Source organism: Lithobates pipiens, unplaced genomic scaffold, assembly GCF_037356315.1.
Source record: "Lithobates pipiens isolate NorthernLeopardFrog02 unplaced genomic scaffold, aLitPip1_a1.2 Scaffold_16, whole genome shotgun sequence".
NCBI classification, from domain to species: Eukaryota; Metazoa; Chordata; class Amphibia; order Anura; family Ranidae; genus Lithobates; species Lithobates pipiens.
The window spans coordinates 443,674,512-443,746,600 of record NW_027507748.1 but is presented as its reverse complement, the minus strand read 5'-3'; the positions used below and the strand labels follow the sequence as shown (position 1 = coordinate 443,746,600).

General features: G+C 42.2%; 1 protein-coding gene across 2 annotated transcripts; it reads left to right on the top strand.

The window, feature by feature from the left end:
• Positions 1-15,059: 15,059 nt before the first annotated feature.
• On the top strand, positions 15,060-65,166 carry LOC143983253 (lysozyme g-like). Of its 2 annotated transcripts, XM_077482724.1 has the most exons (6): positions 15,082-15,132; positions 31,976-31,998; positions 49,481-49,561; positions 54,378-54,577; positions 64,266-64,404; positions 64,971-65,166. In XM_077482724.1, the coding sequence occupies exons 2-6, from the start codon at positions 31,995-31,997 to the stop codon at positions 65,102-65,104; spliced, it is 558 nt and encodes a 185-aa protein (XP_077338850.1). In that variant the 5' UTR covers positions 15,082-15,132; positions 31,976-31,994; the 3' UTR covers positions 65,105-65,166. The 2 variants fall into 2 exon arrangements, with proteins under 2 accessions (XP_077338849.1, XP_077338850.1); XM_077482723.1 differs by lacking the exon at positions 31,976-31,998 and having other exon boundaries at positions 15,060-15,132.
• Positions 65,167-72,089: the final 6,923 nt, after the last annotated feature.

Here is a 72,089-nt window from a genome sequence, read left to right as displayed (position 1 = left end):
TGGGTTTAAAGAAGACTTCTCTAAGTTGAGGACCCAACCTAGGCATTCCAAGTAGTTGATTGTGATGACCAAATTTTGGTCCAGGCGGGCTACAGACTGGTCTATCAAGAGCAAGTCATCTAGGTATGCTATTATTGTTATACCTTGGGCCCTTAATCTGGCCAGAGGAGGGGCCAAGATCTTTGTAAACACCCGAGGTGCAGTAGCTAGCCCGAAAGGCAGAGCTACAAACTGAAAGTGCCATTTTTCTACTTTGAAACGCAGGAATTTTTGATGAGCAGGGAAAATTGGTACATGCAGGTACATATCCTTGATGTCTATTGACGCCAGAAGTTCTCCTCCTTGCAGGATGGATACTACCGATCGGATCGATTCCATGCGAAAGGACCGTATCTTTAGAAATCGGTTTAGATCTTTGAGATCTAGAATGGGTCTGACATCTCTGTTTGGCTTTGGTACTGTGAAAAGTTTTGAATAAAACCCCATTCCCTGCTCTTGCATGGGAACTACCATGATAACTTTTTGCAACAATAGTCACTCCAACGCTAGAAGGAGAGACTTCTTTTTCTCTGGATCTCTGGGTACATTTGATCTGAGGAAACGAGGAGAAGCGAATTCTCAGAATTCTAGTTTGTAACCTAGAGTTATTGTGGAGACCACCCATTTGTCCCGAAATTCCTCCTACCAGAGCCCTGAGAACTTTAGTAATCTTCCCCCCACTCGAGTGAGCGGGGGCACCCCTTCATAAGGAGGTCTTAGCATTTTGTCTTGAAGACCTTCTCCCCCAGGACTTCTTTTGTCCCTGGGGTTGACTCTGAGTTTTAACCTTTGAGCCTGACGGAGGAGGCCATCGTGACTGCCTGGAGGCTGATGACCCTGTCACTAGAGAAAGCACCCGTTTAAAGGAGGGACGTTTACTCCTTTTCTTGACTGGTAAAAGGGTGCTTTTTCCACTATAGATCCTTTGGATATAATTGTCCAAATCCTCTCCAAACAGTTTTTCACCACGAAAGGGAAATCCCACCAGGAGTTTCTTACATGGTGATTCAGCTGACCAATATTTCAGCCATAAGATTCTACGCATGTGTACCAACCCAAGCATAAGGCGAGAGGTCTGAAGGATAGAATCTCTGATAGCATCAACAGCAAAACACAAAGCCGCTGGTAGGTTAGCTAACCCCCAGGCTTGCTGTTCAGGTAAAGCTTTAAGCACCTGTTTAACATAGTCTCAAATATTGACAGACTCCAATTGCTGCCACAGCAGGTTGATACTGAACCTACAAAGGAGAAAACATTTTTTAAAAGGAATTCCAATTTTTTATCAGTTGGATCCCTAAGTATCTGAGCGTTGTTAACAGGACAAGTCAGGCTTTTGTTTACAGAGGAAATGTCAGCGTCAACTGCCGGTATACCCCACATCTTAGTAAATTTTTCCTCCATAGGATAAAGTGTAGAAAACTTTTTAGGAGGAAAAAAAATGTTTATCTGGGTGATCCCACTTAGAATAGATAAGCTTTTCCAGTAAACCATGCACAGGAAAAGCATGTGCAGTTTGAGGAGGTTTCAGTGAACCCAGAGAAGAAGTGGGTTCTTTAACTGACTCAGGTACGGGTAACTTAAATGTGGAACGGACCAATCCAGCAAGAATTTGCACCATCTTCTCATCCTGAGAAGCTGAAAGGGTCCTTCTCCACTAGATTCCTCAGAAGTGGAATCATCAGTCTCCTCCCGATCCTCTGAGGGGGATTCCTCTCCTTTATCCCAGAGTTCCTCACTCTGAAGGTCCTGGGTGACAGAGAGGGGCCTAGTGCGTTTTCTTCCACTGAGTGAAGATGCGATTAAGGTCACTAATCTTTCCTCTAAACCGTTTATGGTTGAGGAAAAAAACTCCTGTGTAATGTATACAGGGGCTGAAGTGCCAGAAGCAACTGCAGCCCCTGGCCCTGACGGCTCTCCCTGGCCAGCCTCCCCAGGTCCTGCAGGAGGGGGAAGGTGCTGCAGAGGGGGGTTCCTTAGCCTAAAGGGGACCCCTTTGAGCCCCTATTCTTTGGTGTACTTGTACCTCTTCTACCCATAGTGCAAAGCAACAAAAGGTAGAGGTACCACAAAAAAATGCACTGACTGCTGAGCACTGTAGTTCAGCAACTGCCGCTGCTACCAAGACTCAGGCTGGTAAATGCTGCCTGGGAATGTCTGTGTCCTCCACACTCACATGCGCCTGTCAGCTCTGTGTCCCTCCATAGGCTGTGTGCATCTGAAAAAGAGTGCACTTTAAAGCCTGTGTAGCCTTAGTGCTCCACCCCCCGTCCTCCGACCACTTCCGCCCCCTGCTCGTTTTTTTAAAAACGAGTATTTCCCGCACGATCAGAGGCTCTAACCCTGCTGACAATCATGGAGGGGAGGCTGGGACAGAGGAGAGGGAAGGGCCGGTGGATGTGAAGCTGATGTAATGGTGGCGGTGGACGGCAGCGGGTGGTGCGGTATGTTACAGCTCTCTGCCCAGGCCTGTCTCAGTCCCCTAATCCATGGAGGGAGAATCCCAGAAGGGAAAAAACAAAACCTTTACCATCATTCTTCCTGGAGCATGGCTGGAGGAGCATAGAGCGTGGACACCAAGCAGACAGATCAGGCTTGAAAGGTATGCGCTCTTGGCAGCCCCCGGTGGGGACTATAGGCATAGCATACATTTACTTAAAAGGAGAAAACCTACTAGAATTAGAAAAATTCTTGTGGAGTCTCCCTTAACTTATCCAGCTGCAGGGTTTGAATAACAGACCCAATCTTCACTTCTCACGGGGGGCTCCATTAGGAAAAAAAACCTTCAGAGACTGGGGCCCCCTTGAATAGGGGGATCTGCAGTTCTGGGCCCGTAAAGCACCCTGCCAGGAATATGGCTGAAAAAAACAAATAATGAGTCCCAGGGTCCAGCTCTCAAAAAAGAGAAGCGTTACAGTTAAAAACTTGTTTCTTCGGACACAAGGCCCGGTTACCATCCAATTTGGTCTGGAAAAGACACTTTGAATGGATCCGGTTGCATAGCTGGCCCCAGTAAGGAATATTGCAGCGGAGCTCAGCACAGCACATCTTTGCTTGTGACCAACACCTAAGACACTGGCAAAAAAACTCCAGTAGGAGGGAGGGGTTATATGGGGGATTGAACTTCCTGTCTAGGGTGTGCCAGTGTCCAATTACCTAGTGATACCCTATAACCCATCAGTAATTACTGAGTCTCTTTGTCCCGTGATATACGAGAAAGAAATGTATAGTATATTTTTATTTATTTTACGTTTGCTTTAGAAAACTATTATGACCTGGGAACTGGTACTGACGTCAGATATTGCTCTGGTCATAGATACAAGGGGTGGTCATCTTGACCTCACTTGTCTCCATACCCAACTAACAGCCACATCAGATCGCTCTCAGGCTCAACTGATGGGTTAGGTAAGCCCGGGAATGACTGGGAAGCGGCAGGAGGGGGGATAACCTCTCCCGCCACTTCTAAAGCCCCATACACACTATAAAATTTTCTGCTGATTTTTCCCTTTAGATTTACCAAAACCATATAATATGAGGTCAAATCTTAAAAGTTTTAATTTGTATGCAATCAGGCAGGCCCTTGCAGTACATGGTTTTGGAAAATCTGGCTTAACCACTTCCCGACCAGCGCACGACGATGTACGTCGACAGAACGGCACGGGCAGGCATATTGGCGTACAGGTACGTCCAATATTCGATGCCGCCCTGCCATCGGGAGCGCGCCCCGCCGGCGGCGCGCTCCTGCGCTGGTCGGGACCCCCATGAGTCCGGTCGCGGGACCCGCGGACTCGATCGCTGCGGGCATCCCCGCGATCGTCTCACGGAGCGGCCGAATGGAGGAAATGCTGTGTAAACAACATTTCTCCATTCTGCCTAGCAACTAGTGACGCTGATCTCTGCTCCATGTGATTGGAGCAGAGATCAGTGTTCACTAAATGAAAGCCCAACCCCCCCCCACAGTTAGTAACACACCCCTAGGAACACTTAACCCCTACACTGCCACCCACTGGTTAACCCTTTCACTGCCAGTGTCATTTACACAGGAATCACTGCATTTATATAGCAGTGATTACTGTATAAATGACAATGGTCCCAAAAATGTGTCAAAAATGTCCGATGGGTCCCCCACAATGTCGCAGTCACAATAAAAATCGCAGATCGCCGCCATTACTAGTAAAAAAAAATAATAAAAAATTATTAATAAAAATGCTATAAAACTATCCCTATTTTGTAAACGCTATAACTTTTGCGCAAACCAAACAATAATCGCTTATTGCGATTTTTTTTTACCAAAAATATGTAGAAGAATACGTATCGGCCTAAACTGAGGGAAAAAAATGTTTTTTTATATATTTTTGGGGGATATTTATTATAACAAAAAGTAAAAAATAATGCGTTTTTTTCAAAATTGTCGCTCTATTTTTGTTTATAGCGCAAAAAATAAAAACCGCAGGGGTGATTAAATACCACAAAAGAAAGCTCTATTTGTGGGAAAAAAAGGACGTCAATTTTGTTTGGGAGCCACGTCGCACGACCGCGCAATTGTCAGTTAAAGCGACGCAGTGCCGAATCGCAAAAAGTGGTCTGGTCTTTGACCAGCAAAATGGTCCGGTCTGCAAGTGGTTAAAAGTGATTCTGTGGTAAATCCATCCACATGACTACTTTTATTAAAAAAAGAGGATTGTCCATAGTAAAAGAAAAATACCGGGGGTTATGGTAGCTAGCTGCCGCCATAACACCGGCGTTTAACGTCAAATAATGACGTATTTTTACTATGGACCAGTCGTCCAGTGATTAAATGGCAATAAAACTTACTTCAACTTTTGTTCTACATTCTGCACAGCAAGATAACTGTGTGATATACCGTATTTATCAGCGTATAACATGTGGTGGCGTATAACATGCACTCCAATTTAAGAGGGAAGTTTCGGGACAAAAAACGTACTCTTTTAAAATAAACCACTTTGAAGCAAAATAATGGTCAGTGATCATCAATGCAGCCTGATCTGTGCCTATATGTAGTCTAATCAGTGTTCATCTCATCTGAACTTAAGGTAGCACTCTCACCTTGTTATTTGAAGTTTAAATTCTTCTCAGCTGCAAGGTATTTCTCACTGGCATATCCTGTTTAGCTGAACGTTATTTTTCTCAATATAATTTGTTATCCTTCCTCAAGGTCTCGCGTCTCATTTCAGAGTGACTCTAAGCCCTTGTACACACGGTCGGACATTCCAACAACCAAATCCGTCGGATTTTGACGGTCAGATTTTGTCCGACGGATTTTGTCCGAAACTGTTGTATACACACGGTTGGACAAAGTTGTCGGAAAATCCGACATGATGACGTTATTTTGTTACGACGGGACTACGTTCACGCTAGTAGCCAATAGCTTTGGTGTAGGAATTTGATCTGAGCATGCGTGGCACTTTGTCCGATCGGAATTCTTTACACATGATCGGAGTATGTCCGATCGGAGCATTTTTTTGCAAAAAGTCTGACGGACCTAGAAATATAACATATTTTAAATCTTTCAGACGGAATCAATTCCTATCGGGAAAACCGTTCGTCTGTATGCTAGTCCAACGGACCAAATACGATGCAAGGGCAGCTACTGGCTACTGAACTCCCTTTTACTAGTCCCGTCCTACGTCATCACGTTTGAAACAAATGGACTTTGGTGTGATCGTGTGTAGGCAAGTCCGTTCGGTCAGAACTCCATCGGAAAGAATTTCAGAGTTTATTCTGATGGAAAGTCTAGTCGTGTGTACGTGGCATTACACTCAAGGTCTCCATAGGTGTCAGTGATACTAGAAATATAGTAGGTGATCTGGTGCAAAAGATGTGAATGGGAGAGGGAGGATGTCCTGAGGAATGAACGGTTCATCTATGGGATGAAACATGTTGATGTGGGGTCCCACCCCCTCCTCTTCCCATGCCCTGCATGGCTGCCCTGAGGTGCTCATGATGAATCTCAATGCCATAGTAGAGGACACAGCCCATATATTGCACTGTTTCAGCATATGGATGCACACACAGCAAGTACAGCCAGCACATTAGCTAAGTGTAATCGTGGTCAGTGGGACTGATCTGTGTATGTGAGTATCAGCAGGATCGGTGTGTACACAGTGCTGAGTCTGCTTATAAGTATATACTATGGTACAACTTACCATTGTACACTACGAGAATCACTAGTCCCTGTAGTATTGTAGATGCTGCCATGGAGGGATAGGTGGGGATGAGCGCTGCCAAAATAGAGCAGGATCTCCTGTGTACTCGACGTCACGCCCAGTCCCGCCCCATGGCCCAGATCCTATGATGGATATAACGCCGGTCCAATGCCGGGACGTCCATGCTAGGAGCCATCCAGGGGGCGGGACTGAGCATGACTGCGAGCCGAGTCCAGTACACAGGAGATCCAGCTCTATTTCGGCAGCACTCGTCCCCTCCTTCCCCTTGGTGGCAACCTATATTGGCGTATAACACGTACACACATTTTCCCCCTATTTTAAGGGGGAAAAAGTGCATGTTATACGTCAATAAATACGGTAATAACCAGTGATTCTAAACATATATTTTACACGTTGGAATGCTGGCTGTATTAATGTTTTTATTTCTTCTAGGTATTTTAAGAATACAAACATGATTTTCATAGTTGGTAAGGTTGAATAAAGACACTAGTCTATTCAGTCTAACCTGTGTAATTGGTGTATGTGTGTTACATAGTTACATAGTAGGTGAGGTTGAAAAAAAAACATAAGTCCATCAAGTCCATCTATGTGTGTGTGATTATATGTCAGTTTTATCCCTGTATGTTGTGGTTGTTCAGGTGCTTATCTAATAGTTATTTTTTTAACTATCGATGCTCCCCGCTCAGACCACCGCCTGTGGAAGGGAATTCCACACCCTTGCCGCTCTTACAGTAAAGAACCCTCTACGTAGTTTAAGGTTAAACCTCTTGTCTTCTAATTTTAATGAGTAGCCACGTGTCTCGTTAAATTCCCTTCCCTTGAAATCATATCCCCTCTCAAGCACCTCTTCTCCAGAGAGAATAAGTTCAGTGCTCGCAACCTTTCTTTATAACTATTTTCCTATTTGTCAGGTTTCCTCCCACTGTAAAATATGCCCCCCTATTGGACTAGTGCAAAACATTCAGACAACATGAGCAGCATCTAAACACCATGAGCAGACCCTCTCAATGGAACCCTGCTCCCTGGTAGGCAGAGAGCATCTAAATTTACCTGACACCCTTCCTGGTCAGCAGAAAGAACCAAAAACGATACTCTCTTGCTAAACCTTTGTGTATCATTACTGTTTAGACCTTAGAAGAAGCTCGAAAGCTTGTCCTGAAAATGGAACTGTAAAGCTACACTCACACGAGCGATTAGCACACCCTGCTAATTCCAACACCAAGAATTGGAGGATTTCTGCAGCTGGAATGACAGGTATGTGCTCAGAGCTGTAGCCTTTCAGCCCATACAATGCAATGACAGGTTGGCATTGGCTGCAGCCATCCATGACTGCCTGCGCAGCCAGCTTTTATCTAGATATAGTTTGGTTAAGACTCCCTTCACACAAGCCAAATCCAAAGTTGCATGATTTTTAGTGCAACTTTGGAGTCCGACTTTGATAAGACTTTTACACTCTGGCATTGAAGCCGTGACAAATGTGGATCAAAAAGTAGAGCAGAAACCATTTCTGAAATCACAACGACTTCAGTAGTGTTAATTGGAATGGCTCTCATAGAGATACTTAACATTTCATATGTTGTGTGACGTTGGGTCTCACATGTCTGTCCTAAGTCTTACAAGTGTGAAAGGAGCCTAAATTTGTTCTATAGTATTGCACAATTGAAAGTATTCACAGTATCTATTTATATCCATTTGTATCTATGTTGTAGGAGGCACCCTACCTAAAACTAAAAGATACGCCAAAGATAAATACCATCTTTGCCTTTGCTTTCCACCATTCAGTTATATGCAGTTATATTCAGTTATATGCAGAACAGACGTGGTGCTCTTTTCAGTTTGATGTGGATAGCACAGCTACCCATTTTGACATTATAAAGAAACTAGTAAAAAGATTAGGTTGAGAAGTTATTCAAATAAAAAAAGGGCTGATCTGTACCTAGGCAGATGTGGGTGCAGAAAGTGATCATAACATGTTTAGTAATTATACAAATAATTTTGGAAGGCATTATTTAATTGGGTTTTACAAAATTTCCAAACAATTTACTGGAATCAGATGCATTAATTGTAAACAGCTGAACCAGAAACCACACCTCTCCTTAAGACACTGATGTGACATAGGATACGACTTGTGAAACTTCAAGTCAGGTGACATGTCACACTTAAAGAGGAACTGCAGTCTGCTCACATAATTTGTAATAAAAACATCTTTGCCATTCTGAAGCTTCCCTCCAACCACTTTGCATATTCTTTTAGATATACTGCGATTCTGCACTTTGTACTATCCCATGAAGGTCCCTGCATACTGCACAGGTCTGAACAGGTGGTGTGCACAAAGGGTTAAGCCTCGTACACACAATTGAATTTTCTGATAGGAATTGTGTGATGACAGGCTGGAAAATCTGACCATTTGTACGCTCGATCGGACAATTGTTGTCAGATTTTCCATGGACAAATGTTGGATGACAGGCTTTAAAATTTTCCGTGGACAAATGTCTGTTGTCAGATTTTCCGAGCGTGTGCAACAAGTCCGTCAGACAAAAGTCCAAAGTACAAACACGCATGCTCGGAAGCAAGGACGAGCCAGAAGCAGTCGGTCTTGTAAACTAGCGCTCGTAAAGGAGAATTAACATTTGTGACGTTGCAAATTGTGAAATCTCGAAATAAAGCGCACATTCTCTTGTTCTTTAATGGGATAATAATGAAGCTGCTTTGTTGGTGATACTGATGGAGTTATTGCAAAGAAATTTTCAAAGGATTTTTTTTTCTAGTGATATCAAGAATAATATTATTATGTTTGTTATTTTTTTTTTGGTGCAAGTTACCACAACACCATTATCCCCTAATTTTTAAGATCAAAGATACAACGTTGGTGTCCCTTGTTAATTTTACATTTTATTTTTTTAAATGGAACTGCCTACTCCCAAACTGTAATTTAAAGTAAAATACATAGCTAAGTATTATTCTACACATTTTTTTTTTATTGTGCATTAAAAAAATAAAACAAATAAAATTAGACATGCTATCTGCCAATAGAACTTAACCAAAAAGTGCATTCTATGCATCCAAAAATATACCAAATCAAATCATTATTCAACCAAAAAATAAAGTAAAAGCCTCATGCATGTGTCCTGCTTCTTAATATAGGGCATCAGCAATGCCAAGAGTTGTTGAAAGCAGGGATCTATCATCTGGAGATAATTCCGAAAAACATCTGGATTATTCTCCTGGAGCTCCCGCAGCAAAGGCATATGACATATTTGGTCACGATTAATAAAGCAACCAATTTTTGGTCCAAGAAATCCTCCTCCTCCTGTTCCTGGCCTGGACTTGGGTCAAAGAAATAACTCTAAGGCCAATAATAAATAACACGTTATCTCCTCCGATTCTGCAACCTGGCTGGTTGACAAACGGCCGTTCAGAAACTAACTGAAAAGCAAAATGAAAAGCGCGAATCAACACTCACCAAACTTCTACTAACACAAAATTAGCAGAAGGAGCCCAAAGGGTGGTGATAAAGAGCTGAAAAACCACGTAGTATGTCACTAGAGTCGTGTTTGTTGGCTGACAATTGTGTGCCGTTTGTATGCAAGACAAGTTTGGGGCCAACGCCCTTAGGACAAAAGTCAGTGGTTTTGTCTGCAGAAAATCCAATCGCGTGCGCGAGGCTTTAGGCTGCTTTCACACTGATCAGTTTTTCTTCCATTTGTGCGTTACAAAAAGCAGAAGAAAAACGCATGACCATTAAATCCGTTAGAACTCTTCACACTGATCAGTTGTGTATCCGTTGCTTTTTTAAAGTCCTGCTTGCTGCATTTTTGGTGCATGCTTGGTGTGGTAAAAAAAAAAAAAAAAAATACACCAAAAACACACTTCCCTAGCAAGTCTAGGAGAAGGCCATATGACGTCCACCCAGGATGGGAGCACTCCCGTTTGGCCCTCATTCTACTAAGGCCAGGCGGGAAGCGGTTAAAGGAAATTTAAAGACTACTCAGGAAAGGAAAATCTTAGAACTTTGAATGATGATTCTGTTTGATACATGAAATAACAGACTGAATGTGGACCTCGGTTTTCTAAATCACTATCAAATACTGTAGTCCTATGACCATTCTCTTTGACTTTTCTCTCTTACTCACATTCCACAACCCACTTCTCTACCCCTAGTTTGACTTTTTTTTCAGAAATTGTTGTCTGTACAGATTTTGTCTTAATGGCTTGCTAAACCTTTTCTGTATAGCTTGAAAGCTTAGGATTGGTTCACACTGGTCCGACATGCGCTCCGACTTCGAGAGCACAAGCCACATGATATGTCAAAATCAATGGTTCCCTATGAGAGCTATCTTGTCCAACTTGTGTCGGTCCGACTTTGAAAAAGGTACCTGCACTACTTTGGTCTAACTTGGGTACGATTTCAGACCATTGATTTAAATGTGAGTTGTATCCAAGTCAGATTGCCATCTCAACTGATCCGAATTGTGGTATGTGACTTGTGCTCTAAAGATCTTGAAAGGGAACCCCATTCCAAAATAAAATGAAAAACATGGGGTAGGGTCCACGCCAAAATCCATACCAGACCCTTATCTGAGCATGCAGCCCAGTAGGTCTGGAAAGGGGGGGAGAAGATTGGAGAAAAAAGACATTAGCAGAGGGAGAAGACATCAGCATCCAGTGGCAGTACTGCAGAAAAAAGACATGTTAGAGTTATGATGGGGGGCATTCTTCATTTCTAGTAAAGGACTTGTCAAAAACTGTCTCTTGTTTTTTGTAACACTACACTGCTTTTTTTTTTTTTTGTTGGGTGAATGATTAGGGGTAAAATGTACCCCATACTCAATCTCATAGGAAGGGGGTATCCAGGGGCTCCCTTTCTTAAAAGGGGCTTCCAGATTCCGATAACCCTGCTGTCTGCACATCCCCACAACCACCGTCCAGGTTGTCGGGAAGAGGCCCTTGTCCCCATCAACATAAGGGAATGTGGCTTACTATGGTCCAGGAGGGGGGGTCACTCTGCCAGACTGCATGCAGGGATAAGGACCTGTTATGGATTTTGGGGGGAACTCATGCCGTTTTTTTTTTTGCCATGGGGTTTTCCCTTTAAAATCCTTACCAGAACGAAGATACAGATCTTTAATTATGGCGTGGGTTCCCTCTCAAAATCCATACTAGATTCAAAGGGTCTGGTTTGGATCTGGGAGGCTGTCACTGATCGTCTGTTCCCTGTTATAGGGAAAGACAATCAGTGACGTCAGACACCAAGCCACAACCCCCTACAGTTAAAAAAAAAAAGCAGACACATTTAACCCCTACACTGCCCCCTAGTGGTTAACTCATTCACTGCCAGTGAAATTTTTACAGTAATCAGTGCATTTTTAATCACACTGATTGCTGTATTAATGCCAATGGTCCCAAGACATGCTCAAGTTTAGCTAATCTAGTTTAGTTTCTCATGTTACTGTTATCTTCTTTCAGTTGTTTCGTTTCTTGGAAAGCACATGATTTTGAGGAATCACTAGTTTCACTTTTATTGTAGGCTGTACTTGTATATGATTGGATAATCTGTATGACACGTTCAAAGGGCGGTACTTTCTGAAAGCCCCCTTTAAATATTCACACCTAAGAATAAAGATTAGATTTGCTCGGAGAGACTTTGTTGTTTTGTGTCATTGTCTCAATGGGTTAATCTCCCAGGCCTGTGTGGGTGATTGGACAGCACACTTTAACAGACATGAAGGGGTTAAAAATCACCTCTAGACAATCTACATTCCCTTCAGTTACCTGTTTAGAGTCACTGAGGAGATCTTGTGTTAGCTATATTGCTCTCACATTAACATTGGCGGCAATACCTCACATGTGTAGCTTGAATACCATTTACATATGCGAGCGTGGAGGGATGGGGTGCTTTACTTTTTTTTTCTTTTTTTTTTATATTTAGACTGTGCCTTTATTTTATTTTCACGGGACCACTTTTATTAAAAAGAGAATTGTCCATAGTAAAAGAAAAATACCAGGGCTTATTGTAGCTAGCTGCTGCCATAACACCGGCGTTTAACGTCATATAATGACATATTTTTACTATGGGCCGGTCGTCAAGTGGTTAAATGGCTATAAGGCTGGATTCACACCTGTGCAGTTTTAGTGCTTTTTGCATTTTGCAGATTTGCACTACAGTCCATTAAAGATGGTTTCCTATGGAACACGTTCTGTAGTGCAAATAGAGGTGGCCCATCCAAAGGTTGGCCCGGGCGCCGCCCCCCCCCCCCCCCCCCCCTCCTATGTAGTAAAAAAAAAACTGCCCCTTTAAGAAAAAAAAAAGTCCTTAACATAGTGCACTGTGTAAGAGTGCCGGACACAGTGCACTATGGAAGCGCCACGTCAATGCAATCACAAGATTTCAGACGTGGCACTTCATTTGCAGGCTTTTATCCCGGCTTGGGGCGCTTTCCGAAGCGCCACTATCTTCAGCCCGGCGCTCATAGTATCTAGTACTATGGCCGGGCGGTTTGATTGACATCTGACTCAGATGTCACTTCCTGTTTTCGCTCACACTGCAGGAGAGGAGAGGAGGACACAGTCAGCAAGGTAAGTGCTGCTGTGCTCCGGGGGGAGTATCTGTAACACATTTGTTTTTTTATTTTTTATTATCAGTGCCTATGGAGTGACATTTTTAATCGCCAACTTTACCTCCCTAAAACTCCATGCAATCTACATGTTGTGTACACCTTCCCTATCACACTGATCCCCCTTCACTATCTTCTGTTTGCATACATCTTCACTGCTCTGACTGACACCCTTTCTTTCCCAGATTACTTTTTATCTCTTCCAAACTGTTGAGCAGCTCAGTACATTCTCTGCACTCATTTAAGGTGGCCGTAGGAATGAAATTAAAAAAGAATCATCCACACCTTAAATGATTGCAGAGAATGTACTGAGCGGCTCAACAGTTTGAAAGAGATAAAAAGTAATCTGGGAAGTAAAAAAGTAATCTGGGAAGCAAAGGGTGTCAGTCAGTGATTGGACCCCTAAAGAGAATGCCCAGATGTTGTAAAGAAGAACTCAGCACAGGGATGGTGGGAACCCCAGGTTACAGACTCGGGAAATCGGCACAGGGATGGTGGGAACCCCCATAATGGGCACATCAGGTTACAGGCCTGGGAACTTGGCACAGGGATGGTGGGAACCCTCATAATGGGCACATCAGGTTACGGACCTGGGAACTTGGCACAGGGATGGTGGGAACCCTCATAATGGGCACATCAGGTTACAGACCTGGGAACTCAGCACAGAGATGGTGGGAACCCCTCATAATGGGCACACAGATGTTCAGACCCAGGAACTTGGTACAGGGATGGTGGGAATGCCTCATAATGGGCACAGAAGGTGTACAGACCCGGCAACTCAGCACAGAGATGATGGGAACTCCTCATAATGGGCACATCAGCTCACAGACCTGGGAACTTGGTACAGGGATTGTGGGAACCCTCATAATGGGCACATCAGGTTACAGACCCCAACTCTCAGCACAGGGATGGTGGGAACCCCTCATAATGGGCACAGTAGGTGTACAGACCTGGTAACTCAGCACAGGGATGGTGGTAACCCCTCATAATGGGCACAACAGGTATACAGACCCAGGAACACGGCACAGGGATGGTGGGAACCCCTCATAAAGGGCACAGTGAGGCTGCAATTGATGACCACAGTTTTATCTAGCAGTAATGAAAAAAATAATTTTGAGCACCAGCCGAGACTGAGTGCAAATCTGCAAAAAGCACTAAAAATGCCTAGATGTGAATCCAGCCTAAAACTTACTTCAAGTTTAGTTCTACATTCTGCACAGCAAGACAACTGTGTGATATAATAACTGGTGATTCTAAACAGATATTTTACACCTTGGAATGCTTGTTGCATTGTTTTTGTTTCTTCTAGGTTTTTTAAGAATACAAACATGAGTTTCATAGTTGGTAAGGTTGAATAAGGACACTAGTACATTCAGTCCAACCTGTGTAATTGGTGTATGTGTGTTACAAACATGAGTTACATACCGGTAGTAGGTGAGGTTGAAAAAAACGTTCATCAAGTCCAACCTATGTGTGTGATTATATGTCAGTATTACATTGTATATCCCTGCATGTTGTGGTTGTTCGGGTGCTTATCCAATAGTTTTTTTAAACTATCGATGCCCCCCGCTGAGACCACCTCCTGTGGAAGGGAATTCTACATCCTTGCCGCTCTTACGGTAAAGAACTCTAAGTATTTTACGGTGAACACCCATGTGATCCGATTCCAGTGTGGACAAAAAAAGGGTCCTGCACGAGTTTGGCCACATGCGATGCAAATTCAGCCATACCGTTTGTATGGCTGAATTTGCATCACACAGACATCGCATGTGATCTATGCGGTGTGAATCACATGCGATGTCTGAAATCGCACTAGTGTGAACTGGCCCTGAAGCTGCATCACCAAGTACACACATCTACTTAACCCCCATACACGCTATCAGTTTTTCTGCTGATTTTTTTTTCCTTCAGATTTACCAAAACCATATAATATGAGGTCAAACCTTAGGCGTTTCAATTTGTACACAATCAGGCAGGCCCTTGCACTACATGGTTTTGGTAAATCTGAAGACAAAAATCAGCAGAAAATCTGATAGTGTGTATGGGGCTTTATCCAGGCAACCATGAGCTTTGAAATAGGACGTTTCCTCTGAACAAGAATGCATGTGAAGCACTGACACCCTCCTGCATGTGGAATACTGGAATTTTTTCTTTTTCCAGGAAACTATCTGCAGCTTGTTATTTTAACTTTCACTACCTAAGTGGGCAGGGCACGCCGTCTCTATAAATAAGAAGGATGTGTGCCAATCCCTTTGTATTACAGAAAGGGAGGCTGTGCAAGTTATCTAGAAGAGGTAAGTGCATGAGATAAATGGACACAAATGTTGGTCTGTATGTATTCTAGATTTTACAGATATGTTAGGATCACAGTTATTCTGTCAGTTGCAGAGTAATTCTTGGGGAAAATAATGAAAAAACAAAAATTGAGCTTTTCAGTAGTAAATATATGCTAACATATCTCAGTATTATATAAAAAGATTGGAAACTACCGTAAATGGTTTACATAACTGGTGATAAGTATACAGCAGCACTGCTATTATTTAAAAGGATTTTTATTTTATTTTTTTGGATAAAAGTACAGGGAGATACAGAGAAAAAGAAACAAACCATGCAATCCCTCAGACACAGCTGGGGTTCATCATGGACAGTGAAAGGAAGAATCTGCTCTTGCCATAATTTTACCGCGATTTGCTTTTTGCATTTTCTTATGCTCTTTTTTTTTTTTTTTTTGGACAATTTGTTGTTGAGTAGATTAAAAAAAAAAAATTGCGACAAAAACGCATAGGTGTGACCGAGCCCGATTGTGTGAAGTGTACATGTTAAGCTGGTCATAGATGGGTAGTTTCAAACAAAAATTCTTAGGAAAAGTCTTTAGAAAAATTGTATAAAAATTCCCAGAATACTCCTTTGCCGTTTTAAAGTTTTAGTTTTGCTTTTAACTTTTGATTTTGGAATGAATGAACTTTACCAAATGAAAACCAAATACACTGTTAGAAATTAATGAATTCAATAAAAAATTTCCAACCTGCTCCTTCGAATTTTCTTACCACCGTGGTTGAAAATGAATGGCTGTTTGTACCACTAATGATTGGAAAAACGAACAATCTCTCTTAGAACATTCTTTTCCCAAGAATTTTCTTTTGAAATTCTACCCATCTATGGCCAGCTTTAGTCTGATTTCCTGAAAGAAGTCTTGTATTTAGAAGGCAGATCTTTGAAGGGCCACATGATCTTCTTATGCCGCGTACACACGATCGGAATTCTTGTTGGAAAAAGCTATGATGGTTTTTCCGGCGAAATTCCGCTCTAACTTAGCTTGCATACACACGGTCACACAAAAGTTCGCTGAACTTTCGACCGTCAAGAACGCGGTGACGTACGACACTACAAAGAGCCAAGAAAATTAAGTTCAATGCTTCCGAGCATGCGTTGAATTGTTTCTGAGCATGCGTAGGAATTTTGCGTGTCGGAATTGCTACAGGCGATCGGGATTTCCAATCTCAACTTTTTCTGTCGGAAAAATTGAGAACCTGCTCTCAATCTTTTGCAGGTGGAAATTCGGCCAGCAAAATTCCAATGGATCATACACACGGTCACATTTTCCGACGAAAAGCTCTCATCGGTCTTTTGCTGGCCGAATTTCCAATCGCGTGTACGCGGCATTATACTTTCTTATATATGATGTTTTTAATTGCCAATCACTATGAATATTGCTCACTGAGCTTTGCTACTCTCCAACATGCAGCATTTTCTAGTACAAAACCCCTTTCAGCTTAGGGCTATGCAGGCATAGAAATTTTTTTGTTACCTGGAGAAAAAAAAACAATTGACTCTTCTGGGGGGGTTTCGTGATTTCAAAGCCGCAGATCAGTATGATTTGGATCTTTGATTTTCATTATGGCTTGCGTCGTAATGAAGTCGTAATGAAATTGCAAATAAGTAGTGCAGAAACCTTTTTTCAAAGTCGCAATTATTTGAACGTTTCCATTGCTGGCAATGGGGTGCGGCACGTCATGCAATTTTAAACTGTCAAATCGCACTGGTGTGAACGAGGGCAAAATTCAAACTCCTTTGTTAAAACTAAAAAAAAACAAGACACTGGTGTCTTTGTCAACTTTCTCGCGGGATCCTGGCAAAGCCAAAGATCCCAAATGTAGCCCTGCCCCCGTGGGGTTGCTACGTGTTACAGCATTCACACATTTCACCCTGCTGCCAGACATCCATTAGACACACTTCTCAGCCAATGAACAGTCTCTTGCTTGTTTTTATTGTTTTTATTAGGGGATTGGGCATGGCTTAAATACGTAGAATATTGAGGTGGCTTAAAGGAACATGGTTAAATAGAGTTTAAAGCGGTATTAAACCCACAAGCAAGCATTTATTATATTTCAGCTTACCAATTCTTAGATGTAATGCCTGCATTTGTTTTCTTTTTCTTTCTTTTTTTTCTTTCTTTTTTAGTCTTTCTCCTATTTTCACCTGGTGATCCAGCCAGTATGTTTTTTTTGTTTTTCAAAAGAAAAAGCTGTCCTGCAGATGTAGCAGTTAAATTGTTGAGACAAACCATTTACCACTGACAGGGATGCTTACAATGATCAGCTTTTATTTATTTATGCAAGACCTTTATCCTGAAAGAAAAATTCTACTGCAATTTCTTATAAAGTGTTAGTGTATTTAAATCTGCTAGTCCATCTATCACTCCCCTCCCTCCAGATTGACAATGCTGCTGCTCAAAATGTGCCCCCCATTTCTCTTTCATCCAGAGTTGTGTCTCACTAATACAGGAGGTATTATACTGACCACATCACCAGGTGAAAAAGCCTTAAAAAAAAACAAAAAAAAACAACTAATGCAGCCACCACATCTAATGATTACTAAGCTGCAATATAATACATTTTTGATTTTGGGTTTAATACGGCTTACCAGTGGAATATACTGTGCCAACCCCCCATCTCTCTGTCAGTCCCCCTCCTCTCTCTCAGCCCTACTTCTCTCTCTCTTAGCCCCCTCTCAACCACCCTCTCTCCCCCAACCACCCTCTCTCAGCCTGCTCTCTCTCTCTCTCAGCCTGCTCTCTCTCTCTCTCTTTCTCTCTCTCTCTCTCTCTCTCAGCCCCCCATCTCTCTGTCAGTCACTCTCCTCTCTCTCAGCCCTACTTCTCTCTCTCAGCCCTACTTCTCTCTCTCAGCCCTACTTCTCTCTCTCAGCCCTACTTCTCTCTCTCAGCCTTACTTCTCTCTCTCAGCCCTACTTCTCTCTTAACCCCCTCTCAACCACCCTCTCTCAGCCTGTCCTCTGTCCATCACCCTCTCTCTGAGCCCCCCTCTCTCTCTCTTTCAGCGCCCCATCTGTTCTAAGCAGAAACACTGCGCATACTGACTCCTACCACCATGAACACTTCAAATAACTGAAGTGGTCATGGTGGTTAGTGTTCCTATAATATCTCTCAGAAGAAGTAAACCTCTGTAAACGTATTCCATTTCATTTGATCATCCTCTAGTTGTGTTAAATCTGTGTGTGGCGCCACCTCCCTGAAATTCGTTTTTGCAGGTTGGGATGTCTGCAAGTCAGTGTGAATGCAGCCTGAAGGCTTTATAAATAGAGGGTGATGGCACCTGCACACGCCAACCTCTGACGAAGCCCCATCTTGTAGGCTTATTTACTAGAACTTATGCCTGGTTGCTGTATGATCCTGTCACAAATCTCTATGCCACTCATTTTATGTGAGTACAATATTGCTGTACAGTTTAATATAGCATTATACAGAGAGCACTAAGCGTGATTATTTTTGTCTCTAATAGGAGGAAGAGTGCATTATTGACCTAAAGAGGGAAACATCCTGCTGCTGTGATAGGCACTGGTGTCACTGGGGGGGGGGCATAGCCCCCCATTAAACTGTGCCCCCCAACTAAAAAAATGGACACTGGGAATGTAGAAAAAAATGTATGGACTGAGCCGCTGTGTTTCTGGCTCCAGCTCCGCCTCCACCTCCTGAGCCTACTCCTGGCCACTGGTTGCTATAACCGCCTCGTGTCTAGCAACCAGTGACGTCAGAGCCGGTGTTCTCCAGAGAAGTGTCCCCCCATTGGATAGTGTCCGCCCCGTACTGCGCAGGCGCAGCGCTTGCACAGAACAGAGAACAAGGAGACACCAAAAGTTCTTTGTAGATGAACGGCGCCTGTGCACTTAATAGTACCTTCTGCCCTGAGTCCAGGTTCAAGACCCACCATGTAAGTGGACATACGGTAGATGATGTTAAACAGCACTTAGTAAGAGGGCCGCTTGCCACACTTCGGGCACTCCCTCACTTCGCTCTGCAATTTTTCATTCTAACTCTTTGTCCACTTGGATGGTGGGGCTTGAACCTGGACTGGCGCCGTTCATCTTCGGAGACTTTTGGCGTCTCCTTGTCCTCTGTACTGCACACTATCTGATGGGGGACAGTATTCGACAAGACAGCGGCAGAAGGGGGAGAAGGAACGGATCAGCTGTGTATCATTCAGTGCGAGAGAGGAAGGAGGGGAGAGAGAGACATCAATGATGACTCTCGGGCTCTGAGCTGTTCCATGAGAGAGATGCTCTCAGCTCAGAGCCATGGTGGAAGGCAGACTGCATTCAGCGCTGACAGGAGGCACTAATGGGGTCTGCTGCTACCAGTGACACTCCCGCCCCTCAGCCTGCCCCTGTGTGTCCAGAGATGGCAAACAGAATCCCAGGGGCAGGGCTAGAGGATCTCATTCATGTGCCCCTTGCAGCATAAGGAGGGAGGGATCCTCGAAGCACATGCTCAGTTTTATCCAATCATGCTGTGCTTCTGCTACAACCCCTCCCACTTCCCCTGCCGCCTTGTTTTGATTTCAGGCAGCTCCAGAGGAATAAGAAGCCAGACCCCTCAGCTTTATAACTCCCATGTGAGTCTCTTTTTATGTATACTTTAAAGAGGAAGTAAACCCTTCCAAACAACTTGGACCTATACGTAAGCCTAGATTAAGGCTTACCTGTAGGTCCAAGCAATATCTCCTAAACCTATATGGTTTAGGAGATATTTGCCCGAAAATGGGCACCGCTGTCTACGGCGCATGCGCCGTAGACAGCGGCGCGCAGGCGCACTAAATGCGGCAAATCCAAGAATGGATTTGCCAAATTTGTCGACTCCCGTGCGCATGCGCGGGAGTGACGTCATCGCGGCTTCGCCGTATGACAGCGGCGGAGCTGCGAGGCGCGACTCCCGTGCGCATGCGCGGGAGTGACGTCATCGCGGTTGCGCCGCTGTGATTCGTCGGAGCTGCGAGACGCCACAAGCAACATGGATGCGGCGGACTACAGGGGACAGCGGCGACTTCGCTGGCTCCTGTGTCAGGTAAGTGACACATAATGAGCTACTATGCGATGCATAGTAGTCCATTATGCTTTACCTTTGCAGGGAAAAAAAGAGGAAGTAAACCCATCAGGGTTTACTTCCTCTTTAAGGAGGTGAGAAGAAGTTTGTGTAGCTGGCAGCTTGCAGAGTGATAGGTGTGTGGTTTAGTGCAGGCAGTGTTCTCCATAGGGGGACAGGACAAGGGGAAAACATGCTCTTATAAGTTATGTATATTGTAATTACCAGGCTGTTAGATGCTCAGCATCAGAAGACAGAACACGCACACACCTCATACATTGATTTATATCAGCAAAAATCATGTTTATTACAGAGACTTCTGTGATAGGGAGAAAAGAATTCATGAGATCTGTGTGTTCTGTCCCTTTACTGTCTCTGCCAGCTCCATCTTTAACCCTTTTGGCTCCTGCACACTGGTTTTGCCCTCTGAAGAGCAATCAACATTTAAATTGCTCTTTAGGAAACATTAAGCAGGTGGTGAGAAGGGGTTGTATCACCTCCTCCCTGCCTACTTTATCTCCTTGAACCCCACGCTAGTACACCTCAACTGTGCATTGCAGAGCAGCCCTATTCACTTGAATGGGTTGGTAGCACCTGCCAAAAGCCAAAGGTTCTTACCATGACATAAAACATCAAGACTACAGCATGTGTACACCTCCAGCAGCTGCCTATGCAGCTAAAAGGGTAGCGGTTGGTGGTAAAAATGTGGCTCAATTGAAGTATTTTACAGCCCCCTAACCACTAGTGTGAATGTGTCCAAACATTGCTGGTGTGGTGTCACAATCAATCTCAATATAAGTAATGTAAACATTCCCTCTCCCTCCTTATGTTATCATAAAGGTTGTTTTCTTTTTTTTTTTACTAATCTGATAAATGTATATGCCACCAATGTAAGGGCTCATTTACATTTGCAGCAAGGGGGCAAAAAAGTAGGAATTTGAGCCATGGTTTTATTGTCACCTGAACCACTGGTCATGATCCCGGCAGAGCCTGGACTAGCTCTATGACATCAGCTGACAGCGGGTTTTTGCGGAGGGGCAGAGCTGAAACAGTGATATCCAGAGTGGTGTGCACTTTGTGAATTGTCTGTGGCTTAAGCTTATTACTGGTTGGAAGCCTCTGTGGAGGCTCTCAAAATTTAGACCACAGAAAATGGGGTGCCTTGATGGGGCTCTGTAGCTTATGCATGCATTTGCACATGTATGCTGACGAAACCCCTGTTTTTTAGCAAACACTGTTGGACAGAATAATTGAATTGGTTAGCAGGCTGGTCAGTAAGTTGTCTGTGGGCTGGTGATAAGTCAAGCTTGTTTTTTTCCTCTGTATATCCTTGGGTTTGTTTGTGATCTGGAGATGTCTTTGGTTTTTATTTGCATGCGTTGCCCTTCCATGTGCTCCTTGCTGCAAAGGCCAGTTATAGGTGAGGGCAGCGGCCATTTGTTTGTACTGAAATTTGAAAGTACAATACTTGAACTTTCAAATATTTTTTTTAATTTATTTTATTCTTGAAATATATAGTTATGGGCATTGTCAGTAAAATTCCATTCTCTTACTGATCAGTCAACTCCGGTCATGTTGATTAGAAGACAGATTTATTACAGATGTACCAGTACAAAGGGGTAATGGAACCCTTCCAGCAAGGAGTTCCACAGCAAAATCACACCAGTAAACCTTTATGCAGTTACTTTATAGCAGCATTTGGCAACCTGCCATTGGCTAAGGCACACTGGTGGCTCATGGTGCATTGTCAGCTTTATTGCCTAATCTAGATTGCCTTTACAAGGTTTCCTATTACATCTGCTAGTTCTTTAAGTATTGCTTTAGGCTTTGGTCAGAACTTAAGAAAGTTGCATAAACAATAAGCCAACGCCCTTTTAGCTACAAAAAGTACATATAAGGAACAAGGCAAATGTCGATATCACCTGTAATTCTTTGCATATTTCTTATCATTCCCTCCTCTGATATCTAGATTTGCTTCCTCAATTTATTACTTCAGTGCAGGTCCGTTCCACAACTGGGTTTTCAGACCTTACTTCAGAGAGGAGTACTCACATCATCATAGATATCTTCTCCTTGCGGAACTGCGTAATACATTATCCTGGTCATGGCTGTCTCAATTAATCTTTGAGAGAGTCCTCGAATACAGGGAATACAACAACATCCACAAGTGACAAAGATGGCTGAAGTCACGGCAATAGAGATCAAACATGAGGTGGCAAGTCCAGTCCATTTCCCAACCTTCAAGCCAATTTCTGAATGGATCATTAATACCCAAGTTTTCTGCTAATTCATTCGATAAAACTGTCAATCCTTCGAGGGCTTTAGTCACGGTTCCTCCAGGAGCTGTATTGTTAGGAATAAAGGTGCAACACATACCGCCAAACATTTTACAGACCCCTCCTCTTTCTGCTAGGACCACATCTAATGCCATCCTATTCTGCCATGCCATCAGAGAGGTAGGGGCTAATTGCTCTGCCAATCCCTTAACTGCATCCCTGGTGTAGTTTGCAAACCTTTGTTGGTTATAGTATACATAATGAATCCAGTCAACATTTTTGTTTACTGTCACCCACCAGAGAAGAGACTCAAATCCAGCTGCCACTTAGTTCCTAGCCTTAAACTCGCTCGGCACTCCACGTGGAACCCCAATCTCATCCATGTAGATCTGGGGGTCAAAAGACCCTGCAGAAGAGGTGTCCCTTCTGCTCCTCTGGTGACCCTTCTTCCAAGGGGACTCTGACAGTAAGCGTAGAGGCATTGCCAGCTGTACCAGGGCACAATCCCCTCGGGAATTGGCTGGGAGTCTCGCTCTGTGCCTCTTATATCCGCATAACCACCAGATGTCCGCCCTCTGGGTGTCTCAACCCTCATCACCCTCTCCCCTTACAATTTTGTTAATCCTCTCCATGCAGTAGTCATTCGGTAAAACCCCAAATCTGTGCCACTCTCAGCTCCCGGAAGTACAAAACAAGTAAAGTTGCCAGGGTATGCCGTGACAGCAGTGGGTATTTGAGGTCTCTGAACTCTGGGAAACAACAAACTTAATGTGTGGCAGGAAGTGTTGGTAACAGGTTTGTATGTTTTTTTTTTTTTTTTTTTTAACTGTAAATTTTTATTATGAGATGAAAAGAAAAATCAGCAAAAAGATACATAGCCAAACGGGCATACCCTGGCAGTAAACTTGTCAAACAGGTAGGGTACATACAGATACAGGTATGCAGATATGGTGTATAACACAGTAACATATCAAAATTCTAGCAGGATACTCGGTTTTGAAGGAAGGGGAGGTTTGCAAAAGGGATGAGTGAGGACATATAAGAGTACAAATATAAAAATATGAAAACAGGTATAACCATAGTTTGATTTGCGGACATAGTATAGGCAAAAACTGAATGAGGGAGAAAAATCAGACAAGAGAAAAATATACGGGTAGGTTCAGTATAGGTACTTTGGGTATATTCTTGATTATGGGTAACATCAAGCTTTAGAAAGAGATATAAAATGGATATGATACCCAGGATGTTCAGTGCAATGGGCTACTCCTGGGGTCTGCTATCCAAAGTTTCCAGGCATACAGGAACTTATCGGTTGTGAGGTTAGCTTTAGCAAAGGCGTATTCTAATACAAAATGGGTATTCAGCAGTATGAGGACTTGTTTCAGGGTCGGGGAATGAACAGATTTCCAACTTTTTGCAATAGCTAGTCGGGCGGCGATAAGGATGTGGGTCAGTAAGGCGTGCAGGTGGTGCGGCCACGAGAGGACAGATAGACCTAGTAGTAAGTCAGTGGGAGAGAGCGGGAAAGTTATTTTACAAATCTGGTGTATTAGGTTTTTAATTTTTTTCCAGAATGGTTGTATGTAGGGGCAGCTCCACCAGATATGCAGTAATGTACCTCTGTCACCGCAGTTCCTCCAACAATTAGGTGAGGAAGAGGGAAAAATTTTAGCCAGTCTGGTCGGTGTGTAGTTGTATGTTTTTTTTTATACAGCTTCAGTATAGACCCTAAATCATCTTGATCTGTATTGGTATTTAAGGGAAAATGCACTGTAGCTAGCTGGGGTCTAGCCCCTGCACAGACCAAGCAGTTCTCTTTTTTTAAGGGTGTAAGTCAGTCCTCATTAGCTAATTCTTTCTTCTTGTCTGTCTCATTATTTGGTTTGACTTCAAGGAAGAATTTTCCCAAAGGGTCAGTTCCCAATATCCAAACTCCTACATGGTATAACCTCTGATCTTCTAGTTTGGGGTTCTTTAAGGAAATCAATATTGTATTGCAATTCTTTGGTTCTGTACAGGGAGAGTGGGCTGCTTTAGTTACGGTTAACCTATTCTTTAAATCTCCTGCTGCTGGGATCTCATATCTAGAGGTCGACCGATATGGGTTTTTCTCTGGCCGATGCCGATGCCGATATTTAGAAATCATGGTGGCCGATAGCCGATATATAATGCCGATTTTTTTTGGGCCGATATGTTAGGCCGATTTTATTTTATTTTATTTATTTATTTTTAATCCCCCTTGATCTAACACACCTTTCCCACTGGGGCGTTTTTTAAGGCGCTTTTGGGCTACAAATAGCGCCTGTAAAGTGCCTGCAAAATGGCTCCCCTGCAGTCTGTGTGAAAGACAGAGTGCTTTCACACTGAGGCGATGCGCTGGCAGGATCTTAAAAAAAAAAGTCCTCCAAGCAGCACGTTTGGAGTGGTGTATACCGCTCCTCCACCACTCCTGCCCATTGATATGAATGGGCACCACTGCCAAAGCGGTGCTTCATGGGCGCATTTAACCTCTTCCTTGGCCGCTAGCTGGGTTATATGTGCCCCACTAGCAGCCAAATAGCACCGCTAAAATGATGGTAAAGCGCCGCTAAAACTTGCGTTTTACCATCAACGCCTCCCCGCTCCAGTGTAAAAGCAGCCTTCATTAGTGATACAGAAAATTTCTTACACTTAAACATTTATTAAACAAAACAAACCTCCAATCAGTTTACTTGTATGTATGATCTAGATTAAAAAAAAAACAAAAAAACTATATATTAAATAAAAACGGGTAGTCAAAACTTTTGGACAAAAAAATAAAAATGGACTAACTTTACTGTTTTTATTTTATTTTTATTTTTTAAATGGTGTATTTTTTTCCCAAAAAAATGCATTTGAAAGACCTCTGTGCAAATGCCGTGTGACATAAAATATTGCAACAACCGCTATTTTATTCCCTAGGATCTCTGCTAAAAAAAAATATATATAATTTTTGGGGGTCTAAGTGATTTTCTGGCAGAAAATACAGGATTTTTACTTGTAAGCAACAAGTGTAAGAAAAGTATTTAAATGGTTAAACTGAGAACTTCTACACAGAGATGATTTCATTCATTCAGTGTAAACATTGTATCATTTAGTTCTTTTCTTGGCAGTCTGCCCAGAGAGGAGGAAAGTGTTGCTATGACGACTCAGGAAACTCACACTGACTTCTTACAGAAGTCATTTCAAAGTCCCGCTGTAGAATCGGCTTTTTATCAGCAGAATCGGCCGATGCCGATTATTTAAAAAACGGCAAATATCGGCTGATATATCGGCCGGCCGATATATCGGTCGACCTCTACTCATATCCCCAATCCTGGGCTGCAGTTATCTACATGACTGAATCCCAAGTAGTACACCTGGTAGTTCCAGCCAGGTAGCACACGTATTTGTCTGACAAGGTCAGCTTACTTGCTTCTACCTTATCTCCACAATCTGTCAACTGGCAGAAATCCACCTGTATAGTACTGGTGGTTCCTTCAACAAAGGTGAGGTTCAATGCTCTTCCTGTCTCTTCCCAATTCACTGGTTCCACTTTCCTCCTGTTTTTCCTACCTCCCTGTATAGAGGCCTCTCCTAGAGTCACTAATGCTCCCACGAGGAACAAAATCCCTACCATCCTATCTAAAGTGAGGGGGGCCTAAATAGGGCCTTTTCTTCACCAAGGTTGAGACAAGCAGACCTTTTATCTGCCTCCCTTTGTAATTGGATTTTCCCCCTCCTTCAGTCTTGCTGTCCATACTCTGCCTGTGTTTACCTTTTTACAGTGGGATTGGTGAATCCAGGTAGTCCTTTTAGCAATTCTTACTGCGGTTGGAGTAGTAAGGAGTACTTGATAAGGCCCGTCCCACTTAGGGGAGTGCCAATGCTTCTTTTTGATCACCTTGATGAGGACCCAGTCTTCGATTTGTACTTTATCTTCTCCTATGGGCTCTCCTTCTGGAATGGAACACACTTGGTTAATTTATTTCTATTTTAATGATCTTGGCATGTATTCTGCTGAGGTTCTCTCCACTTCCTCTGTGTTGGATCAATTTAGTAATAAAGGTATTCTACCATACATCATTTCAAATGGACTCAGCCCCTCTTTAGTGGGGATGATGTACATGCTTAAAATAACTAGTGAGAGACAGTACATCCAAATGTTTCCCTGTCTCTTCCATAGCCTTTTTTAGCTTGCTCTTTAGTATCACATTATGTCTTTCTACGAGCCCTGCTAACTGAGGGTGATATGCACAGTGATTCTTTACTACTATACCCATCACTTCTGTTAGATGTTTTATGGTCTGATTTACAAAATGTGGACCATTATCACTATAAATCTTCTCTGGTATCCCAAATCGTGGAATGATATCTTTTAGTAAAGCTTTGGATACTGTTAAGGCGCCAGCACTTCCTGTGGGGAATATCTCTACCCATTTGGTCAATGCATAAATGATTACCAAACAATATTTCTTCCTTTCACATTTGTCTAATTCAATAAAATCCATGCAAATGTGTTGGAATGGATATTGCAGTGTGGGGAACTTCCCTTTCCGTGGTCTTATGCCTCTCTGCGCATTGTATCTTGCACATATAATGCATTGAGAACAAAAAGGTTTTTTTAGTAGTTTGTGAAGCCATAGGCTGTACATATCTTATTTAACATCTCAGTCATCCCCCTGTTTGACACATGAGTTATTCCATGTGTCAATACTGCATCATACCTAAATAAGGATTTTGGCCATATTTACCATATGCCATTGGTCATAGAGGAAATACAACAGGGCCATTGTGTCAGTCCTACAAACTTCCTCTGAGGGAGATTCCACTAGGATGTCTAGAACCTGCTTAACAGGAAAAGAGGAGTATTGCGGGGGCTATCAGGACACGGAATGATCACCCCTGTTTGTAAAAGTTTGTCTATTACAGGGGCTATATCCTCCTCTGCTTCCTTCTTAAGGGGGTATTTCCTTCATCACCTTGCACAAAAACTTTACTTTCACATTTTTTTATTTATTTTTTCATCACTTTCAAATACTTCTCAGAATGCTTAGCATATTGCAAAGCATCTAAAACTGATGCAGTTCGGTAAGTAACCATGTTTTTAACAATGCAATCCTTATGTTCCTGTTTTAATCCATTAACAAAAGCTATCTTTAGCTGTTGCTGATATGGACTATTCATATTTTCAGCTTCGGGGAGCCTGGAGAACACTTTAAAAACTTCTACCATATTTATTCAGATAATCACTGACACTTTCCTTGTCTTCCTGTACAGTCATATTGATCTTTTGCCAGTCAGTTCATTGTATCCATTGGAGATTGCATCTCTGATAGAAGGCAGTCAATCTGTCTGTCAAATCTTGGCAATCATTGGCCAGTGGTTCCCCTCTTATGTTGAGGGGGCACTGGGGCTACACAGGGGTCCCAATTTCCTTTTACTGATGCCCAATTTGATCCTAGAAACCTCCTTAAGACCCTTTCCACTTTGACCCCGTTTAGCCTATAACTGTTCCTGAGACCTTCCATATTTTAAATTAATTCTGTGGTCCCAAACTTAGGATGTTTAATATGGTCGGTAGCCTTCTGCACATCACTCTCAGTCCATGGTCTAAAAAACAGTCATAGTTAGGGGCTAACTATTTTGTTCACCTCTAGGGTTTGGAACTTCTATTAGGGGATACCCTTCAGCATCCTCCTCGCTATAATCTACTGATTTTCTGGTCTCTTAGTTCCCTCTGGAACTCCCCATCCCCGGGACCATCAGTCAACGTCTCTAATATAGATCTGCTCATCGCATGGAGCTGACTGTCATCTGCGGAGATTGGGGAAATGGGGTCGGGTTTTGTTCAGAGGCAGTTCCTCTGAAAGGGGTGGATGTCACAGGGAGAATGGTACTCTGGGCAGTGGCCTGCACCTGAGGGGAAGGACCATTATAAGGAGGTGGTCTCTCTGGGTATCAAATGAGATCATCCTCTTTGTCCACTAGGGGCAATTGGGCTTGGCATTTTTTTTTTTTTTATTAGAATACAAGACTGGTAATTCTCTCGAACCATGCCAAAATGTATATAAGACAGCAAACAAAGTCTAAACTTCCCAAACAGGAAATATACATATATATACACACACACAAAAGAGGAAGTGCACTTAGATGTCTGTGGGGGGGGGGGGGGGTGAGTGAGTTTTTTTTAACCACAAGTTTAAAGCCAGACAGATCATATAACTGCCTTAGCAGACATACTCCAAGCGGAGCCTTTTATTAACTTAAACCACCAGACTATAACAATAAGAATACAAGGAAAGAAAACCCCTCTCTGCAGTAAAGTTAAACACGCAAAAGAAGACTAAACACTCAGAAGAAAATTAGTTTTGCGATCTTTCTAGATCACTTAGCTACTTTTAGCGCTTTTAGATTGTCAAGCAATCAACCTCTGACGTTTGGTATACACTTCAACAAATCTTTTTGTCATCTGTCCTGGACAGCGGGCTACGTCTATTTACCATAGGCAACGTCCCTAAGTGCCTCTGTCTTTGGCCCCTGTGTCACCTCGATCTTATACAGACAACCACAGTTCCGGCATACTCAATAAATTGAAAAACCCAAAGTAGAAGAGAAAAGAGAAGATCTGTCTTACCTTTCACAGACTCGGAGGACTGGATCGAATAAGTCCAGTATAGCAGAGTTTAGGTGTGGATCCGGAGCCGACCAGCCTCTTTTTACCACTTAACTTGAGTGGGAGGACCTAGGTCTCGGCAGGGAGTCTGATACTCACTGATATTTTGGACGGAACCATTCGATCCACCACCTAATCCTTGCGTCCGGCTCGAAAGGACCATGATGTCAGTAAAATTCCATTCTCTTACTGATCAGTCAACTCCAGTCATGTTGATTAGAAGACAGATTTATTACAGATGTACCAGTACAAAGGGGTAATGGAACCCTTCCAGCAAGGAGTTCCACAGCAAAATCACACCAGTAAACCTGTATGCAGTTACTTTATAGCAGCATTTGGCAACCTGCCATTGGCTAAGGCACACTGGTGACTCATGGTGCATTGTCAGCTTTATTGCCAAATCCAGAGTGCCTTTACAAGGTTTACTATTATGGTAACATCTGCTAGTTCTTTAAGTATTGCTTTAGACTTTGGTCGGAACTTAAGAAAGTTACAAAAACAATAAGCCAGCGCCCTTTTAGCTACAAAAAGTACATATAAGGAACAAGGCAAATGTCAATATCACCTGTAATTCTTTGCATATTTCTTATCAACAATACTTGAACTTTCAAATATTTTTTTAAATTTATTTTATTCTTGAAATATGTAGGTATGGGCATAGAATTGCATTTTATAGTTGGCCCCTCTACTTTTGTCTCTGCCCCCCCCCCCCCCCTAAATATGAAAGCTGGAGACACCACTGGTTATAGGGAACCCCTGGATCAACAGTAAGGCGTTATGTTTTGAATATTGTGAAAAGGTGCAATATTCTAGGCTCAGTGTCCCACTCTAATCAGCTAATTAAGCCATAACACCTGCAAAGGGTTCCTGAGCCTTTAAATGGTCTCAAAGGTGTGCAGAAAACCCTTCATTGACACCCTCTATAAGGAGGGAAGGCCTCAAAAGGTAATTGCAAAAGAAATGGGATGTTCCCAAAGTGCTGTATCAACGCACATTAATAGAAAGTTATGTGGAAGAAAAAGGTGCACAAGCAGCAGGGATGACCGCAGCCTGGTGTGGATTGTCAAAAAAATGCCATTCAAAAGTGTTGGACTTTCACAAGGAGTGGATTGAGACTGGAGTCAGTGCATCAAGAGCCACCACACACAGATGGATCCTGAACATGGGCTTCAAATTCCGTATTCCTCTTGTCAAGCCACTTCTGAAGAACAATGTCAGAAGCGTCTTACCTGGGCTAAAGAAAAACAGACCTGGTCTGTTGCTCAGTGGTCCAAAGTCCTCTTTTCTGATGAGAGCAAATTTTGCATCTCATTTGGAAACCATGGGCCCAGAGTATGGAGGAAGACTGGAGAGGCACAAACTGTAAGATGCTTGAAGTCCAGTGTGAAGTTTCCACAGTCTGTGTTGAATTGGGGAGCCATGTCATCTGCTGGTGTTGGCCCACTGGGCTTCATTAAGTCCAGGGTCAACGCAGCCGTCTACCAGGAGATTTTGGAGCACTTCATGCTTCTTTCTGTAGATGAGCTCTATGGGGATGTTGACCTAACTTCCCAGCAGGACTTGGCACCTACCCACACTGCCAAAACCTGGTTCAATGACCGTGGGATTAATGTGCTTGATTGGCCAGCAAACTCGCCTGACCTGAACCCCATAGAGAATATATGGGGCATTGCCAAGAGAAAGATGAGACATGAGACCGAACAATGCATAAGAGCTGAAGGCCGCTATTGAAGCATCCTGGTCTTCCATAACATCTCAGCAGTGCCACAGGCTGATAGCTTCCATGCCACACCGCATTGAGGCAGTAATTGCTGATAAGGGGCCCAAACCAAGTACTGAGTACATATGCATTCTTATACTTTTCAGAGGTTCAATATTCTATTTACAACCCTTGTTTTATTGATTGTATGTAATATTATAATTTTCTGAGATTGTGGATTTGGGGTTTCCATGAGCTGTAAGCCATAATCACAATTAAGACAAATCACAGCTTGAACTATCTCATATATTAGTTTCACCTTTTAAGTTTCATTAGTGAAATAAATTTAACTTTTGCATGATATTTTAATATTTCAAGTATCACCTGTATAATTCACTGTTCATGGGCTTATTATGGCACACTTTAGCTGTTGCATGATTAATGCTTTGGGTAGTCTAATACTGGCCATACACTAACCGAAAAATTGTTTGAAAATCTGTCATTTGGACCATTCATTTGTTTTTTGTCCAGTTAATGGGCACAAATAGAAAAATCGGTTTTAACTTTTTAGAGCTGAAAAATCAAAGTAACAGATTGGAAAATTCTGCCGAATGAATGATCAATTTAAAGGTTAATGTGTTCCTCGCCCAAACTGTTTGCATTAGGAATATGTGACAAAACAATAGAAAAACGGATTCATTTATGTCCATTGAATGATGTATCACTCTCATGACCGAATGTTCATTATTCGAAAATGAGTTTGAATGATTTTTCCCTATAGTGTATGGCCAGCATTACTTATAGCGCTACCATGAATAATTGTTTATAATTATACTTTAAATGGAGCAAGTGCTGCTTGGTTCAAGATTTTCCAAAAATGTGTGGTGTGAAATATGGCAAAAAAAAAAAAGATTTTTTTTTTAATATGAGTAGATTAAATAACATATTTATCAGCAGTGGTGAGCATACGGTTATTTTTTTTAAAAAGTGTGTAAGTATTTTATTAGATTACATTCTCTGTATAATTACAATTTTATAAACTTTCTAAAATGACAAAACTAGAATTGTTGTTAACTGATTTTAATGATAACATTATGTTTTCTGTTACTAGGAAAATTTGAAAAGCAATCATGTGTGAGTATTCAATCGTCACTATCAAAATGTTATCTTTGGAGACTATAGAAAGCTAATGTTATACCAAAGCAGGGATGCCAAACTGGCAATGGACAACACATAGAAATAAGAACATCCTTTCCTAAAACTAGTTAGGCTGTCAGAATTTGATATCCCTAACAAGATGATCATTCTAATTATTTTGTGCTATTTTAAATAACTAAAGGCTTGCAGTTTGGTTTGATCAGAAAATCCATTAACATCCGGTTAAATAGGTAGTTAAATGGCGTGAGTGTCCCAACTAGGCATTTGTGGATGTGCTTCAATTGTATGACCATTTGTAATGGACAACTGTAGAAAGTCCATTTATAATGACAGATTTATTCAATAGTTAGGAGTAAAAATCAGTGAGGTGACAGGTGCAGTAATCCATAGCAATCAATCAGTTCAGGCCTCATTCACATATGGCTTAGGGGGAACGTCGGTTCCTGCTAGCGATTTGAAAAGCGAGATTCACTTGTGTTTCTGCATGTTCTGCTCGTTCACTTGACTGGGTTGCCCTTGCACATTTGTTATGCCAAAGCAGCACAGGGACCACATTTTTGGATTTAGGATGAATGGCACCCAAAACTGTTGTCCATTTTTCTGCGATTTGGAATCACAGGGAGAATTGTATCTGTTCTGCTCACAACTCCTTATAGCCCAAGTGTGACTGATGTGTTAAGGATATTTTCACTGTTGCAGCCAAATTCCAGCAAGGAAAATTCTGCATAGTTCTTTTTGTCTTTAGAGGGGCAGGGAAGCTGTGTTTGCCATAATTAATTCTGTCTGTACTGTGCAGGTAGATATCATCTTATCAATTGTACTAGATTTGAACACTGACTGTTTTAACAAAAAGTGTAAAGCCCCGTACACGGAGACATTTGCCGGTACAAAAAAATACCAGCCAACATTCTGCCAGTGTGTATGTCTGTCTGGCAGAAGCTGGCCATTTGGATGGCGTCTGTCAGACATGCATGCTAGTAAACCAGCAGCCAACCGACTCCCACTCCGCGCTCTCAGCCAATGGCAGTGGTGGGAGTGGGAGTGCTGATCAGAGTGTATGATAGGTGGGGGGAGTTACAATTCCGGATCTCCATGTGTGGCTTTCAATAAACCAGCTGACAGCTGCTTCTCCTTCTCTCACTGGCGCTATCTAGCCCTAGAAATCATATTAATGAACACTAACTCCGCAAATAAAATATTCAATGCGAACCTCAAAAAATAAACTTCATATAAATTTCAAGTGCATGCAGGTGTTATGATGAACTTCAATGAATGCAATATTAACAATAACCTAACTTCTAGTGCATAAATCCTTTAAAGTGCAAAACAATGTAAAAATTGCAAAAAATACAAACAATGCAAATATTCCCAAAGGTGCAGAAAATGCAAAATATGCAGTTAATGCAAAAAGTGCAAATATTTATAAAAAAAAAATACAATATAATAATAAATTGTCCAGGTTTGAAGATGGGTAGTCTCTACATAAACAATCAAATAATCCTTGTAATAGTTCATAAGTGAAATAAAGTGCAACAACCGAGTGCAAGTGCAGCAAATGATCGGTGTGTGCAGACCAACAGGCAATGTCTGATCCGTCCAATCTGTGGTGCGCCACCTGTTTCCCCCAGCCTCTCACCTCTAGTAATGCCCCCCCCAGGCCTAATAGAGCTTATGGTCAGCAACTGGTCCCCTCACACGATCAGTCTTGAAGGAGTTAACAAGTTTAGCAGGGTCCCGTCCAGCCCTCCGATCTCCGGACTCAACGTTAATATCCCAAAGAAATGGGGTAATAAGGAAGGGATGGGGGCTCCAATGTGTAGTAATTCAAACTTAGATTTATTCCAACACATACATAGACTTACATTTAAGAATGGTAAATAGCGAATCCAAACGAAATACTTCCGGCCTCGGCCACGACCGGAAGTGACGACGACACCTGGCTCCTCCTGGACGCGTTGCGTCACTGCTCATGTGACTTTATCAAAGGGTCAAGGAGTCAGGTGTCAGCAAGCTTATATAGTCTCTACCGCTGTCATGGCGACATCAGTAAATTAACAGTGTATGCTTCAATTAATACTAGTAATCATCCAGGCATAATATAAAATAGTACTAAGAATATTGTAACAGGTATTACAATTCTAAAAACGATCTGTCCTTATTTAAAATCAATTCATAACTATACATATTAAGCATTTTAGGTGTCATCTGGTGGTCAGAAAAAAAATTACATATTAGATATCTTAAAGAGGAAGTAAACCCCTTCAAACCACTTTGACCTACAGGTAAGCCTAGATTAAGGCTTACCTGTAGGTCCAAACAATATCTCCTAAACCTATATGGTTTAGGAGATATTTGCCCGAAAATGGGCACCGCTGTCTACGGCGCATGCGCCGTAGACAGCGGCGCGCAGGCGCACTAAATGCGGCAAGTCCAAGAATGGATTTGCCTAATTTGTCGACTCCCGTGCGCATGCGCGGGAGTGACGTCATCGCGGCTTCGCCGAATGGCAGCGTCGGAGCTGCGAGACGCGACTCCCGTGCGCATGCGCGGGAGTGACGTCATCGCGGCTTCGCCGCTGTCATTGGTCGGAGCTGTGAGACGCCACCAGCAAGATGGACGCGGCGGACTACAGGGATCAGCGGCGACTTCGCTGGCTCCTGTGTCAGGTAAGTGACACATAATGACCTACTATGCGATGCATAGTAGTCCATTATGCTTTACCTTTGCAGGGAAAAAAAGAGGAAGTAAACCCATCAGGGTTTACTTCCTCTTTAAAGGCTTTGTTGACATCTATTGGAAGCATGTGATCTAGCACTTCTCAGACAAAAAAATCTTCAATTTAAGCATTATAACCAGCAAAAAACCTTCAAGTTTCACTATTGCCATCTAGTGGAAGTTCTCCAAATGACCTCTCTAGACAAATAAAATGATATTCTCTTAAGATCAAACAGGGAAAAATTACATAAACCCAGAGGACTAAGATAACCTAAAATTAAAATCCAAAAATAATATATATATACGAGAGAATCAGACTCATAATGCCATATAGTGGTAAATAAAAATACACTATCTATAAGGACAATGAGTAATAACTATAAAAAGAGGACCTAAAACTATTAAACTCCATAAATATAATTTAAATTAATAATTAGAGATAAAGCAGTTAAGATCAAATTCAACGTTATGTCCCAGAGGTGTTAAAGTGCATAATTCATGTATCCAACGGGACTCAGCTTGGCTAATTCTAATAATTTTATTATCACCCCTCCAGTGGGGCTTATACTTTTCTATTCCGCACACCTGCAGCGATGAAGGGTCTCTTTTTTGATATTTTGCATAGTGTCTTGACAGACTATGCTTTTTAAACCCTTTTTTAATGTTCTGAACATGCTCCCTCAGCCTCTTCCATAGTTCTCTCTTATGCCGCGTACACACGACCGTACTTTTCGACATCAAAGGTCCGACGGAACGATTCTGGCGGACCATTCGATCGTGTGTGGGCTGCAGCGGACTTTTGATTTGCAAAAATCTGAAAGACTTTAGAAATGGAACAATGGATTCAGCCTGATATCCTTTTTGTACAAACCTCGCTCCAATCATTTCTGTTTAGTGGAGCAATTCCTTCTCAGTCTGATTACTTTTTACTGCCCTTTTGGTATATTTTCTAGCCATGTGTTATGATGGTGTTACCGGCCTCAAAATGTGAATTAAGAGAGCCGATGATTGTAGACGCGATGAGATAAGGTGATCAGCTTGGCGTGGACTGCAAACTATCACACAAACAGCATGAGATATGACCACTGACTTTATGGCTGGAAGTAGTTTAATTTTTACATAATAATACATCTTTTACATTTTTATAGTCACATGTTTATAACCATTAACAATATATATAATACCGATTTTAACTAAAGTATTTAAATACGTAGTTACAACAATGAACATTACTAAATTTTAATAACATATATATCCCTGTTATTCAGTGTTATAGATAATTATCTTTATCTCTCTGGTACATTTTAAGTGTGCAATAATCATACTGGCAATGCATTGCTTTAATACAAATATTTTCATGGTAGTACTCTTTTTTTTAACCACTAGATGGTGCACATTGCATGTCTGTATGATGCAATACATAAGCTTTACATACAATAGGTTTTTTTCTATATTAAATAACAGAAAACATGTGCTTCTATAAATCTATGCCATTTTCAATAAATCAGGTTTAAATATACCTATTTAGAAAGGTTTAGTGTTTATCATAGACATTTGTTCTGACTAATGCAGTATTTTCATGTTCTTATGCACTTTTCACTTGTTTCTGACACATGCTGTTCTAAACTTCTAATTACAGCAAAACTATAGCATAAAATCTGCTAAGACTTTTTCTGCATCTGCTCAAGATGTTTAGGATTCTTTCTATCACAGGTTAGTACAGATTAGGAACAATTTAGAGTACATACCTGCAAAGAATCACACAAACAGCATGAGATATGACCACTGACTTTATGGCTGGAAGTAGTTTAATTTCCAGTCACATGGTGTGTGGCCTTATATAGACTCTGTTTGTGTACCTTCTCTGCCATCTACTGGTTATTAATAGAATAGAAGGGACATGTTTAGAAATATAAAAAAAAAATGACTATGTACTTTGCTTTGGGGAGTCTGTTTTGTGACCATATAAACCCCAGTCCGTCACACTCTCCCCTCCTTCAGTTAATGGCTCCCGACATTAAACTCAATTGGTATCTGAACACTATTTAGTGGTTTAAGTAACCCAAATAGGTACTTGTTGCCTCCAAGGAGCTACGTTAACTACCTGGCATGTCATGGGAGTAGCTAACATTGTAGGAGTTTGTATGGTGTGAATCTGACTTGGTATGTATCTTGGCTGACCTAGTGTGTCATATGTAAAGATCTCTTTAGGCTTAACTTGTCTGGTAGATCTTCTGACAGGAGTTGAGTCTTCTCCATCAACATCATTTCCCATTTGCATATCTTGGTTCACAGGTAAGTCTTGACTTAATGAGGGTAATTCTGCAGTGTCTAGTCCCACCATGTCTGTAGCCCAGATTTGGTCACCAACTACTGTTCCATCATTTTGTTCTTGTTCAACATTGGGTGTGGTAGTTGTAGGATAGAACTCCTCAGCAGAAACTCTTAATGGGATTTTCTGTACGTTTTGAGAGTTTGGTTGAGACACAACACAATCATGACTTTCTGTAGTCTCTGGTATATAAGGATAATACCATCTTTCTTCATCTGAACATTCCTCCTCCTGGTCCACATCCATTCTGGTATCCTTTCTGTTACTTGATTGTCTTTGTTTCATCGGTACTCTTGGAATGTGTCCTTCAATTGGTAGGTCATTTACTGGTAGTAAAAGATTTCTATGCAGTACTCGAATAGTCTTTTTACCACTTTCAGGCTGAATTTTGTACACAGGCCCATCTTTGATTCTTTCTACCACTTTGTGTACTGATTTTTCCCAGTATGAACGAAGTTTACCAGGTCCTCCTCTTTCAGAGAGATTTCGTACTAAGACCCGATCACCCGGTGGAAGAGGTGCTCCTTTTATCTGTTTGTCATAGTACTTCTTCCCTTTAGCAGATGATTTTTTGCTATTCTCGGATGCGATTTTGTAAGCTTCTTGCATTCTAGATGCCCATTTCTGAGTAAATATTGGTTGACTTTCTGATTCCTTTTCCAAATTTAGGTTGAGCATTAGGTCAATTGGCAAACGAGGAGATCTTCCATACAATAGAAAGAATGGCGAGTATCCTGTGGCTTCATGCCTGGTGCAATTATATGCATGAACCATATGTGGAAGATGTTCTTTCCAATCTGACTTTTTCTCTTCCTCTAAGGTGCGAAGCATCTGTAACAAAGTACGGTTCAGTCTCTCCACTGGGTTACCCTGTGGATGGTATGGAGTAGTTCTTGAATGAGAAATCCCTGCCAATCGTTGCAATGTCTGAAATAAGTTGTTTTCAAATTCTCTTCCTTGGTCATGGTGGAGTTTCTCTGGATAGCCAAAACGTGGTATGAAATCTTGAAAGATCTTTTCTGCCGCTGTTTTTCCAGATTTGTTCTTAGTTGGATACGCTTGTGCAAAGCGTGTGAAATGGTCAACTATTACAAGTATATACTCATATCCTCCTTTGCTTTTCTCCAAGTGAAGATAATCAATGGATACTAACTCCAAAGGGGAACTGGTAGTAATCGAACCCATAGGTGCTCTTTCGGTGATATTTGGACGCTTTCGTTTGATGCAGCTGCACTTCTTCAGCACATATTCATCAATGTCTTTTTGCATAAATGGCCAGTAAAATCGTTCACGTGCTAGGTGGGTTACCTTCTCAGTACCAATGTGACCCATGTCATCATGAAGATTTTTTAAGACCAATGGTTTTAACTTTTCTGGTAGAACTAGCTGTTTTCGAGTTCCAGAGTGTCGGTAGAGGATTCCTTCATCGACTCTGAGTTTATTCCATTCATGTATCAAACGTCTTGTTTTGCTGGTCATACTCTCCTTTTCTTTGTGGTTTGGAATCCAGTCGTTCTCCTTAAGCCAGACCACTTCTCTAATGTTGGTATCGTCTTGTTGTAATGCTCTGATATTCTCCTGAGTCATTGGGCAGATTGTCTGTCCTTTCAGCAATTCTTCGGCCACATCACTTTCTGAGTGAAGAGTCAATGAAGCCACCCATAATGCCTCTTCTTCGTTAACAGCTTTGCTCCCTTGCCACATAGCTGACACAACCTCAGATGGTACAAGCTCTGTGTACTCACTCAGATTCTTCGTGAGTTCCACCGGAAATCGTGACAGTGTATCTGCGTCTGCATTCTGCTTACCTGGCCTGTACTTGATATCGAAGTGGAAATCAGCCAACTCGCCAACCCAGCGATGACCCACAGCATTCAGTCTGGCAGTACTCAATACATATGTCAATGGGTTGTTGTCTGTGTAAACGGTGAATGTTGGAGCCTAGTACAAGTAATCTCTGAATTTGTCACAGACTGCCCACTTGAGAGCTAAAAACTCAAGTTTACCAGAGTGAAGATGGTAATTGCGCTCTGCTGGTGTCAATGTTCTGGAGCCAAACCCAATAACACAAAGTTTTTCTCCTTGTCGTTGGTATAGTACAGCACCTAGGCCTTCATTGGAAGCATCAGTGTGTAAGACGAAGGGTAAGTCAAAATCAGGGTATGCTAGAATTGGTGGATTGGTTAGCATGTCCACCAGTCTGGATACTACAGCTTGATGTTTGGGTGTCCATTGAATCAGTGTTTTAGATGGCACTTGTGCTTTGTTCCCGTTTTTCTTCATAGATTCCATCCGATTGTTTTTGGGGATGGATGTAGCAGATTCTTTCTCAGTGTTCTGCAAAAGTTCATACAGTGGTTTAGCAAGTCGAGAGAAATCTTGAATGAAGGACCTGTAGTAGCTCAGGAATCCTAACAAAGATCTGACTCCTCCCACTGTTTTTGGTTCTTTCCTTTTCAAATGTAATACCACTTCAAGATCTTTTGGGTCAATTTTTATGCCTTCTTCTGACACCATTCGTCCAAGGTATCGAATCTGTCGTTTAAAGAGTTCACACTTCTTCGGTCTAAGTTTGATACCATGCTCACGCATTCGACTAAGCACTTGCCTAATATCATTGACATGCTCCTGAAAAGTTTTGGAGTAGCAAAGTACGTCATCCAAGTATGGAGAACAACATTTGTCTCTGATGCCCTCTAATACATTCTCCATGCATCTCTGAAAAGCTGCTGGGGCATTCGTTAATCCAAATGGAATACGGTTCCACTCCAGGAGTCCCCAGGGGGTGCTGAAAGCCGTCAGATGTCTGGAGTCTTCATGCACAAAGCCTTGATGATACGCACTACCCTGGTCCAGGATTGAGAACCACGTAAATCCTCCTAAGCTATCCAGCAGATCTTGTATTCTGGGTAGTGGATGTCTATCTGGGATAGTCTTTCGGTTTAACTCCCTAAAGTCAACACATAGTCGTAGGCTACTGTCCTTCTTTCGAACACAAACAACTGGTGATGAGTATGCGGAAGAAGATTTTGTTACCCAACCTCGGTCAAGAAGGTTTTGGAAATATTCTTTCACTTCTTTGTATAGGGGTTTCGGTATCGAATTGTAGCGTTTCTGGACAGGAGTTTCATCTTTCAGATTTATCCTCAGTTTCAGGTTAGGGATGCATCCTATGTCTCCCTCATCTCGAGCAAAGACATCTGATTCATCATATAACATTTGTCTCGCTATCTCCTGTTCTTCTTCTGAGAGATCTTCCAAATTGACAGGTGGGTGCCACTTAACAGATTTGTTAGTGGGTAGCTGATTTCCAGTGTCCACTTGATTCAACTGGTTTACATGAAACACCCTTTTCTTCTGGTCAATTCCCTTTCCATCGTCTTTGTTTGGAGACAATGGTAGAATCTCAGCTGCTGGAGAAATGGTACCCAATACTGTTCTGGGTGGAAGGTAGATGTCATGTTGAGCACGGTTCAGTATAGGTATCTTCACCAGTTTAGAGAACCCATCTGGCACATCTACCACTGAAGGAAATAGTTCAAGTCCTTCCTCAACTGGATATTCGGGAAGTGGTTCAAATGACATGATTCCTCCTTTCGGCCACGCTCTAATTCTGCATTTGACTTCACAGAGCTCGCCTCCTTTAATCTGGAGTCCCTTCTTCCCCACTTTGACCATATGACTATCGAATATTTCTCCTGGGTCAGTTGCTTGACTGACAGCATTGACAATGTTATTCGCTACACTCTGTCTTACTTTCATCGCTTCACTCAGCAAGATAGTCAGGTTTTGGGTGCTGTTTGGTCGGTCACGGTTTTCTCTGATCAATTCTTCGATAACATTAAACCCAAGAATTGGATTGTCATTACAGCAGTCACTCACCAGCATTGGCACATAAATGGCTATGTTTCCATGTCCACTACTTTCGAATTCCAGGCAGACTTCAATCCATCCGATGAATGGAATGATAGAACCATTTGCAGCTGTAATGGATAAGTTGTCATCACAAAGTAAATCTTGTATGTGCCTAATGGAGACGCTGGGTAGAAACTTTTCTAACCATGCCTTCCCGACAATGCTGACCTGAGCTCCTGTATCCATCAACATGTCAACCGGTACACCATTCATCCGACATGACAGTAGGCATTTTCCTCCAATTAATTGTGCTACGTGTTGTTTGGAGAAGCCATTCTCTTTTGAGAGTGTTCTAGTTGACCGGTGGGTGAATACCCTGTTTACCTTAGCATGGGACAGATCATTTGAGGTGGTCACTGGTTGTCCCTTTCCCAGTGACCGTCTGTCGTTTCCCGACTCCCTTCTTTTCTTCAAGCAATCAACCGCTCTGTGTCCTGTCCAACCACAGTAGAAACAATGGTAGCAGTTCTGACTCTCTCGTTTAATGCAATCATCACACCTGGGCTTGCAGTGAGTTGTATCTGGAACTTGAACATTGGTTAGTGGCTTAGTCATTTGGTTTCCAACAATAGGACTTAGCTTCATCATCTTTTCCAGGTTCTTTGTGAGAGCAGAGACCTGTGTTGTTAGTTCCATTAATGCAGTGTGATTTGCTCTAACATCTCCCTCAACTCTCTTTTGCAAGGTGTCTTTTTCACTATTCCCTGGTGTCTGTGATGAATGAACAGTAATAGGTTTATGTTTAGAAGCACTGTTTAAGCGTCTCTGCCTTTCTGTTTCCTCATCAACTGATCTGGTGACTTGCTCTATGATAAAGTAATCCGTTACTGTCAAATCAGACACGTAAGGCTTGATATCTCGTCTAACTTTAGAATTTTTCTCATTTAGTCCCTGATAGAGTGTATGAAGGAATATGCCTTGCACCAGATTTTTGTCATAGCTAAACTCTTGCCTATCATGTTGTGATGTAGACAGAACTTTTTGTTTTAACCCCACTAGCCTGTAAACAAATTGTTGTGCTGTTTCTCTTTCTTGCTGGGCAGCATTGCTAAGGTCCTGAAATAACTCATTACCACTTTGTTCTCTCATATGTGACTTCAAAAACCTTTTCAATTCAGCAACAGTAAGATCATCTTTGTCAGTCAACATATATTTAAAATTACCAGGTTTGATTATTCTCAACACTGTGCATATAATTTCAGATTCAGGGAATTTTTCTGTTAGACCCTCGTCAATTTGTCTGCACACTCTACTGTAACTCATGTCCGAACCATGATCTGAAATTACACCACCATGCATTTTAAATTCTCTACGTGGCAATAAAGTAATAACATCAGTTAATCTCACCACCTCCGATACCTGTTCAGTCCTTGCAGTCCCACTACTTATTTTTTTTGCAGCGGTTGCAATGTCCACAGTTGGTGTACTTTTCTTGTTAAGTTTTAGTTCATTGATCTTGTCTTGGATGATGAGTAGGTAAGACATACCTTGATCTTCCAACTTTTCCAGCTGATCACTTCTCAAGTAGCCTTTAATAAATTCAACAAGTTCCATTTCGTTGGTACCAGTCACTGATGGAACGTCCATGTCTCTTTCATCTTCCAGCGTAATAGCGAGGCTATGCAGCTGTTCTTCATTAAGCAGATGAATTTGTTTCTGGATATCCCACATCAGCGCACGACGAGGAGACGCCATCTCTGTTGCAATCTAAAGACTTGCACTCACAAGGCAGACGACACTCACGACTCTCCTTGTAGCTCTGTAGCAGGCTCAGGCTTGTCTCGCGCTTCCTTCTCACTGGTAACACAACGAATCCCGACACACGAGCCCCCAAAATGTTACCGGCTCTCTTAATTCACATTTTGAGGCCGTCACAATGGCAGCTATCAAGGGGCAAATAACTATTCCTGTCTACTGTTTTGAAATAGGTTTGTGTAGTCAATAAGTTTCCTTCTTTTTCAATTACTAGGTCCAGGAAATTAATTTTATCTTCACTTATCTCCCAAGTGAGTTTGATGTTTTTATCATTGGTGTTCAAATTAAAACAAAAATCAATTAAACTCTCTCTGTTGCCTAACCAGATTAAAATTATGTCATCAATGTACCTTTTGAATAATGTAAGTTGATGTGGTACATTGTTATAGAAGGACTCTTCTTCCCATTCTGCCATGTACACGTTAGCAATGCTGGGAGCATATTTAGCACCCATTGCAATCCCGCATATTTGTTTGAAATAAATATTATTAAACCAGAAATAATTAGAATCTAGACTGTATCTCAAACAGTCCAACAGAAACCTCCTCTGTATGCATTTTAAATCCCTCAAATTTCTAAGGGCCCATTTAATCGCTTGAATTGCCTCTTCATGGTTTATAATTGTATATAGGGATGCAACATCTGCAGTGGCCAAATATACCGGTACATCCAGTAAGGTAATATCATTTAATAATTGAATGAGATGTTTCGTATCTCTCAGATACGACCTTGTTTTCTTCACTACTGGTTGTAGGAACTAATCAATATATTCCCCCATCCTGGCACCCACTGAGTTGATCCCATTAACTATGGGCCTACCCGGGGGTTTATCCTTGCTCTTGTTTATCTTGTGTACTGTGTAAATGACTGGTATTCTACATACATTGGGCTGTAGATATTTTTTGTTTCTTTTTTATTTAATAGGCCCTTTTCTGACCCCTTCTGGATTATCCTAGCCAGTTCTTTCTTGTATCTCATAGTCAAGTTACTTGGAAGTTTCTGATATGTTGTGTCATCATTCAATTGTCAATTCAATTTATCATTATAGTCCACTTTTGATTGTATGACTATGGGCGTCCGCAGAACTTTTTCCAAGGGGGGGCATCATTTTAAGGCCACTCATGCTCCGCCCCTTTTCGACAATCTCATGAAAATCTTTCCACTGGATATACATATGTGTTATATAACAGATAATTCATCTTCACTTTGTATTGGAAGTTACTCTGGCGGCTGTGTTGCATGCCCATATAGCCTAGAGAATGTACATCTTTTTACATTGCAGTACATCTGTTGTGGCCATAGTTTGATCTCATACTGTCACTGTATAGGCTGTTTTCATCAAGATAAAAATATGGCAACAACAGATGTATTGCAATGTAAAAAGATGTACATTCTCTAGGCTATATGGGCATGGTACACAGCCACCTGAGTAACCTTGTGGACGGCCATGCTTTCAAAAACCAGCTCTGGAAAAAATTTCATACCAGCCTCACAGCATTATTATACCACCCCAACAGCATAACGTCATTATTTTCTTGTTCATGAAAGGGAAAACCATACATTTTAAAGCATATTTGATGAAGAGAGTATTATATATAGATATGAAATCACATAGGGCTTATATATTTTATATAATATATATATAGTTAATAATGGTAAGTGATCAATCATCAAGGGGGACCCCAGGAACTCAGAACGTGGGGGGGGGAACCACCTTCTGTAGAAAGAATACTCTAAGGTAAGGGGGGTGGGTTACTAATATAAGGAGGAAACCCTTTATATCAGTGTCCCTTACATTATCGTATTCACTCCCCCCTTACATCAGTGATCCCCAACTGGCCTCGTGGTGCAGGGCTCAGTCAGTCGGCTCCAGCTTGGTGGCTCTGGTTTTATCTTATAGTCTCCTGTCCACAGTCCACACAAGACTGCAGACATGCTACAGGAGATGTTCAGAGACTGCAGACTCTGTGCAGCCACAATGCAGCCTCACCAGTGCCCATCAAGTGCAGCCTCACTGTGCCCATCAAGTGCAGCCTCACTGTGCCCATCAAATGCAGCCTCACTGTGCCCACCAATGCAGCCTCGTTTTAGATGGGGACGGTGCTCCTTCCAGAGGATCTGTTTGCTGTGAGGTGGAGTGGTCCCTGGCCACCTGCACCTTCAGCCGTCCTCATTTTCCGGCCCCAGTCAGCCTACACTCTGGTCCTGGGGAAGTGGAGAACACTGGGTGGGAGTCAGAGAGAAGGGGAGCAGAGAGCACTGGCGGGGTTGGAGAACACATGGGTGGGGGCAAAGAGCGATGGGGAGTGGAGATCACAGGGGTGGGGAGCAGAGAGTGTTGGGGGGGAACTTGAGAGCACTGGGGGGGCAATAAGAACAGGGGTAGAGAGCACGGTAGGCTGAGAGCACTTGGGGGGCTAAGAGTGGGGGGCGGTCAAGAGCACCGGGGGGGCAGAAAAACAGAGGTGGAGAGCACGGGGCTGGAGAGTACTGGGGGGGTACAAATTGCAGGGGGGAGTGGAGAGCACTAGTGGGGGCCAGAAAGAACAGGGGTGGAAAGCATGGGGGACTGGAGAGCACTATGGGGGGTGGAGAGCACTGGTAGGGTTGGAGAGCACACGGGTGTGGACAAAATGCAGGGGGAGTGGAGAGTGCTGTGGGGAGACAAAAAGAACAGGGGTGGAGAGCACGGAGGGTAGAGAGCACTGGGGGGGTGGAGAGCATCAGAGGGGCAGAAAAAACAGGGGTGGGGAGAATGGGGGGCTGGAGAGCACTGGGGTGGGGGCTGGAGAGTGACGGGGAGAGCTGAAGAGCACTGGTGGTGGGGAAAAATAGGAGGGAGAGCACGTGAACTGGAGACAGTAAAATAAGTTGGAAAGGAGAATCGGCATGGGGGGCCCCTACAGCCCACCCCTTCGATCCTCCTATCCAGGCACTGTGGCACCCAGTGCGGGCTGTACCTGCAGCATCTCTTCCTATGGATCACAGAACTGGCTGGCTCTGTGTTCGGCGGCCGCTCTGTAACATGGCCCTGCCCCCTTAGACCGGCTCATGTGATAAGCGGAACGTTGATTCTCTCTACTATCGCACAAGCTTGTCTTGGGGGGGCGGGGCCATGTTACAGCGCGACCGCCGAACACAGAGCTAACCAGCCAGTCAGCAATGTGATCCATAGGAGAGGGCGGAGGATGCAGCCGCCAGCGGCAGCATGGCGGCGTCTGCGGCAGCATGGCGGCGGCTACGACAGACACTGCTGGCTGCTGCAACACCTTGGGGATTCCAGGGGGGGCACTTGACCCCCTTTGCCCCCTGCTGCGGACGCCCATGACTATGGCCCTCCTTTATACGCTTGTCTTATGACAATATCCTTCCTGGATTCCAATTTTCTTATACCACTTTTTATATCACTTGGATCAAAGGCCTTTTTTATTTTCAAATCTGTTAGATCCTTTAAAATCATCCTTTTGAATACCTCAATGTGTCCATCATTCCCAGCAGGTGGACTGAAGAGCGATTTTGCTTTGTAAATTGCTAAATAGGATACCATTTGGTTTCCGCTATATTCTTTCCTCTACCCATTCCAGGATCACTAAGGCCGCGTACACACGGGCGGATTGTATGGCCAACTAAGTTCGTCAGACAATCCGACAGACAGTCCGTCCTACTTTTGAATGAACGGACTTGACCACACACGATGAACAGACAGTCCGCTGAAAGCTTGCGCGATGACGTGTACAGCACGTACGACGGGACTAGAAATACGACGTCCAATACACTGCAATGCAACCTTCGGCCGTGTAAATCCTTTCTGAGCATTCACCATACTTAGTCCGTCCAACTTGCCTACTCACGAGCGGACTGTCCGCTGAAACCAAGTTTGGACGGACTGTATTACGGAAATTCCGAAAGACTTAGTCCGCCAGACTGTCCGCTGAAAAAGTCCGCTGAAGCCCACACACGAGCGGACTGTCCGCTGAAACACGTTTCAGTGGACTAAGTTGGACAGACAGTCCGCCCGTGTGTACGCGGCCTAAGAATATACTTTTTTATGTTAAGGCTTCTCACAAATGTATTAATATCCGCGTAAGCATTAAATTTAATGAGATTCTTTTTTTGAGCAAATTTTAACCCCTTATCTAGTACTTTAATTGCCTTCTGCGTTAATACTACCCCACTGATATTGATGATTCCATCTCCTACTATTCTCTTCTCTTTTCCTTTTGTTTTTTGACCCCTGTTCGGCATCCTCTTCTCGTTTTTCGTTTCTTCCACTTCTTTTCTCTACCGATCTTCTTGGAGTTTTCCTCAGGCGATCTTATCTGTCTCGATCCCTCTGAGGTTCCTGCTTCATGTACTCACGTTTTTTGGTTCTCCTGTTTAGATTGGGTTCTGGAGTGCGTCTGTTGGGTCTCCGTGTAGTATCCTCCTGATGATGTCATCTTGGGGAGTCCTGATCTCTTTGTTCTAAAAAACAATGTGGTGTTCTTTCCCATACTTGTCTTGTTGATATTTTTGATATCCTGGTGATCTTATCTCATCATACCTTCGCAGTTGTTCAAACCTATTATACACCGGGACTGCATAATAGTTATTATGGGGAGATCTACCTCTTCTATCACCATATTGGTAGCATCTATCCTCTCTACCTGGTCTCTCTTCTCTTCTTATTCTATCAGGATAGTAATTTCTCTCACCATTATCCTCATAGTTCCTCCAAAGGGGAGTGGGGGATCTTCTACCATATGGGGGCTGATGGTAGGATCTTCCTTGATAGTTATTAATATGTCCATTGTTCTTCCAGAATGCTTTCTTCCAGTTGTTGTTATTCCAATTCCACCTTTTGTTTCTGATTAGGAGTATAGTACTGTTTTAGACCCCTGACATCTCACCAAAGCCCACCAACAGAGTTGATAAAAAAAAAGAAAAAAAAAGAAACAATAATTAAATATTTAAAACAAAAATTGTAAAAACACTAAAAAAGTTTTAAAAAACACACACCATCCACCCCCCCAAAAAAGAAAACATTATAAAAAATTTTTTCAAAAAATGTAATTGTAAAAGAATAAACAACTGACAGTCTACACCTCATCAGTGCTGCATATTACTGCCACTGTTATATTACATTAGAAAAAAAGTATCGGTAATTGGTATCGGCTAGTATTTGGGGGAAAAAAAAAAGTATCAGTACTTGTACTGGGTCTTAAAAAGTGGTATCTGTGCACTACTAACTAGTACAGCGGCTCCCGACCGGAGCTGCCACTGTTTTTTTTTCTTCGTGCAAAAAAAAAAAAAAAAAAAGAAAAAAACTGTACTTGGCTTCGCTACTGTATGTTTTTGAAAACTGGACTCCTAATGCAGAGGCAGACCGTGCTGAGCTAGTTGAGAAGTTCTTGCAGTCAATCGTGGCACCTTTTCCTTAGAAACCTCTAAAAATTAAGAAATACTACAAAAAATAATATATAAGTTATCTATATATATATGTGTGTATGTTGTGTGAATAGTGACACATAACATAGTGGAGTTTTCTCAAATATAACTGCAAAAATGGAAATACACAGGGCTCGTTTACATCGGATGCAGTCAAGTGCATTTTTAAACACAGCATAGATGCAGTACAAACACAGATGCAAGAAAAATGTATTAGAACAAGTCTAGTTTACACCACTGTAGCACTTTCGTGTGTGTGTAAAAACAAAAAAAAGTACAGCATGCTGCATTTTTTTACACTGAGGAATGCACTAAAAAATGCATGCAAACACACAACAAATGTGTATGCAAATGTGTGAATGCAACTAGACTAAGAAAATACATTTAAATGAAAACCCAGAAGACACATTGCAAATATATTTAAATGCACAAAAAAATAGCATGCAGAAATGCACAGTGATTGCAGAGATTGTGAATGAACCCCAAAGCAGTTCAAACAATGAAAATGAGATTGTTTGCTTGTTTTAGGTTACTACTCTTTTTACCTTATTAAATTGGTACTAGTTTTTTTTACCTTAATGCATTCCCTACATGATGGTAAAAATGTTCCATTAACTCTTTGCTACCACCCTACCCCCCCCCCCCCCCCAACACTTACATCTCACAGGAGACACAGGTAGCAGGGGGAGCCATTAGCTCCTACTGCTGTCATTCAAATCCTGTGAAGAGGGATCTGGGTGTGTGGATGAGCTGCACTGTGTGCCTATGGACACACACACAGCTTGGCTCAGGAGTGTGCCTGCCCGGGTGCCCCCTCAGCGCACACTTGGTGATGGGGCACCCACAGAAAGCAGGAGCAGTCAGCATCTGCATTTTCGGGGACCGAAAAAGAGGCGGTATAACATGTTTTCTATTTTATAAAAAAAAAAATGACTTTAATCCCTTCTCACCAATCAACCCCCAGCACAATGTCGCATACCAGGGATACATTTATAAATGCCCTTCATTAAAGCCACTTTGTGAAGCATTCAATCCCCTCACTGGGTTGTGTCACTGACAGCTCGTGCCACCACTGATGATTGGGAACCAATCAAAGTTGTTCCTAAACATGTGATTACTCTCAGCTATGACAGTGATCACATGCAGGATGGAGCCTTCAGCTTGCAGATGAATACTGCCACTCTCAGGCCACAGTGTGATATGTCTAGGGGCGAGGGGGGAGAGGAATTTGTCTACCTGAAAAAGCTGCCTGAATTTGCAGTTATCTGCCTGGATAAAAATATATATTTTTTAATTGTAACATGTCTTTCACAGCCCAATATGGTAATCTCAATGATATTCCTACTACTGGTGCCTCACTTGAAACAGGCAGTCAAGATGGGCAAAATATTTCAGGTGAGTCCCACCACTTTCTGTATTTTAATGCATATGGTTAAATTGAACTCCTGCACTGTATTTTCTGTGCACATGTACATACTTGCACAGAACTAATAATGTGTATTCAGGTGTAAAAAAAAAACTGCTCTGTGAAAAGATATGTTGTACCCAGCTGCCAACACTACTGAAGACTACACAGTAACATGCAAAAATTAAAACAAAAAAGTGTAGCGCTTAGGTGGCAACAAACCACATGAACCAGTAAGGCACTAATTCAAGCAAAGAAAATTACATACACTTCAAAAAAAGAAAATATGTGTAAATTCCGTTGTATATTAAGAGATCTTACTCCCAGGTGGAAGAGTGCATGAACCTCATGCACACAAAAGGTTAAAGTAAATAAAATTAATTTAACATATACAGTCCATCAAGTGAACGTCTAACAGTCCTTGAAATGTGTAATATCAATCACAATTCCAAACTTGAGGTGACATGAAAAAAGGTGAAATTCAACTTCTGATGTGTAGAATAATACCACCACCACTGTGATAAAGAAGGGGAGAGGAGGCTTACCAAATTACGTGGACTCAGAGGAAGGCTTACGCCTCTCGAGTCATATGGGCCTGTAGGTTAGCAAACCAGATAATCATACATCTAGTATGTAATCTCCTGCAAGTCTTCAGGTCATGAAATCATCCGTAGCGATCCTTCTATAGTGCTCATCCCACGAAAATAGGGGGCTCAGGTATCAAAGACCATGGAAGTAGAAAACTAGCATAGCGTGATACCGTTTTAACATCCAATTTATTAAAAATAATAATAAACTTACACTCACATTTGGTTCAATCGTAATAACATAGTCAGAAAGTAGCTATGTCTGTAAGGGGGTCCACCCGACGCGTTTCAACTAAACAGTCGTCCTCTGGGGTGTGGACTCCCCCAAACAGCATCGCTTATAAGTACAAAATGACCCCAAAATAACCAATGACCCCGGAAGCACTTGGCACTTCCGGTCACATGTTCTGGAAGTGTATATATTAAAAACTCCTCCATATATATTTATTATCCTTACATATAGCATCATCCCCATCAGAGATGTCCGCCAAATATCCAAAATATAAACGAGACTGTGAATATTTGGATATGAAAGATTTTCCACATCTCTGGCATAAATTAGCATCCGTCCTGTGTCATAGCCAAGCCTCGTTCTGATCACGAGGCCTGGCCATCCAAACATCAGCATGCAGCATAGTCAAGCCTCGCTCTGATTATGAGGCCAGGCCTCATATTAGCATCCATCCTGTGTCGTAACCAAGCCTCGTTCTGATCACGAGGCCTGGCCATCCAAACACCAGCATGCAACATATTCAAGCCTCGTTCTGAAAACCAAGCCTCGAAATCCTATGGGAACTCAATATCTGGTCATAGACAGATATATTGCGCCATGGAGGGGCGGAGCTAACACCAGGGGTGTTTCAAGACTTGAAACATTCTGGATCTATGAGCTACAGACTTATCATCCTTTTGGAATGAACGTGGAGCTAGACATAAATTCATTTATTAATCAAGCATAAGGACAAAATAACAACTTTTTAATTTTTTTTTATAATATCTTTTTAGTTATTCATTGGCCCTCCCCTGATTGATCTACATTTGCATTAAAATCGATTGTTATTCAGTCGAACTATGTATATTTAATTTGTAGTGATTGCATGATGTACCGTATATACTCGAGTATAAGCCGAGATTTTCAGCCTCTTTTTTGAGGCTGAAAGTGCCCCCCTCGGCTTATACTCGAGTCATCGCCGTCTGCCTGCCCGATCAGCGTGTCGAGCAGACAGACGGCGGCCATTCTACTATTCAAAAGCCGCGCCTCCCATTCTGTGATAGGCGGAACACTCAATTTCCCAGCAGTCAGTGTTCCGCCTATCACGGACATCCGCTCATTCTCATACTATGGACGAGGATGAGAGGATGTCCGTGATAGGCGGAACACTGACTGCTGGGAAATTGAGTGTTCCGCCTATCACAGAGAGGGAGGCGCGGCTTTTGAACAGAGGAATGGCCGCCGTCTGCCAGGAGGAGAGCGTGGCACACAGAGGCTGCAGATTGGCACAGGTAGGCAGGGATGGACGGACGGGACACAGGGACACAGCGACGGACGGGACACAGCGACGGACGGGACACAGCGACGGACGGGACACAGCGACGGACGGGACACAGCGACGGACGGGACACAGCGACGGACGGGACACAGCGACGGACGGGACACAGCGACGGACGGGACACAGCGACGGACGCGACGGACGGGACACAGGGACGGACGGGACACAGCGACGGACGGGACGGACGGGACACAGGGACGGACGGGACACAGGGACGGACGGGACACAGGGACGGACGGGACACAGGGACGGACGGGACACAGGAATGGACACAGGGATGGACGGGACACAGGGATAACCCTCAGCTTATACACGAGTCAATAAGTTTCCCAGTTTTTTTGGGGTAAATTGGGGGCCTCGGCTTATATTCGGGTCGGCATATACTCGAGTATATACGGTACTCACTACAATGGTTTATTGATACAATACAAATGGTAATTGGTGGGAATACTATTTGATTGGTGGCCAATTGTTAGTTTTAATTTGTTTTAGTAGCGTGATTTTTTGGAGAAATTAATGATCCCCTATTGAGGTGGAGTAAATGTTTTATCTCCCCTTTTCTCCTCCTTTTTTTCCCTTATGGTGAATACAGTGGTGTGAAAAAGTGTTTGCCCCCTTCCTCATTTCCTGTTCCTTTGCATGTTTGTCACACTTAAGCGTTTCGGAACATCAAACCAATTTAAACAATAGTCAAGGACAACAGAAGTAAACACAAAATGCAATTTGTAAATGAAGGTGTTTATTATTAAAGGTGAAAAAAAATCCAAACCATCATGGCCCTGTGTGAAAAAGTGATTGCCCCCTAAACCTAACAACTGCAACCAAGCGTTTGCGATAACGTGCAATGAGGCTTTTACAGCGTCCTGGAGGAATTTTGGCCCACTCATCTTTGCAGAATTGTCCAAATTCAGTTACATTAGAGGGTTTTCGAGCATGAACGGCCTTTTTAAGGTCATACCACAACATCTCAATAGGATTCAGGTCAGGACTTTGGCTAGGCCACTCCAGAGTCTTCATTTTGTTTTTCTTCAGCCATTCGGTGGTGGACTTGCTGGTGTGTTTAGGATCATTGTCCTGCTGCAGAACCCAAGTTCGTTTCAGCTTGAGTACACGAACAGATGGTCGGACATTCTCCTTCAGGATCTCTTGGTAGACAGCAGAATTCATAGTTCCTTTTATCACGGCAAGTCTTCCAGGTCCTGAAGCAGCAAAACAGCCCCAGACCATCACACTACCACCACCATATTTTACTGTTGGTATAATGTTCTTTTTATGAAATGCAGTGTTCCTTCTACGCCAGATATACTTGGACACACTCCTTCCAAAGAGTTCCACTTTTGTCTCATCGGTCCACAGAATGTTGTCCCAAAAGTCTTAGGGATCATCAAGATGTGTTGTGGAGAAATTGAGACGAGCTTTGATGTTCTTTTTGCTCAGCAGTGGTTTTCTCCTTGGAACTCTGCCATGCAGGCCATTTTTGCCCAGTCTTTTCCTGATGGTGGAGGCATGAACGCTGACCTTAACTGAGGCAAGTGAGGCCTGCAGTTCCTTGGACGTTGTTGTGGGGTCTTTTGTGACCTCTTGGATGAGTCGTCGCTGCGCTCTTGAGGTAATTTTGGGCGGCCGGCCACTCCTGGGAAGGTTCACCACTGTTCCATGTCTTCGCAATTTGTGGATAATGGCTCTCACTGTGGTTCGCTGGATTCCCAAAGCTTTGGAAATGGCTTTATAACCCTTTCCAGACTGATAGATCTCAATTACTTTCTTTCTCAATTGTTCCTGAATTTCTTTGGGTCTCGGCATGATGTGTAGCTTTTAAGGATCTTCTGGTGGACCTTACTGTGTCAAGCAGCTCCTATTTAAGTGATGCCTTGATTGTGAACAGGTGTGGCAATAATCAGGCCTGGGTGTGGCTAGAGAAATTGAACTCAGGTGTGGACAACCACAGTTATAGTATGTTTTAACAAGGGGGGCAATCACTTTTTCACACAGGGCCATGATGGTTTGGATTTTTTTTCACCTTTAATAATAAACACCTTCATTTACAAATTGCATTTTGTGTTTACTTGTGTTGTCCTTGACTATTGTTTAAATTGGTTTGATGTTCCGAAACACTTAAGTGTGACAAACATGCAAAGGAACAGGAAATGAGGAAGGGGGCAAACACTTTTTCACACCACTGTGTATATATATATATATATATATATATATATATATATATATATATATATATATATATAGGGATGGATTTATATAGTAACATGCAGATTAGGTGCTAGAGGGTACTGTAATTGCAGTTAGTCTGGATCTGTATGTGAAACTGTTGAGATAATGTATAAGCCACATTTGAAGTACGTTTTCTCAGTATGACAACTCATAGGCTTGCATGGAGAACATGAATATGCAATGCGTAAATATGGCTGCCCCATGTAAGGAGTTTTTTTTTTTAAAACCTTAACGCATATTCGCATATTGATCAAATTGATAAGTTCAAAGAAATCTTACGTATTTTACATATTTAACAAATATATTGTTCATTTTCTTATTGGTTATCTGTATACATTTTCAAAGCTGTATCTTGAGTTTTGGTCAAATTTGTAACTTTTCTTGCTATATAAAAACATTCTGCTAATATCTTCCATGACCAAATTCTTTTTACTTTCTTGAAGGAGTAATAGCGTCTGAAAAACTGGCAGAAACAGATCTCCAAAGGGTAAACTCTTATAAGGCGAAGATCATGTCTGTGTCCAGGAAAACTGGTGTGAACCCAGCTATAATTGCAGCAATCATGTCTCGTGAATCACGTGCGGGCAATGCTTTGGACTCCAATCATATGGGTGATAATGGCAATGCTTTTGGCCTGATGCAGGTAATCAAAGGTTTCCATTACTAGTCAAATGAATAAGCAGCACACTGGAAATGCTGATCAAATATAATTTATGGTAATGAAAATACAGACAAGTATGCACAATATATAAACTGTACTACATTTTTACAAAATCACACTTATAACAGTAATACACACACCAGTTAAAGCTGCAGGAACTGAATATAGAAAAGTGAAGACATTAAACACTTCAGCCCCGGAAGATTTTACCCCCTTTCTGACCAGAGCACTTTTACAATTTGGCACTGCGTCGCTTTAACTGACAATTGAGCGGTCTTCAATGCTGTACCCAAACAAAATTGACATCCTTTTTTACCACAAATAGAGCTTTCTTTTGGTGGTATTTGATAATCTCTGTGGTTTTTATTTTTTGTGCTACAAACAAAAATTATAAAAATTTCGAGGGGGGAAAAAAAAAATATTTTGTGCATGTTGCTATAATAAATATCCCCATTTAAAAAAAAAAAACGTATCTTTTCCTCAGTTTAGGCCGATATGTATTCTTCTACATATTTTTGGTAGTAAAATAATCACAATAAGCCTGTATTCATTGGTCTGCGCAAAAGTTATAGCATCTACAGAATAGGGGAGATTTATGGCAATTATCTTTATTTTTTTTACTAGTAATGGCTTTTTATCAGGACTGCGACATTATGGCAGACAGATCGGACACACTTGGCACATTTTTTTGATCATTGCCACTTATACAGCGATCATTGCTATACAATGATATATATATATATATATATATATATATATATATATGCACTTATTACTGTGTAACTGTCACTGGCAGGGAATGGGTTAACACTAGGGGCGATCAAGGGGATTACTGTGTGTCCTAGGGAGTGATTCTAACTGTGGAGGGGGGGGTGGGACTGCCTGAGTGAGGAGACCCATTGTTGTTCATACTTATTATAAACAACAGATCACTCTCCTCGCCCCTGTCAACACGGAGATCTGTCCATTTACATTGACATTCACATCTGTGTGGCGCGATCACAGGCACTCGCATCGGTGTCGTGCTCCGGTGGTCAAAAGTCAAACTGACGTAAGGTAACAATGTTTCACCCAGGGGAGCCAACCTGCTGCAGTACAACTGCAGCAGCTGGTCGGGAATGGGTTAAGGTGAAAATCTTTCTAGGCTGCAGCAGCCCGCCACAGCCCCCACCCTCTTTTTTCTTGCCTGAACCCAATCATTCCAGCTTTAAGGACGAGCCCAGCAGCTCCAGCCACTGTCTCAGGTTCTCATTGGATAGATTGCTAGCAGCAGGAGCCAATGGTTATTTAAGTGCCAAAAATTGTCAGCCATGTTTGAGATACTTAATACAAAAACTGCATGGCCCGAAGGATCCTGGCATGCTGGCGATATACTGGCATGTCACTCAGGGGCGGACTGGGTCTGGGGTTGGGTGGCAATTTTCCCCTCGGGCCAGGGACTGACTGGGCCAGGGACTGACTGGGCCAGGGGGCAAAGTGGCGATTTCCCCCCAGTCCAATCTGATGCCCCCAGAAAAGGCTGCCACAGCCGCAGCTCTGCTTTACTTAGTGACCTGGCCAGCTGAGACTTGTTCCACCACTGGCCTCTATCGCCTGCACTGGTTGCCAAGATCGCCTGCCGTGTAGCAACCAGTGACGTCACAGGCCCGAGGAGTAAAGTGAGGCAGAGCCGAGGCCCCAGTATGCAAAGTGGTGGAGGATATTCCTCCTCGCCTATTACTGTTTGGATCCACCAACCTCCTCCTTCCATCTTCTCCTGTGCGGCGGCATATGCCTCAGAGCCTTCCTGAGGGGAGGGAACTGTCACAGACTGTGCCAGGAACACCTCTCCAGAGTCAACCTGTCTGAGCTGAGGACGGCAGCAGAGGGGGAGTTCCATCTTTAGATCTCAGCCAGGGTTCATGTGGCCCCCCAAAAGTGAGTCTCTTGATGGAAGCCTCCTTCAAAACACTCCCATGTGACCAGTTTTACAACACCATTTTCTGTCAGTGTAAGACAAATCAATAGTCCCTGGACAGACACATTTTTTTTGGAACTGAGAACCAGGTTGTTCCTAGTTTGATAATGCAGGAATATTGCTATAGAATCAAATGTCCTTCCTTTGTCTTTTGGAAGATTTTCTTAGTGGATGCCAGCCTGTCAGGCTGAGGAGTCCTGGGCACCCTGTTGATGCAGGGGAACTTTGATAGATTTGGTTGTCTCTGCAACGTTAGACCATCCTACAGAAAGAACATCTGATTCAGTTGGTCATTGCCATGGCAGTGGCAATATCAATTATCAGGGAAGAACCAGAAGTCTTGGTGTGTCAAGAGAGGTAGATCAGATCTGTTGAAGAACTTCACGTTGCCACCTACATCATCTCGAGTGTAGACCATTGGCAGATAGACTTTCTCAGCACCTACAGCCAGGGGAGTTATCCCTATACATGCAGGTGTTGCCACATGTGAACCTTCTGGCCTACAGATTAAACAGCAAACTAGACAGGTTTGTCTCCAGGTACAGGGATCCTCTAGCAGAAGCAATGAATGCTCTGATGGCTCTATAGGATCTGTACATCCTAAACTATGCCTTTTACCCCTGAAACTTCTTACGTATGTGCTTCACAGGATTGAGATGGGGGCACCCTGATATTCCTCATTGTTCTGGACTGGCCCAGGCAGATGTGGTATGCTCTGTAGGGTTACTGGATCAACAGGCTCTTTTGTCTAAAGAACAGATTTACTATCCTGCTTCAGTCACTGGCTTTAACAGAATAGCTGATGAAGCCCAGGTTTTGAAAGATGGGAGCATCTCTGAATTTGTAATTCAGGCTTAAGGCTATTGAAAAAAAAAGAGACTCGTGTGACTAGGTGTGCGATTGCCATCTTCCCTCTATGTATATGTAATGTAAACCTGATAATTGGGATTTCGTTATCATACATCATGGGACACAGAGTTCGGCTGATATTCATTATCTATCTACTGGGTTTTATGCCAATCAGTCGTAAGTATGGTTAGGAAGCCTGTGAGAGCAGAGTAAGAGTATTTCTGCCTGTTCCCTGCCTCATAGTCAAGACTAGCATTTAACTCTCACATTCCCGGGGATGTAGTGTATATAGAAAATATCTTTCATTTATAAAAAGGAAATTCGAAAATACAGGCACTATGTGCATAACAGATTACAATCATAGCACATTAAGAGCCTGTTAGGTAGTGTTGGCAATGGATAAAATGAAAAAAAATCCTCTTTAGAGAGGTGCCTCAGCAGAGGCCATTAGTATAGACCAGGGATATGCAATGAGCGGACCTCCAGATTTTCCAGAACTACAAGTCCCATGAGGCATTGCAAGACTGACAACCACAAGCATGACACCCAGAGGCATGATAGGACTTGTAGTTTTGCAACAGCTGGTGGTCTGCTAATTGCATTTCCCTGGTATAGACAATAAAACGCATATGGTAACAACTTATAATGCACAGCATGCAAATACAGTGCCTTGCAAAAGTATTCACCCCCCAAATCCCCCCCCCCCCCCCCGGCTTTTTACCTATTTTGTTACATTACAGCCTTTAGTTTTAATGTTTTTTTTTAATCTGAATTATATGTGATGGATCAGAACACAATAGTCTAAGTTGGTGAAGTAAAATTAGAAAAATACAGTGCCTTGTGAAAGTATTCGGCCCCCTTGAACTTTTCAACCTTTTGCCTCATTTCAGGCTTCAAACATAAAGATATAAAATTTTTATTTTTTGTGAAGAATCACCAACAAGTGGGACACAATTGTGAAGTAGTGCGAAATCTATTGGATTTTTGAAACTTTTTTTAACTAATAAAAAAATGAAAAGTGGGGCGTGCAAAATTATTCGGACCCCTTGCGTTAATACTTTGTAGAGCCACCTTTTGCTGCGATTACAGCTGCAAGTCGCTTGGGGTATGTCTCTATCAGTTTTGCACATCGAGAGACTTAAATTTTTGCCCATTCTTCCTTGCAAAACAGCTCGAGCTCAGTGAGGTTGGATGGAGAGCTTTTGTGAACAGCAGTTTTCAGCTCTTTCCACAGATTCTCGATTGGATTCAGGTCTGGACTCTGACTTGGCCATTCTAACACCTGGATACGTTTATTTGTGAACCATTCCTTTGTAGATTTTGCTGTATGTTTGGGATCATTGTCTTGTTGGAAGATAAATCTCCGTCCCAGTTTCAGGTCTTTTGCAGACTCCAACAGGTTTTCATCCAGAATGGTCCTGTATTTGGCTGCATCCATCTTCCTCTCAATTTTAACCATCTTCCCTGTCCCTGCTGAAGAAAAGCAGGCCCAAACCATGATGCTGCCACCACCATGCTTGACAGTGGGGATGGTGTGCTGAGAGTTAGAGCTGTGTTGCTTTTACGCCAAACATATCGTTTTGCATTGCGGGCAAAAAGTTTGATTTTGGTTTCATCTGACCAGAGCACCTTCTTCCACATGTTTGGTGTGTCTCCCAGGTGGCTTGTGGCAAACTTTAGACGAGACTTTTTATGGATATCTTTGAGAAATGGCTTTCTTCTTGCCACTCTTCCATAAAGGCCAGATTTGTGCAGTGTACGACTGATTGTTGTCCTATGGACAGACTCTCCCACCTCAGCTGTAGTTCTCTGCAGTTCATCCAGAGTGATCATGGGCCTCTTGGCTGCATCTCTGATCAGTCTTCTCCTTGTCTGAGCTGAAAGTTTAGAGGGACGGCCAGGTCTTGGTAGATTTGCAGTGGTCTGATATTCCTTCCATTCCAAAATGATCGCTTGCACAGTGCTCCTTGGGATGTTTAAAGCTTGGGAAATCTTTTTTATCCAAATCCGGCTTTAAACATCTCCACAACAGTATTACGGACCTACTTGGTGTGTTCCTTGGTCTTCATGATGCTCTCTGCGCTTTCAACAGAACCTTGAGACTATCACAGAGCAGGTGCATTTATACAGAGAGTTGATTACACACAGGTGGATTCTATTTATCACCATCAGTCATTTAGGACAACATTGGATCATTCAGAGATCCTCGCTGAATTTCTGGAGTGAGTTTGCTGCACTGAAAGTAAAGGGGCCGAATAATTTTGCACGCACCACTTTTCAGTTTTTTTATTTGCTAAAAAAGTTTAAAATATCCAATAGATTTCGTTCCACTTCACAATTGTGTCCCACTTGTTGGTGATTCTTCACAAAAAATTAAAATTTTATATCTTTATGTTTGAAGCCTGAAATGTGGCAAAAGGTTGAAAAGTTCAAGGGGGCCGAATACTTTTGCAAGGCACTGTATATACATAAACCATTTTTCAGAAATAAAAAAACTGGCGTGTGTGTATGTATTCACCCCCTTTGTTATGAAGCCCATAAAAAGCACTGATGCAACCAATTACCTTCAGAAGTCACATAATTAGTGAAATGATGTCCACCTGTGTGCAATATAAGTGTCACATGATCTGTCATTACATATACACACCTTTTTGAAAGGCCCCAGAGGCTGCAACACCTAAGCAAGAGGCACTACTATCCAAACACTGCCATGAAGACCATGAAACTCTCCAAACAAGTAAGGGACAATGTTGTTGAGAAGTACAAGTCGGGGTTAGGTTATTAAGAAATATTTAAATCTTTGATCCCTAGGAGCACCATCAAATCTATCAACCAAATGGAAAGAACATGGCACAACAACAAACCTGCCAAGAGACGGCCGCACAACAAAACTCACAGACCGGGCAAGGAGGGCATTAAAGAGGAAGTAAACCCTGATGGGTTTTACTTTCTCTTTTGCTCGCTGCTGCAGCCTGCAAATGAAAAGCATAATGGGCTAGTATGCGTTGCATACTAGCCCATTATTTGCCACTTACCTGCAAAAGAATCCAGCGATGTCCCCTGTGTGGGCAGCGTCCATCTTCTGGCCCGCGGACTCCGGCTCTGATTCGCTGGAGCCGCATGACATCACTCCCGTGTATTCGCACGGGAGCCGTGACTAACGGCACAGGCTGGGGAAGAAACGGCACTTAGTTTATTTTCTACCCCGCGCATGCGTCAGAGGAATTTTCGGCGGACTACAACTAAAATAACTCCTAAACGGCACACGTTTAGGAGATATTTCCACTACCTATAGGTAAGCCTTATTCTAGGCTTCTCTATAGGTAGAAATCCAAAAAGTGGTTTTACAACCACTTTAATCAGGGGGCTGCAGAGTTCCACAGAAGAGACTGGAGTATCTGTACATAGGATGACAATAAGCTGTACGCTCCTTAGAGTTCAGCTTTTTGGCAGAGTGGCCAAAATAAAGCCATTACTTTCAGCAAAAAAACAAAATGGCACATTTTGAGTTTGCGAAAAGCCATATGGGAGACTCCCTGTCTTTCTCCTGCTCCGTTCTTCTGGTATCAGCATGATAACATCTGACAAGTTCTCAGACATGTGATAAAACCAGCCTGAACTTTGTGTCAGGGTGGGTGCTATAAATAGATTAGCAGAAAGCTTCTCTACTCACAGGACAGTGAAAGTCTCTGCCTATGTGGAGGGGGGTGTGTGCCTTTCCTCCAATCAGCTGTCTCCCAGTGTAATCCAACACTCCCCTCCTACTGCTGAATGAGGAAGTGAAAATTCTAACCCCATGTGTGCTTTCTAAAGAATATATAAAGCTGAAGACAGCAGATATACAAGTAAAACTTATGTAGGGAGATTTGTTTAATCTCTGTGTATTATCTGACGCTGTTCACTTCACTGGGTATATGTGAGGGTTTACATCCACTTTAAGGTGCATTCAGCCTGCATGATTCTAAGTTCCTTCACAGGTTTTTAGAGCTGCATAAGGATTTATATGCATACCTATCGCCTTCTAGGGGCAGAAAAACAAATGCCTAACACATAACAGCATGCATTACATTGTGTTTGAGAAGACTCATTAAAGTGGTAATAAACCCAAAAGCAAACCTTTATTATATTGCAGCTTAAATGTGTGATATGTTCTGACTGTGTGATGGGATTAAAAAATTAACCCACTATAAAGGGAATGAATGTGTGTTAATGCAAGCAATTATGTATGTATAAACTGGACTGTCGGATGAATGGTTAGATAAGCTCACAAACACTTTGTTGTTATTCACACAAGTTTATTATTTGTGTTTATCTACATGTATATCTGGCAGTGATGCTCATCAGACAGTCCAGGTTATACACACAATTCCTTGCATTAACACCGGTTCATTCCCTACGACCCCTTTCACGCTAAAAAAAAAGCACATGAAAAGCTTGCGAAAACCTATTTTCATTAAAATCAATGAATGCTTCACACTGGGGCAGTGCGCTGGCAGGTTGGTGAAAAAACACCCCTCACCATTGAAATGAATGGAAAGCGCTTCAAGAGCACCTGAAAAGCTTTTCAAATGTGCTCAGTGTTTTACTGGCAGTTTACAAGTGCTTCAGTGTAAAAAAGGCCTTATAGTGGGGTCATTTTTTAATCCCATCACACAGTCGGCACATCTCACACATTTAGCTTATGCCCCGTACACACGATCCGAAAATCGTACAGAAAATACCGCTTTCGATGCGATCGTACGATAATCGGATCGTTAGTACAGAGCTTTCGAGAGCCGATTCGAACAGTTCATCCGATATTATTCTATCGGACGTGCACGGAATTTTTTTTTCGGACGATGCCAGATCGTACGATTTTCGTGTAATCAGTACAGCTATCGTTCGAAAATGCAATACAAATGCATTACAACACATGACATCACTTCCGAATTTTTTTTCTGTCGTGCGGGAATTTTCGTGACTTTAGTAAACTCATCAGATTCGATCTGAGATTAGCATGCAATAAAAAACGGACGATCATTCGTCCGATAATCTCATCGTGTGTAGGTTCACATTGATGTGATTCGGCATGCAATTTGACATTTCAGATCGCACTGCTGAATCGGCAACTATTGCTAGCAATGGCACTGTTGTGCTGATTCCCAAAAGTAATTTCTGTACTACCTTTGGTGACTTTGGGGTGCAATTTTGTATAGCCATCTTTGCAGGAACCCACCGTCAGACTGACATGCGGGAATAAAATTGTGTGAGTTCAGCTGAATTTAATTTCAAACCCGCTGTCAGTGTAAACCCGGGCTCAATCATTACATAGTCTTGGCGTTCAGGGAATCCCGGGTGCAGCAGACTATTGCTAATTTAACTGGCAATCGCTTTCCGCCACCACTTACACTTATAGGCCGGGTTAACACTATACTACACGACAGTAGTACAACTTTCATCCTACTTTGCTCTGCGACATCAGTCCTACATCCATCTGACTTTCATGAACATGATACTACTTTGATCCTACTTTTCAGATAGTTTTGATTGGTCAAAGGACAAATTGTACTAACGCACACTGGGAGGGGCTACAGCAGGGGGCAGGAAATAACACAATGTCGGATGCCAAAGTCGGACAGTTAGGACAAGGATCCGACTTTGATCCTACTTCAATAATAGTCAATGGGCTGAAGTAGGATCAAAGTCGGACCAAATTAGTTCAGGGAGCATTTTCAAAGTCGGACCAGTTAAGACGGCTCCCATAGGGAAACATTGATTTTTCACACGTCATGCAACATGAGCTCCCAATGTCGGAGCGTTTGTCGTACCAGTGTGAACCCGGCCATATTGCAGCTTACCAATTCTTAGGTGTGATGGCTGCATTTGTTTTTTTAGGGTTTTTTTTGTTGTTTTTTTTTAGGCTTTTTCTTCTATTTTCACCTGCTGATCTGGCTGGTAAGCTTGTTTTCCCAAAAAACAAGTTCTCACAGAAGTATCAGTTACAGGGATGAGACAAACAATTCAATGCTGGCAGGAGTGCTTACAATTACAAATTTTATCCCAAAGGGGAAAAAAAAAAAACAGGTTTGCTGTAACCGCCTAAAGCAGAGTTCCACCCAAAAGCTTCAAACCTCCACTTATCTACTTTCTCCTTCCCTCTGGTGCCATATATGGCACCTTTCCGGATAGGAGTGGGGGGGGGGGGTGTTCGTGGAACAGGTACCTGTTTTTGACATGTGCTCTTCCCCACTTCTAGGAGACAGCGTCGCCTCTGAGAAGTTCAGCTCCCTCCTCATTCCTCTGGCACCGGGTCAGTTAGAAAGCACAACACATGCACAGTAGGGATCCAGCTGTGATGTCTAAAGGCTTCACTGCTGGCTTCCCTTATGACGAATGTTGGCAGCAGCACCTGACAGCCAATCTGAAAATTGACGGGGGTGCAGACATCGTGGGCTCCTTGGACAGGTAAGTGTCCATATATTTAAAGGCAGCAGCTACAGTATTTTACACTGATTTAATTGTTAGCTGGAGTTCAGCTTCAATTTGTTAGTGCATTTATATCTGTTAGTATATCTAACGCTCCCCTCTCCCCAAAATGACAATGCTCCTGTCTGCTGTGCCCGTTCATCCAGTGGGAGCACTCTGTTTTCACCTGATGATCTGGCCAGTAACGCACCACCTGAGTGAAAAAGAGAAAAAAACTTAAAAGAAGAAAACTACCACATCTAATGATTTTTGGGTTTAATACCACTTTATGTAGACTTTAATGGAACAATACAGAATACAGTATTTCTTCCCCAATCTGCTACAACTAAATGTGGTAATATTAATTGTATGTACTTTTTAAAGCTCAACTAAAAAATCATATGATTTTCTTAACACCAGATCGACAAAAGATGGCATACTCCGCGTGGAGCATGGGACAGTGAAGAGCATATTTTACAGGCCACAGAAATACTGATTTCCATGTTTGAAGCAATCAAGCAAAAATTTCCAAGCTGGTCAAGAAGCCAGGTTATGAAAGGTAATCATCCACATGATCAAATGTGTAATCCGTGAAGATTCAAATGTTAACATAGCGTATATATAAAGTGATTGGATATCTTAAAAAGAAAATGTCATGTTAAATATGGGAACGGTCAGTGCTTTATGAAAGCACATTCCCTCCTTCATCTTTCCTAATTGTCAAGTCACTAATCTCTAGCAGAGGAATATCTTGATGTATTGTAAACTGGTAAAAGTATGCTTTAAAGTGAACTTGTCAGCAACAGGTTAATTGTATGCCCCCCTCCTTTGCCTCACTATTAAGCCATCAAAATTTTAAAAACAAAAGACCCCTTCCAGTGCTCAGTCCTCTGAGAGCTCAAAGCAACTCAGGGCTTATACAGTGGTTCCTTTCTATCCGCAGAAGAAAAGACAAGATAATGGGGTTGATTTACTGAAGGCAAATAGACTTCACCTTGTAAAGGAATGGTATGCAAGCAAAAAAGTGGTTGTTTTTTATTTTCCTTGTGCACGATTGGGTATTCTTTACAAAGTGAATTTTTACCACATTCACTAAGGTCTACATATATAATCTTTTTGTCACAGGTGCTTTAGCAGCATACAACATGGGTCCAGACAACGTCAAGAGTTTTGAGGAAGTTGACAGTAATACAACTGGGAAGGACTACTCAAATGATTGTGTTGCGCGGGCAAAGTTTTACAATAGAAATGGATTCTAAAGACCATGCTGTTGGCGTCTAACATTAATACTCCACAATACATAAACAAATGAGCAAAAATACATTTGTGTGTTTTGTGTACTTTTCTTTGTTAAAAATGTGAGTGACATACCGGTAGTTGTAGGATGTGGTATTCTGTGTTCCAAAGTTACAAAATACAATACAAATGCTAATCATACACAGGCCAGTTTTCAGATAAATGTAACTAGCTGTCAATCAGAGAAATAAGTGAACAGGTCAAGGCACTACACTACCAACAGTTTCTTTCAAAGTCCTAAAACAATCAAAGCTATGGATGGCAGGTTACCCTGATCTATGCCTTCAACTGCTGATGGCTACATATGGCTGTGTGTACGGACAGCATAAGATTGGATACTCAATGACTCTTTGTTCCACCACACATTTCACAGAATGCCTACAGTGTATTCTTGTCGCTTTTTGGGCAGCACACTTGCCCAATGTTAAGAAAAAAAGTCCTGCAAGCAGCATCTTTGGGGCGCCTTAGGAGCGGTGTATACACCGCTCCTAAAGCGCCCCTGCCTATTGAAATCAATCGGTAGTGCCACCGAAGTGCCTGCAAAGCGATTCGCCAGTGGCGCTACACGGGTGCTATTAACCCCTTTATCAGCCGCTAGCGGGGGTTAAAAGCTCCCCGCTAGTAGCCAAAAAGCACTGCTAAAATGACGGTTTACCGCCGATGCCCCCACTGCCTCAGTATGAAAGTAGCCTTAGGCAGCTAGTAAGCATTTAGAAAGTAGTCTGAAAGCATCTCAAATGAGTACTACATAATGAGAAAATAGTACACACTCAAGAAGCAATAGAATGATAATTCTAAATGTTTGAAAACTGCTTAACCACGCACACTGTCATAAACGGGATCTGATGGCAATGGCAGGCTGTGAGACCCATAACAGGATCATCATCAATCAAACCTGTGCAGTGAGCAGATGGCAAGCTTGCCAGCTACATGCTGAACACTTATGAACACCATCTACTAGCAGGAGTCTTCAGGCTAATCTCCACACACAATTTCTGATCATGAAACTGCAAGGTTAAAAAATAGGAACAGTCACTGACAAATTCAAACTCCAATAAAAAATAAAAAAAACACAAACAAAACAAAACATGACTTCAGGATTTGATTATGCTTCTTCTTTCAATCAAAAGGTTAATGCTATCCTTTCCTTCATAATCATCATGTTAATGGTATCCAACATTTAAAGTGTATGCTACCCCAACATTTCACATTCCTCATATGTGAGTCTGTGTTATCGTGTACTTGTATGAAAAAGTATTCTGTTCTCTTTGCTTTTGTATAAAATACCTGGTGATTCTGCTAGTCCTCTGCTTTCCTATTTCAAAGTGCCCATGCCACGCATGGAAGTACAGCTATCCCAGAATGGTCAGTTTTCTTCTTTGCATTCTACCTGCGCACAGCCTGCCTGTACTCCAATGGTCAGACTTCGTCCCCCTTTCACACCGGGAAGCTTTGCAGGCGCTATTGTGCTAAAAATAGTGCCTGCAAACCACCCTGAAATAGCCGCTGCTGTCTCTCCAATGTGAAAGCCCTGAGGGCTTTCACACTGGAGTGGAGCGCTAGCAGGACGGTAAAAAAAAAGTCTTCTAGCAGCATCTTAGGAGCATTGTATACACCGCTCCTGCCCATAGAAATCAATGGGACAGCACGGATATACCGCCGGCAAAGCACTGCTGCAGCAAAATATTAGAAGCGATTATCTACCTGGAGTTTTGGGTATTTGTACTGGAGATGCAGAGCGGCATCATAATAGGGTCTGTGTATACATACGACCAATCATTTCAAGCAGTCATACAATATAGTTTAAGATATCACCAATCATCATTTTTCTATAATGTACTCTGTTGCACACACTTCTAATTGCACCTATAAACATTTCTACAAAATCCTGCATTCAAAGTTTCTAGTAGCTTAACCCATAGAAAGGATATGATTACAGCAAGCTGTTTTATACTGTTTGGAGATATAACACTGTCAGGGTATTTATACTGAAATGTTAAACAGTTTAATGTTTATGGAAATAAGCAAAAATCTATGATTTATGAGATTTCCCCATATTTCCACAAATCACTCAAATTTGTTTATCTGCGGTAAGCTGAAGACAAAGGAATACGATATTTTGCAAAAAAAATAAAAATTATATATAATTATTTTTTTTTACTCAAATCAGTGCAAAATAATATCAAAATATAACTGGTAATAAACAATGAATATAATTTCAAATATTAACAATATGGGTAATATATATGCTGAGACACAACCACAAGCTCTAGTTTTAAAATGTCAACATCTTAAAACTTAGTAACTGCTTCATTATTGGTTAACTTTTTTTCCTCAGTGACACCACAAAAAAAAGGGTTGAAATCGAAACGTGATTTCTCTCAAACAAACAGATCTTGCAAGCTCTAACTTTAAAAAAACATGTACAGAATGTTATGCCATATATCAACTTGGTAATTTAACAAAGACTATATATATATATATATATATATATATATTATAAGTGGTGTTGCCACCAAAAAATCAAAAGCTGCTTAAAAGTCGTAAAAAAAAAAATAATTGGCAAAAAAAAATTTTTTTTTACTCACCTCTAAATACCTGTTGCTAGGGGGTCCCTCGTAGTCTGCCTTCTTCCTTGCCCGGGCTGGTGACATCACTTCCCCTCGCGCCGCACATTCACCTGGGACCTGTCACGTGTCCCAAGTGATTGTACGGCGTATCACGGCTCCCTGCGCCACTCGTGCATGCGCAGTGGGTGCCCGGCTGTGAAGCCACAGCCGGGTGCCCACAGTATGCATGACGGCGCTGCGAGCTGTGGGGAACGGGGGGGGATGAATTTATGTTTAAACACATATCATAACAAAACCATTGTACAGACTTAGGAATTAGTTTTTTTATAGCGATACAAAGATGTGTATTTCTCCTATAATTGGAATATAATTATATCATGCTGCAGGTAGAAATAAAACAATTCTAATGCTATGGCACAAAGATTAAATAGTTCCTGCTATGTGGATGTTAAAATAATATACTTTATCAGCAATATAAAACTATTTTGTTTGAGAGATCTCAGCTGTGTATATCCAAGACACCTTTATCCTTCATAGACCTTTCCGTCCTCCTTCCTCTTTCCCCCTCCTGCTATGTGTATATCCCATTTCCTGGCCCACCTCACGTCAGCACATAACGGGTTAACACCTCATTTGGAGCCCCACATGACAACATGTGTCAAGCTGAATAAAAGATGTTCTTTTTTTGGTCAGCTCCAGGCCACATGCTGATTGCAGTTGGTAAGTAATTTGTAAGGATGAGCTCAGGCGTGTTCACAAACAGCACATGCAGAGCCCACCAGGAAGCCAGCACTGCACAGTGCCAATCACAAGCAGTGAGACATTGGCCCGATATGCAGCTGCAGAGATCGGGAAATGTCTCACTGCCTTTGATTAGCGATGTGCAGTGCCGACTTCCTGGCGGGCTCTGCATGTGCTGTTAGTGAACATGCCTGAGCTCATCCTTTTTTTTTTTTTACTTTAATCTTTATTAAATTTTCAGACTATACAAAACACCTTTTTCAAATAAAATTGCCAACAGTTCATTACATATTCCTTCCAACCAGGAGTCTGGGTTTTAAAGTGCCAGGAAGAAGGGGGCAATAAGTATACATCCATACAACGAGTATAATTTAATAAGAAGAACAGAAAAAAAGGAAAATGAAAACATTATCTAGACAGTACTATAACCCCCTTTACCCCTCCTTGACTCTTTTTACTCTTCCAACATTTTTCCTATTAATATACCCCCCTCCCTCCTTCCCTCCCTTTATATCTTTACAACCCCCCCTCCCCCTCTCAAGTGTATATATTTGTGCTTTTAACCTTCAATGTAACATACTTGTGTTGTAATGTGTTGTAGTAATTCTGATACCTTTATTAGCCTCTACCCTACCCGCACCCAGTTCCCATCCCCCCCCCCCCTTCTCTACTCCCTTTTCCTAATGTGTTTTAGACTGGGGTATGCATCTCTACTAACTAATCTCGCCAGTTTCTGTTAAACTCTTTTAGGTTATTTCGTTTTGCATATACCGCTCTCTCCTTACATAGATATTCGTTTACAGCGCTCACCCAATCCTCTATTGTAGGAGCTAGATTTGATTGCCATCTTCTAGCAATCATTCTTCTAGCTTGAAATAGGCATCTTAGAATTACGATAGTTACTCCCTTTCTCTCTGCTTTCTCGTCTCTATATCCCAGGATACACACTATGGGGTTTGATTCTATTACCGTCCTAAAGACTCTGCTTAGTGTTTCTACCACTCCTTCCCAATATCTAAATAATTTAGGACATTTCCAGAGCATATGTATTAAATTTCCTGTCCCCCCACACCTAGGACAGCAATCGTCTGCTCTCTTACCAAATCTAAATAATCTCTGGGGGGTATAATAAGCTCTATTAATTACCATCAAGTGAGATATCTTATGGGGGGGAGAGACTGAGACTTTTGGACATGCCTCTAGAATATTTTTCCACTGCGCTCGTGTTATATTACCTATGTCTTGCTCCCATTTCCCTTTCTCAACCCTCCCTTTCTTCTCACAATTAATCTGTGCACCCAACTGGGCATAAAATTTAGATATTAATCCTTTAGTGGGTCCTACTTGTGCTACTAGATGTAACAGGGACAGTTCTTCCCATGTTGATACTACGTTTCCAAGCTGGGTCTTTAAAGCGTGCCTTACTTGTATATAAGCATAAAACGACTTTTGTGGTAACTTAAATTCTTTTTGTAATTGCTCAAAAGATTTAAAACCCCTACCTCCATATAGCTGACTCAACCTTACAATACCACATTTTTCCCATTCTACAATTTTTCCAACCCGCCATATTTCTTGTAGCTTCTTATTATTCCAAAGGGGTGTAAACTTTGTTATTTTACTGTATCCCATTTTTTTTTTAACTATATCCCATAGTTTTATCATCATTTTTACTGTGGGGCATCTATACTGGAATGAATCCGCTTCCAGGGTCTCAATCAACGTTCTATGCGGGGAGCCTATTAATACTAATATCCCGTTTGGGGTTCCACCATTCACCTCTTCTATTCCCCCTAACTGTTGTAATTGGGATGACCAAAAATAGCACTCCGGGTGGGGGACTGCGAAACCACCTTCCTCTCCCGGTAGCTGGAGCATCCGCAACCTCAATCTAGCCTGTCCTCCCTTCCATATTAATTCCCTAAACAGCATCTCGATCTTATTAAACCAACATCTATTAATCCATATAGGGGAATTATGCAATATGTATAAAAGTTGGGGCATCCATATCATTTTTATCAGGTTGCATCTACCGGCCACCGAGAGAGGCATTCTCTTCCATATAGCAATTTTTTGTTTAAACTTAACCACTAATGGGACTAGATTATAATTTATATACTGGTTAGGATCCCTTGTCAGGGTTACTCCCAGATATTTCAGCTTATCTACTGTTGCCATTTGGGGGATTCCCAGGGCTGTTTGTTGACCAGATGGGTCTAACGGAAGACATTCCGACTTTTCCCAATTAATCTCCAGTCCTGTGAAGCCTCCAAACCCTTGCACCAATCCTATTGCCTTTGGCAGTGAGTGCCTCATATCCCCCAGAAATAACAGGATATCATCTGCATAGAGAGAGATTTTTTCCTCCCCCGTTTTTCTCAAAAATCCAACTATTTCCCGGTTTGCTCTGATTGCACATGCCAAAGGCTCTATAGCCAACACAAAGAGCAGGGGCGACAACGGGCACCCCTGCCTCGTCCCTCTCCCCAGCTCTATTTTATCAGAGAACTCGTTATTAATTTTTAATCTAGCGCTAGGTTTATCGTATAGCATCCTAATCCATCCTATAAAAAAAGGACCCAGGCCAAATTTCTCCAAGACTTTCCATATATATCCCCATTCTACACTATCGAATGCTTTCATTACGTCCAATGCCACAACTGCCCCCGGGGTATCATTATCCGTTGGGATCTGAAGATTCAAGAACGCTCTTCTAATATTTATACTAGTTGACCTATTGGCAATGAACCCTGTTTGGTCCGTATGGACTAATCTTGCTATAACTCGATTAAGCCTAATCGCTAGAACCTTGGCCAGTATCTTTGTATCAGTGCACAAGAGAGAGATTGGTCTATATGCTGCTACATCTAGTGAGTCCTTTCCTTCTTTGTGCAGCAAGATTATAACTGCCTCCATCATTGATGGTGGCAGTTTACCCTCCCCATATGCTCCTCTTAACATCTCCAGAAGCTCAGGAAGCAGTATCTCGCCATAGTTTTTATAAACTTCAATCGGTAGCCCATCTGGCCCAGGCGATTTCTGATTTGGCATACTCGCAACTGCTTCCTGAAGTTCCTTCAGAGTCATAGGGGCTTCCAGTTCTTCTCTTTCTTCTTGTGTCAGACATGGTACCTCTAGGTGGCCTAAAAATGTTTCCATCTGCTCATCCATCCCCACTTTTTGTGCAGTATAAAGTTTTTTATAATATCCTCCAAATACTTGACATATATTCCCAGTTTCCGTTATAACTTCTCCCTCAGTTGTCCTAATCGCCGGGATTGAAGAGGGGCCCATGTTGTTCTTCACCAGTTGTGCTAACATTTTTCCCATACTTTCCCCTTCAGCAAAGGAGACTTGCCGATGTAACTGATGTTGTATCTCCACTTTCTTCAGGGTTATTAACCTAAATTCTTCTTGTTTGTCTAACCAGATTTTTTTCTTACCCTGGATGGGGTCACTAATAAAATCTCTTTCAGCCTCCAGCACTTCTCTACCTATTCTTACCTCCTGCTCCTTGGATTTTCTATTTATTTTTGCTATTGATTGGATCAGCAGACCCCTCAGGTAAGCTTTCAGAGTATCCCATAGGATCCCTGACCTTACTGTACCCCGATTATTTTTTAGAAATTCTTTTAGC

Coding starts and splice junctions, on each gene's coding strand:
- LOC143983253 (XM_077482723.1), top strand. CDS start 15,075: ATGTGTGCCAATCCCTTTGTATTACAGAAAGGGAGGCTGTGCAAGTTA. Junction 49,562..54,377: donor AGATGGGCAAAATATTTCAG/GTGAGTCCCACC, acceptor ACTTTCTTGAAG/GAGTAATAGCGTCTGAAAAA. Junction 64,405..64,970: donor AAGAAGCCAGGTTATGAAAG/GTAATCATCCAC, acceptor TTTTTGTCACAG/GTGCTTTAGCAGCATACAAC.